At 43.9% G+C, this 60,948-nt stretch overlaps 1 protein-coding gene across 1 annotated transcript; it reads right to left on the bottom strand.

Moving 5' to 3' along the window:
- Nucleotides 1–2,541: 2,541 nt before the first annotated feature.
- On the bottom strand, nucleotides 2,542–40,395 carry LOC122891038 (putative ATP-dependent RNA helicase DDX11-like protein 8). The gene is given in 29 exon segments (XM_044226422.1): nucleotides 2,542–2,598; nucleotides 2,679–2,833; nucleotides 2,967–3,039; nucleotides 3,364–3,463; nucleotides 3,941–4,041; nucleotides 4,145–4,213; nucleotides 4,488–4,637; nucleotides 5,288–5,391; nucleotides 5,733–5,888; nucleotides 6,440–6,629; nucleotides 7,314–7,445; nucleotides 8,359–8,534; nucleotides 8,696–8,725; nucleotides 8,728–8,776; nucleotides 8,778–8,808; nucleotides 9,065–9,102; nucleotides 10,793–10,860; nucleotides 10,972–11,016; nucleotides 11,895–11,924; nucleotides 11,927–11,973; nucleotides 12,311–12,357; nucleotides 13,488–13,640; nucleotides 15,107–15,336; nucleotides 15,703–15,792; nucleotides 16,021–16,114; nucleotides 16,981–17,038; nucleotides 23,069–23,076; nucleotides 23,964–24,110; nucleotides 40,306–40,395. Coding segments are annotated over 29 exon segments (2,718 nt in total).
- Between the last annotated feature and the right edge of the window lie 20,553 nt (nucleotides 40,396–60,948).

Below are 60,948 nucleotides of genomic sequence, written 5' to 3'. Positions count from 1 at the left end.
TTATTTGTGCTATGATGTGTTTTTAGGTGAGGTGTTTGTTTGTATATCTTGGTCATTTTTTTAAAAATTATTTGAAAGAGGGAGTGTGTGTGCACACATGCACACACGCACACACAGAGGAGTGGTGAGGGAGGGGCAGAGGGAGACGCAGACTCCCCACTGAGCAGGAAGCCCGATGTGGGCTCAATCCCAGGACCCCAGGATCATGAGCTGAGCTGAAGGCAGATGCCTAACCGACTGAGCCACCTGGGTGTCCTTATCTCTTGGCTATATTTAAAAATAAAAGGTTTATTGATATATCATCCACCTATCACAAGATTCATGTTTTTAAAGCATACAGTAGTTTTTAATGTGTTGACAGAGTTGTGCATCACAGTTCGCTAATTCTAAAACACTCTCACTGTGTGCCAAAGAAACCTCATCGCTATTAGCATTTGCTCCCCATCTCCCTGTGGTCCTGGTGCTTGGGAACCACCAGTCTACTTTCTGTGTCTAAAAATTTCCCTAGTCTAAACATTGCATATAAATGAAATTTTACAGGAAGTGGTTTTTCAGGTTTGTTTTCTTTCACTTAGAATCACGTTTTCAAGTTTTATACAAGTTGGGGCACATAACAGCACTTCATTCCTTCTTACGGCCAAACGATATTCTATTTTATGGATATATCATATCTTATTTATCCATTTTTGGACATTTTTGGTTATTATGGCTATTTGGCTGTCGTGGATAATGCTACCGTGTTTTTGGTGTCAAATCTAAGAATTTATTGTTAATTCTGAGGTCATGAAATTTAACCCCATGTTTTCTTCCAAGAGTTGTGATCTTTGGTGGATATCTAGTTGTTCTAGCATTTGTTGAAGACACATGAAACTGCTGAAACTCAGTTGGCTATAGATATTTAGGTTTATTTTTAGAGTCTCAATTCTGTTCCATTTGTTGTCTATGTTTATCCTTGGGCCAGTATCAAGCTGTGCTGACAACTCCAGCTTTGTAATAATAGACTTTCAATTTTTGAAATTGGGAAGTCCGATTCATCCAGCTTTGCTTTGTTTTTACAATATTGTTCTGACTATTTGGAACCTCTTATACTTCCACACGAAATTGAGGATTGGCTTTTCCATTTCTGAAAAACAAATGGCTGTTGGGATTTTGATAGGGACTGTATCAAAATCAACTTTGTTAAGATAACAATCTTACATTCTTTCAGTCTCTGAATATGTGATGTCGTTCCATTTATTTAGGTCTTCAAGTATTTTTCAGCAATTTTTATAGTGTTGTATTTTTCAGTGTATAAATCTTTCACTTTCTTGGTTAAATTTGCTCCTAGATATTTTGTTCTTTGATGCTATTGTAAACAGAGCTGTTTTTGTTTTTGGTTTTTAATTTTAAAAAGTTCAACTTCTCAATTTTTCTTTCATGGACTGTGCTTCTGGTGGTTTCTCTAAACTCATTACCAAAATAATATTATGTAGATTTTCTCTCCTGTTTTCTTCTAGAAGTTATATAGTTTTCTATTTACACAAAGGTTTGTGATCCATTTTTAGTTCATTTTTCTGTGCGCGCTTTTACTTAAGGAATCCTGGCCGTGCGGCGGGCGAGCGTCTCCTCCGAGCCGGCACCTGCCCTCCCTCTCCCCCTGGGCTCAGGAGGCGGGTGGGGGCAGAGCACTGGGTGAACGGAGGGCCCTTCCTCTGGGTCAGGGACAGCAGAGAGGTGCTGTCAACAGGGCTGGCTGTTGCAGATAGAGGGAAGGAGATTTTCACACAGGGAAACATGTCTCTGTGACAGACACGGGGTCTCTAAAAATAGTCCTGCTGGGAGCCTAATGGCCCTTGGCATAATGGCTGAAGTCAGGGGAGGAGGTGTCTTAGAGTTTGCTCCAGTGGCTGAGTGGAAAGGAGGTGCCACTGACGTGGGAGGAGGACGTGGAGCCAGGCCAAGGGAGCTAGACATGCTGTGGGACAGGTTAGGGGCCAGCACTGGTTGGGGAAGAGAGAGACCAGCAGGTGGGGGAGTCGGCACACGGCTCTTCCCAGTTCTTCGTAACACCGAGAAAGGTGGTAGGATTGAGGTGGTCAGAGGGCCCTGGGCAGAAGGAGCCCTATGGACTCCAGGGACCTGGGGCTGGAAATAGGGAATGTTCTTGGTTTTGAAAAGAAGGTGGAGATCTAGAGCAACAAATTGTAGCCAGAAAAGGGAAAGGCTAGAGGGCATGTTCTGCCTCACCTGTGAGAGAATGGACACCAAAGGGAGGACAGAGATGCCGCAGAGGAAGACTGGCCGCAAAGCAGGGCAGAGAGCTGGACTCTGGACCGTGGTGAATGGGCATTCAATTCCAGGGAGCCAGACTGCCCTGGGATGGGTCCCAGGATGGCCAGGACCCACTGTTTCTTCAGGATCAACCTGATGTTCTCTTACTGGCTTTTCCACCTGTGCCTAGTCCTGGCAGCCCACTGATTCCAGAAAGGGGCTGGTCTGGTCTCCAGCTGGGCTTCACCTTCTTAGCCTGAATCCCCACAAAGCAGGCATGAGGCAAACATTTCACGTGAGCAGCTGGAAGGAAAAGGCTGGCATCTGGGCAGTCTTCTCACGATGAAACTGGGGAGACAGGGAAAAGCAGAGAGGCACGAGATCTCAGGGGTGGGGGGCTCTCAGAGAGAGAGGAAGGCAGGACTGACCTTCCTCATAGCAGCAAAGGCAGGACCAAAGGTGGCTTTGACCTCTACACAGTCTCGGATCCAGGCTGGCAGCTTTCCCAGGATAGGTGGGCGGGCTTACCACTGATCCAGAAGCACTATGCTGGCAAAATCCTTCTGGTGCCTGATGGCCCTGCCTAGGTGGGGACAGAGGTTGGGCTCTCAGCTAAACCAGCCTCCCCCACAGTGTATTTCTATCGTGTTCCCTCCTTCCTGTCACCCCATTCTCTTGCCAGGCATCCCAAGAGCCAGGAACAGTCCTAGGCCTACCTATAGATTGGTTGACAGCCTTCATACACAGATTCTCCACCAAAGCCTTGCCTGGTGGGGCTGACCTGGGCCTCTGGGCTGGGGAGGGCAGAGGACAGCACCTGTCAGCATTTTCTTGCCTCCCCCCGCCCCCTGCTCAGTGTTCTGAGAAAATGATACCGCTCGGCGTGGGAGAAAGAGCAGCAGGCATCACGGGCACGAGGCCAGCAGCAGCTGCGACAGAGGAGATGGCAGAGTGGCTCCGGAGGGTAAAGGGGTGCATCCATGTCCTGGAGTAGACGGGAGACACGGGGACACTTCGGGGGGCAGTGGGGAAGGCACAGCACTGCAGCCCCGGTATCGCAGCCCCAGAGGCAACAGCACCTCCTCCCCAGCCGTCTCCTCCCAGCCTCGGGACACTGGAGGTACTCCCCAGGGTCTGGCCCAGGTAGGCCATCCTCTCCTGCAGCTCTGGTGACCTGATGTTTGGGTAGGGCATGCCTATCATAACCACACACCTAGGGCCGAGGAACACGAGGCCGTGGCGCGGGGGCAGTCAGGCCCCCAGTGTGTTTGCCGAGGGTCAGGCCTCACCCTCCTGTCATCAACTGCTACATCCAGCGCTCTGTCACCCCCCTCAAATTGTGCTTGCTGCCTCTACCTCCCTCCACACCGGGAGCAGGTGTGCTTGGCCGAGACCCAGTGCAGGCCACATGAATGGAGTCCCCACAAAACTATGCTCTGCCTAATTTCCACCTGGAGCTAAAGGGCCAAAGCTACCTCCCCACAGAGCTGAGTGACCTAAGCAGCCAGCCCGGGGTGCAGACTCCTGCTGGCATCAGCTTGCAGGCAGGGACCTGGCCATTCGTGGAGTGAAGGATGATCATAGCGGGGTGCAGACTCCTGCTGGCATCAGCTTGCAGGCAGGGACCCGGCCATTCGTGGAGTGAAGGATGATCACAGCAGAGCCCAGAGATGAGAGGCCCATAACTTACCGGCCAAGGTTGTCAGAGAAGTTAATACCTTCCCTCATCTTTCCTCCAACCACAGAGAGGAGCAGAGCACCTGTCACCGTGCCTCCCGCCTGGCCACAACACTGCGGGAAATCCCAGTCCAGGTTGTAGAGCCAAAGCTTGAAGGCCACCCAAAATGCTGCCAGCTGTTCTCTGGACCCAGGGCCTCGGAGTTACACTTCTCACCTGAATGCACCTGGAATACTCCGCCAGCACCTGTTCCACCTGGTTTGCTTTCTTGGGTTCCTGAAATATCTGAAGGAAAACAATGTCTCCCAGGAAAGGGTTTCAGAATGCGTGGGCCCCACGTCTGCTCGTGGCCTTTATGTTTTCCAGACTGGAAACTGGAGAGGCCCCCAGAGTCAAAGGGTCTAGGGAAATCCTCCAGAGGTGATCAGGGGTTCCAAGTGGGGGGAGTAAGGAGCTAGCCGAAGTCCAGACAGTTCTCTGACATGCATGAGAAATCCTAGCAGGAACTCTGGGTGCCACTGTCCTAATAAGTGGGAGTTCTAGCTGAGAAGTCACTCACCTTTTTCCTGACAGGCAGGCGGGCCAGCAGCCCACTCTTATCCCAGTGGGCATAGACCTGGCGTTGGTACTCATTGGAGGGGAAGAAACAGACCATCCCTCCAGGGACCACAGTGCACAGGTTACAGAGAATGCGACCAGTCTCCTCCATCTAAGGAAGGCAGACCGACAGCCCTCCCTGGAGTCATTCCTGAGGCCATATCCAAACAGCACTTCCTGACTTTGAGACTCAAAACCACATACAGAGATCCAAGCGTGACTGCAGTCATGGGGGAGACCTATGGCCGGAAGCGCCCCCTCCCCCGCCCCCCTCCCACACACATCACGATGCTAGCGCACCGGAGCTAAAACCGGCTGGCATGCACCAAAGCCTCCCTGCTCGACTCCCAACGCCTACGGGCCACTGGGGACAAGCTCCACTACAACAAATCGGACACTGAAAACCCCATGTGTGCCTCTCATGACAGGCCCCAAGCCCCATGTTCCTGCCTGGGGCAGGGAGCGATAAAACCCAATGGCAAGAGAACCAAAGGAAACAAGCAGATTCTCCTCAGGTTCATCCTGAAGGAATGGCCCAAGGTTCTAAGAAAACATTATTTAATGGTCGAAGCGGTGAGGGGAGGCGGGGAGCTCAGACCTCCCAAGGCACTATCCAGCCTGGGCCGCCTCCGTGTGGAAGACCCCAGCACTGATCTCCCTAACACCTGAACACTAAAAGCGCAGGACAGGCTGCCCAGCACCCCAGAAACCTCTCTCCGGCCCCGGTGAAGGCGGTGGTAAGGTGAGCGGGCTGGTACTAACCATCTGCGGCAGCTCTCTCTTCTGGTATGTGAACTCCAGCTGCTGGCTGGAGGGGCCGCTGCAGATGACCAGGGGCAAGGTATTGTCTGGTGGGATCACATGACCTGCAGAGACCCCAGGGAGGGGCTGAAAACGAGGGGCTGACCAGTCCGTAAGGCAGGGCCTGGGAAGCGCGTTCCCCATCCCTGTCTCCGTGCCAGGAAGAGCAGTTCCCACACTCGCCCACGCGCCTGCTCCTGCAGCGCAAGTGGGTGGTACTCAGACCTCCCCACAGGGGTGAAGGCCACCGTGCCGGAGCAGAGAGACGGGAGCCCACGCGAGAGCTGGCAAAGGACTGAGCTCCCATCTCACAGGCTGCTCAGCCCCTGGGGCCTGATGAGAGCACAGGGTCAAACCGTGACGACAAGGGGCCGGAGAGTGACACGTGGCCCATGCCACCCTGGACAGGGATTCTCCCCACAGGAAAACCCCACTCGCTCAGCTTCCACCCCAGCACAGGCCCGCAGCTGCTCCCCGAAGTCAGACACCTGCAGACCACAACAGCAGGGCTCCGTGATCCCCGAGAGGGCCGGGGACCGCAGGCCTGAGCAGGCAAGGGGCCCTGGCAGGGAGCAGGAGAGAGAGAGCCGCACTTGGGGGAAGACAAAAGTCTGGCCTGGCACAGTATGTACATAAGAACAGGAAAAAAGAGGTAAAAGGTAAGACAGATAATAAATGGGCAAAAATAAATAAATAAATAACAATAACCCAGTGTTGGATCGTCTCAGTGAGCCTGTGGGAACAGCACGGGTAATCTGGTGAGCTGGGCACAGTGCTTCTCCCCCCGGACTAGGCAACCGAGAGCACCTGTGGGCATTCAAGACAAAATGCACACGTCCAGGTCCCAGCCTCAACTACCGGAGAAGGACCTCTGGGGGGATGGAGGGGTGGGGCAGACATATGCGTTTGTAATTTTAAAGCACTCCGGGATTTTCACCTACTGAATTGGCAAGAATCCTAAGGCGTGACCCCCTCCGTGGAGAAACACACGTGTGGGGAGACAGAACAACTCCAGCTGGAGGGGAACTGGACGGTACTTTGTAAGCTGGATGTATTTTTACTGTTTAGCCTGGCATGCCCCCCCACCCACCTAGGGGTGCCCCCTGAAGGTACAGCTCCGCAAGCCAACACCTGCGCAGGGATACTCCTGCATGGGATCTCTGAGCGCACAACGGCCCTTCCGGAGGGCCCAGCGCATGTGCTCGCCACAGCCTTGCAGGGTGGAGCGCCGGCCGGCAGGCAGGACACATGCCCGCAACGGCCACCGAAAGGCGTGTGCGCCACAACACTGTCGCCGCAGCCACTGACGGAAGAACAGGGAGGGGACACACGTGAGTACATGTATTTGCTTAGTTCTGCAGAGAAATGCAATGAAAGCAGGCAAGGACACACCCATAGTCGTAAAAGTGACTGCCTCTGGGCACAGACAGCAGCCTGCAGACCAGCAAAAGTGGGACTTTCTGAAGGCACCGTCCAGACAGTTTCGACTTCTGAACCATATAGGTGTTTACATATTTTAAAAACATATTAAGTCAAAAATAAAAAATAATTAAAAAGCAAACGCTAAAACTAAAAACAGACGGCAATAAAGATGACCTGTTTGTCACAGTCACAACAGAAGCACACAAGGAGCCTGACTTCCCTGACTTCAGATCATTAGTGAGCAGACATCCTTAGTAAGATACCCTCTCAGAGCAAAAATAAACGCAAAGAAATTAAATTTCAATCACTAGTTTACTGTTAGAATATCGGTAGTAAAAGACAGTATTTGAGGTCTCCTGTGGGAGAGTGCAAGCAAGTAATAAGATAGAACAAACGTAGTAAGAAACCAAATGTTCAGCTCAAGAAAAAAGATACACAGTGTAAGGTCAAACAAATTCATGGATTTTCATTTAGAAACACTCATGATTTTTTAAAGCCACCTTCCCCAGTCTGTCTACAGAAGGTCTAAAAGCAGTCACAATCCAGGAGCACGACCAACACTGACCAACACCCCCGGCACGCGGATGCTGGTTTCCACATACCAATCCCCAAATAAGGAAGCCAGGTTACTTGGAGAAATGAAGGATTCCAGATCTGGGGCAAAGAAAGTATAAGGTGGCCCGGGACATTCTGCATTCTGTCGTGCCAAAAAGCAAGAAAGCATCCCAAGGCCAATAAAGGGCCTCGTCAAGGACCAAGGGCAGCATGTGGGGGCTCTGAGGGGCCGAGCCTAAAACACCTGAGCATCAAAAGCAGCAAGGACTACAGATGATTTTAATTTGTGAACAAAAATCTGAGTCTATACACAAGAAAAATGGAAAATTAACAAAGTGGCAGGAGTGGTTCCAGTGGCAGAAGAGAGGGACCAGAGTGTGCGGGCACTGAGGAGCCTTCCACTGGCTCAGTCCCGCGCCACGCATACCCTGGGGACAGAACCGCTGTGCAGAGATGTGGTTCTATGTGCCTCCGTGCTGCTTAAAACAGAACAACTGGAAACCACCCGAATACCTAACAAAGGAAGAGCGGTTCTACAAAATAGAACATATTCACATAACAGAGCAGAGCCGGAGCGTGGTGGGATAAATGCACACTACTGACCAGGAAAAATGTTTATTCTGTTGGTGGCTGAAAAATCCAAATCGTAGCAACAGCATGGAGAGATGGAGATTTTTGTTTTTAAAACATGTATGTGTATTTGTAAAAATTACACACAAAGACTACTCTAACGATATACAATAAAACAAATCTTTTGGTGGTGGAATTATAATCTTATTTTTTTCCCTGCTTTTGCTGGTCTCTGCTTTCTCCAATGAAAGCAAAATACTTGTGTGTGTGTGTGTGTGTGTGTGAATTTGTAAGAGAGGGAAGGTGGGATCCCTGGTGGGTCCAAGAAAGGTGGTCCACTAGGCCACACGGCGTCCCTCGCAGCCCGGCCCAAGGTGCCCCACTGTCCTAGTGCCTCGCACCCCCCTCACCACAGGCCAGCAGACCAGTCACCAGCACCCTGCTTCCTGAGCCTCGCCCAGGAGGTGCCACGAGTCTCTCCATGCTCTCTCTGGCTTGGCGGCCCACGCCGGCTCCTCCTTGGGATTACCTTGGCGGCTCAGGATGACCCTGCCATTCTGGTTGGCAGTGGTGACGGCTGCTAGGAAGGATTCGATGTGCATCAGCGGGGAAGCTGGCCGTGGCAGCCTGGCCTCGCCCTCCTCCACAGGGCTCACAGGAGCTGTACAGGAGCAGAAGGAAGAGGGTCTGCGACCACAGAGGCGGTGGGAGGGCCCCCTGTGGCAAGCCTAAAGCCATTCTCTGCAAGAGTGGAGTCCAGGCATGAGGGATGGACGCTCCTGTCCCCCGCTTGCAGCCCGATCTCCCGCCTCCTTAACTCACTCTCGGCCACTGTGGGCTGCAGGGTCTGCAGAAGTGCTGGAACCCAGCCAGTCTGGGCTGCTCCCTGGAGGGTGTGAGGACTTGCGCCATACCTTTCTGTGAAGCCGAAGAGCCGGGATGGAGTAAGAGCACAGGGAGGAATGAGGCTGCAGCAGTGGGAGCCCTGGCTGGAGGGAGGTTCCGCCGGACCCCGGACAGCCCGCAACTTGCCCCCTACCCCCACCTGCCACGAGGCCTCTCGCACTCCCACCCCCGCCCAAGGAGCCCTGCTACAGGAAGGGAGCAGAGGTGACTCAAGCGTCTGAAAGAAAGGGGGCTGCACTGGGGTGCTGCAGACCCTGGCCAGACCCGGGAAGGGGAGGGCACACCTTTCTGCTGATCATGCTCCTCTCCCAGTAGTGCCGCACCTGCGAACGCAAGCCTACTGCAGGTGTCTGGCCACCATTTGCTGGAAAAAAGAAACCACTAGTTTCCCAAACCCCAGGGAAGCAGGACTCTCTGCCTGCCCTCCCCCTGCCCTAGGAGCCCACAGCCTCCGTGTTGGCCAAGCGGGTCACCCTCCTCTGAGGTCATGCCTCTCCTGCCGCCCCCACACAGCATGGTGGAAGCCTCGTGCAGGCAGTCCCTTCACACATGTGTGTGCACGGCTCCAACCCTCTAGAAAGGTCCCCTGATCTTCAATGTGACAGCACCTAAGCTGAACCTTGAAAGATTAAGTTTTAAATAACCTACGGGAGCAAAGGCACGAAGGAGGTAAAGCTTGGGTTTGTTCAGGCGTGTCTGGTGCGTACACTATGTGTAGCCTGGAAAGGAAGCCAGCAAGTTGAAGCCGTTGAAGATTTCGAAAAAGGGTGCTATCTTTCAGCGGAGCTCCACTAGACCATAGTGTGGGAGAGAGCAGAAGGGAGAGGGAATGCGAGCAGGGAGAGCGGGGAGAAGCCAAGAGGGGCGCCTGGGTGGCTCAGTGGGTTAGGCTGCTGCCTTCGGCTCGGGTCGTGGTCTCGGGGTCCTGGGATCGGGGCCCGCATCGGGCTCTCTGCTCGGCAGGAAGCCTGCTTCCTCCTCTCTCTCTCTCTGCCTGCCTCTCTGCCTGCTTGTGATCTCTCTCTGTCAAATAAATTAAAAAAAAAAAAAATCTTTAAAAAGAGGAAAAGAGCCTCTCCTGATGTGGCAGCCATGGGAATGGAAAGGCTCCAGAAGTTCAAGAGCTATTTCTGGCTCTGGGAGCCGGTGACCATTTAGATGCAGGACCCAAAGGGAGAAGAAAGGAGTCAAAAAGGGCTGGATTGCCAGCCTGTCTGATGGGGTCATGGCAGTGACGGGGACCGAAATGGGTAAGTTGGGGGTGTGTGAAGACAAATGGGAAGGCCGGAGGGAAAGCAAAGGGTCTGGAGTCCAGGCAGGGGGCCTAACACGCCAGGTACCATGTGCTCACTTGTGTGTGACCTATGCCTGTCCCTCTTGGGGTGACCTCTCCCAGCCTCGGGTCCCTCTGCTTCTGAGCGGTGATGGTACATCCTACCCTGGAGTCACAAAAACCTGGTGCCCTGCCCTAAACGCAGTAAGTGCTCTGTATCGTCAGTTACTTAGAATCCCTGAGTCAAGCGATGGTGGTAGGATCCTGCACAGCAGGCCTGCAGCGAGCTCCCACCAGAGGCTGCACGCAAGTCCAAGGCCTCAGGGGGCGGAGGGAGGCAGTTTGTAGCCACCTCGGCCCAACAGCAGGATCATGCTCCCGAAGTTAACCTCCTGCTCGGACTAAAGGCCCAGGGCAGAGACTGTGCCCGAAGAAAGATGGAACAAGGCAAAGGACGTGGGAATTTCTGTTTGTACTTATTTGGGACAATGAAAGGCATTTTTTCTCCCTAGTCCCTAGGACCCTTCAACCCTGGATTAGAGATTATTTTTCTCTTGCCGATGCAATGCTTTCAGGGGTAAGTGATTACAAACACCTATGCTGTAGATCCTCAGACTTCTAGACTGCCTGACATTAGGAATTTGGAATTTACTTTTTATTCCTTCGTCTTCACACAGCGTTCTGCTCACAGATGGTAATAAATATAAGCAAATCGGACACAAAAGGACGAAAATCTCTACCTTGAACAGGTTGATGTTGTCGATCTGGCTCTCAAAGCAGAAGTCATTGATGGTCTTCAGCTCTGTCCCTTAGGGGTAAACAAAGGGCCTTGGAATCCTTTCTTGGAAGAGGGGAAGACCAGACGTGAGCTCAGAACCGGCTCAGAGCAGCTCTGGGCCTCTGAAGGCAGTCCTCTTACCTGTCTGTGAAAGGCTCTGTGTGTTGGGATTTTGCTTAGTGTTCCCTAAAATAGAGAATTCAAGCTTGTCAGGATGGTGACTCTCTAACCCCCAGCTTCTCACACTGAACACTAGACTCCTTAAATGAGAGCATTCGTAATTGAACAGATTTTTCTGCCATGTATAAGCACCCAAATAACCTGCTGAGAGGACAGGAGGCTCAAGGTAGCCTCAGAATCTGACCCGTGTTTGCACATGGAGCCCAAAGCCTTGTGGGTTTCATTCTTTTCACACCTCCTCCACGGAGGCTGGGACCAAGTGACCACCCTACTTTAGGCAGACCCAAGGAGCTGCCCGGGGCAAAGTAGAGATGGAAGGGAAGAGCACCGGCGCTAGGCGAAATCCCTCCAGCAAATGGTCCCCTGGCTTCCTAGAACTCAGCTTGTATGTACGCCTTCAGGTGGACAGCCACGGGACAAAAGAAAAGGCAGGTGACACAGAATCGTGAGAGCCACATGGACCTGGAGCCGCAAGAGTCCCGCCATTAGGTTCACGAAGCAGAGACAGTTCACAGCCCTTCTCTGAGCTCTGGTTTACTCAGCTGTCCCCACAAGGGTGAGCTCCCCTGTGTTCCGTGCTTTCCTCAAAGGTGTGCTCCAAAGTGACTTCACACGGTCCCATTATACTATGCTGTTATTACTACCTGGGGAGTAGGGTCTGGCAAAATAAAAAGGACTCAGAACAGGGGGAAATAAACTAGGAATCTAAAAGAGGATCTAAGGCTAGACAATTCAACTAAGCTGTAAGAGAGAAGAATCTTCTCCACCAATGGCTAAGATAATTCTTGGGGACGCAAAAAACCCAGGTGTCCTGACTGGCATCCAGGGAACGGACCCCACAAGCTTAGCTGGCCAGGGGTCAGGGAGGGCACGGTGCACCTTACCACCCAACACAGTCACAAACTTCTCCAACAGTACAGGATCTGTCTGATGTACATCAAGTTCTTGGCCTTCAGACGCTTCCTGAGGAGACACCAATGGACATCAAGTGGTAGTACTCCACAAGCAACTTCCCTTCCAAGTGCCTCAAACTCGGGCCTTTCTGTGTAGTGTCTTCCAAAGCAGGCCACGAGCGACAAATACACCCCCAGGAAAGAAGGCTTGCCGTGGCCCAAGGCCTTTGTAGCCAGCTGTGGCATGCTGAGCATCCTCGGCCTGTGTGGGATACACACCGTCGTGAACAGGAGGGGACCAGTGTGCTGGCCTCCCTGGCGCTGGGCCCAGACCAGAGGTGGAGACCCCAGTGCTTTCTCTGAGACTGAGCAGGACTTTCCCTTCCCCTCAGGAGGCAGTGTCTTACCCATATCGTTCCATATACTGGAGCAACTGGGAATGGGCCTGGCGGAGCTGGAGAGAACAGAGAATGGGCGTGAGGGCAGGCCAGGCTCTATCTTAGATTTTACCTAGAAAATGCCAGCCGCGCCACATGGGAAGCAGTAAAAGGAGTGGGCCTGGGTACAGACCACAGGCCTTGAGGCTGCTGGGAGCTGAGAGGTCAAGGAAGGGAAGTTCTGCTGCAGTACCTACTTTAGGTCAGTGAAAACAGCAAGAGCCTGACTAACTCTTTCAGGTAATCAATCTCCCTGCTAGTGTTTAGTACGTTGGGCAAAGATGTATTTTCCACTAAGCAGAGAAGTGGTTCGAGGTAGCCATTACACTCTCGCCTAAGGTCAACCGTGCATTGGTCAGTAGAAGTGGTGGAAGGCACGTGGGTGGCTCAGTCGGTTAAGTGTTTCTCTTCACTCAGGTCACAATCTCAGGGTTCTGGGATCGAGTCCAGCATCAGGCTCCCCACTCCGCAGAGAGCCTGCTTCTCTCACTCCCTCTGCCCCTCCCACCCCATCCCCATCCCTCCTCATGCACATATGCTAATAAAATAATAATAAAAAAAGGGGGGTGGGAATACCATGTGAGCTTCAGGGTCAGAAACCAGTGGTCAAGCCCCAGCTCCACACTCCTGAGCTGTGCGATTTCTGGCACACTGCTTAAAGCCCCCGAATCTGAGTTCTCAGTGTTAACTAGAACACCAGCCCAAGCGGAGGCAGTGTGAATATTCATGATACTGCACATGGGCCATGGCAGAGAAGAGGTAATCAACAGTGGCCCTCGGAAACCCTGAGCATCCCTCAAAGCAAGGCTAACAATGCCGAACTACGTGAGGACCCCTGCTTCCTTCGCCCTCTCATCCTGGCTTACAGAGGACCGGATACTAGCATCTGGGCTGGAGGGACTCGGGGTGACTGACCTAGGACAGTGAAGAGCAAGGACATGAGCTACTTCCCCTCAGCTGGGTCCCCATAGTTCTACTATCTGCTGGAAAGCCAGTTAGCCCCTGACAAGTCCACTGCCCCGACTCAAGGCACCCTCTCCCAAGCCACCTCCAGACCAATTCCAGGGCTTAGAGAAGTGATCCACGTCCCTCTACATCCCTCTGCCCCATGGCAGGCCCTGGCCCAAGACGGGAGAGGCCGACCCACCTGGGAACCGCTGACCTCTGCACTGTGGATGCCCGTGATGGTGTCGATCAGGTTGTGTGCCTCATCGATGAGCACCACCTGGCCCTGTAGCCAGATGCCCACAGCCTGGCGGGTGGCCGCGTGCAGCAGCATCTGGTAGGGCAGCACCACGAGCTGGGGGGAGGGTGGCCACCTGAGCAGTGCTGGGGGAGGCTAGGGGTGGGGGGGTACTCCTTGCTTTGGCAAGTGTTCCCCGCCTACTCTTAAGTGTCTGATGCAAATGGTTTTAGCCAGTCTGATTCTGACTGAACCAAGGGTGGGGGTGGGGAGAGGGGGAGCAGAGAGGAGTGTGGAACCCCTGCCCAGCCTTATCCATACCCCTGAGGTACCCGAGGCTCCTCAAAACACAGTGAACACCCCTGGTGTACTAGAAGGTAGCCCTGCTCTCTGGTCCCAGGGCTGTGACTTCTTAGCTGCCTGACTTGGGAAAGTCACTTAAACTTTCTGAGCCCCAGTTTCTTCATGGGCAAAATGGACTTAATAAACTCTATCTCAAATGAAGGCCAAGGGCCAGAGGTCGGGGCAACAAAAATAAAAACTCTGTAAATTTTTCGGTGCTACTCATGAGACCGATTTCCCAGTTAAAAGAATATTGATAAAGTGAAACTCTAGAAAATTGGTAACTTAAGGCCCAGCTTTAATCTGGCACCATTACCCACCTCCTGTGAGAAAACAGGTAAATCGCTTAGCCTTGCTGGGCCTTTGTCCTCATGTGTACATATGGATAATACCTGCCTTTGCTTTTTCTGTGGGATACTACAAAGCAAAAATGAGGTGACAGGTGTCTCTTAAAAAGTCAGATCATGAAAATCTCAGGGCATCTTATATTTTCACACCGTATCTATGGCTCTGATCTTGTGACACAGCAGACAGACCCCAGGAAAGCTTGCAACAATGGTGGGGGTTGGGAAGGTTCTAGAATTTCCCTCTGAGCACCCATGTAACACATTTCAGAGTAGTATACTAACAAGCATTTAACTGCTGTAAAATCATTATAACATTGTTCCCTGTATCTCTGAAAAGCTACCTAATCTTTTCCTGCTTGTATGGAATTCTCCAAAAATGAAACTCTATTTCCAAAAGTCACTCGAATTAAACAGTGGCAAGAAAACAGTAAAACCATACCAAGTAACAGTACTTTGGATCTGTCAAATGAGCAGATCCAAATGCCCATCCAAATGGGCAGTATAATGATGAGCCTCAACATGGCGAGGCGAAAGAAGACAGCCTTCTCCCACACTGGTAGTCCTGCCTACATCAGGACGGTTGGTCTGAAAGGCCGTTTGGAAACACATTTCTGTTCTGCAGCGCCCTGACTGCATCTTCTCAGCTTCCTGCTGCTCTGTGCCCCCTTAGGACTGCACACCCTTCCCAGGTCTTATCTGTTGTCCCCAGTAAGGCCATCTGTTCCTGCAACCCAGAGCCACAGGACACCCCCACTCCCACGCACTGGCACAGAGGGGGTGACAGGTCACCTGGGTGCTGTGTGGTCATCCACCCACAGCCAGGAACATCCTGCCGAATTAAGAGCAATGAGGAAATCCCTTGTGGCAGAGGTCACAGATGGAGCCAGGAGATACTGTCCAACCCTCCAAGGTCTTTATCTGGGCTGCTGGAATGGCAAACCGGCTCCCTTAATAGGGATAGGCCTGAGTCTCCTTCCCCAGGGCCACCAACTGCACAGTGTCCTTCACCCCCACCAGGACCTGGTCTCGGAGGAGCTGCAGCTGCTTGTAGCCATAGAAGGGGCATGCGGCCCAGTGCTCCTGCCTTCTCCTCTTGGGCTTCTCTTCCTCAGCTCTGATCCTCTCTGAGGGGGCAGAGGCACAAGGAATGACACCTGTCCACGGGGCCAGCACTGGGTCTAAAATGTCAAGACCCAATTCCATGACCCTTCCCACTACTGTTTAGGAAGGTCTCACCATCTGGGCATTTAAGTTTGTGTTCTCTAGAAAAAGTCAATAAAATCCTCTCAGAGCCAGGGTTCTGGACTAAACACTGACCCAAAAAGCAAAATGCCTTTCCCAAGGAGACGGCCTTAAGGAAGGACCCAGCTACCCACTCCACTGCCACTGCCACTTAATACACTATCTCCCACTCCCCACCACTTCTCAGTACTGCCCCAGGCTACACGACCACCCCAGGGTCCGTGCACGGCTCTAGTGCTGGGGGCTACCGTGTTTGCTTCTCTGCATCTCCACGCAGTGGTCATGGATGAGCTGCGCAGAACCCAGGGTCTTCACATCACCGTTTATACAAAGATTCTAGAAGACAGAGGGCAAATAGAGAGCCACGGCAGTCACGACATGATATACAGCAACCCTCTGGGACCCGTCCAGCACCCTGCCAGGAACCAGAAGAGGCCGATCCTCCCACCGCACGGCATGCCGTGGGCCTGGGCCCACCATCCTTCCATGCCTGGAAGAGGAAGATGAAGGCCCAGGAAAGGGAGCGGGATGGCACCCAGGTCAAGACGCAATGCCTCCATGTCCCTGCCGAGAGCCGAGGGAGACGAGCCGGGTGTCCTTGCCAAAGGGGCTCCTCCATACCTCGTGCACAAACCGAGCCAGCTGGGAGTGTGCGTCCGACTGCAGGAGTAAATCTGCTCCGAGGAGGAGCAGGGGATTTCCGAAACCAGACCACAAGATCTCCATGCTCTGCACATCAAGGAATGCAAGACCCAGTAGGCTGAGAGACTGGGGACAGTGGCCACAAACACACAAACCTAAAGCAACGGGACTCTGTCCCACAGCAGATCTCGCTAACGCGGGGCCCAGGCAGTCCCCACCTCCCCCACTCAGCTCCAGAAGTTTATAAGAACACCCACAACATGGAGCTCCTCCCATCAGTCCTGCTCAGCCATGAATCCGGCCACTTCACGGGGCTTGGTCAACTCAGGACAGGCTGCCTCCCTGAGCTGTGGTTCCCCAGTGGGAAAGAACAGATTCTGGTGAGCGTGTCGGGGGTGGGCTGTCCACACACTCCTCCCTAAAGGCTGGGGGGCCAGGCTCGCAGTAGGACAAGGGGAACTGAGCTGTGTTCTATGCTCCTCCAAGACTAAGAGCGAGAAGAGAAGAGAAATAGGGAGAAAATATCTACTTTTAACAGAGAAAACCAAAGTCTTACACAAATGAAACCAAATGTTTTTAAACATGACAGATGTCCGAACCCTACATACCTCCCAGAGCTCCGTGCCAACGGAAACACAGACAAGAGAAGAGGGAGCCAAAGGGCAGGGTGCTCTTGCTCAGGCCTGCCCTCACCCCCTAGCACCTCCAGACAGACACCACCGGTCCATGGGCCTGCCAAGTGAGCACCCCAACACCGAGGTCTGGGTCTGGGGAGCCCCAGAGTCAGGAGACTGGAGGCTCTTTGTTGATGACAGAGCGAGAAGCAGCCAAGGGGGGCAGACACAGAGTTCTGGACTCAGGACCAATCCCAGAATATCCAGAACACAATGTCTTACCTTAGTTACATGTTCTTCCTCTGGGTCATCCTCATCCTCGTCCACTCTGAGAGAAAAGAACACAGAAACTCAGAGAACTCAGGCCACCTGAAGACACACTTGAGTGAGCACCTACTGCGTGCCCACAATGAGCCCTGGACCTAAGCCAGATTCGGTCCCTGTCGTCGGAGGCCAGCAGAGCTGAGGCTGAGCTCTGAGCCAGAGACAGACAAGACACATCCCAGCACCAAAGCTGCACCAAAGCAAGCGCCTGCTTGCTTGCCCACTGGGTCAGAGAGATGCACCGAGCTAATACCAGCCCGATCCTCCCCCCGGCACTCACGAGGGAAAGGAGAAAGGGGCACAGTATTCCCCAAACCTCCATTCACTGTCTGGCTCTGTCCGTCATCCAAGGCTACTCCGGCCTTACTGGCCCCGCCTCCAGCGGCCTGGAGTTCTCTCAGTCCCCGCAGAACTGTGCTCTTCACCCCCTCGCGGCCTCGGACATGCTGTTCTCTCGGCCTGGTAGGCGCTCGCCCCTCACTTCCCCTTTTACCTAAGCCAACTGTGTCAACCTGGAGCTGCCCACATAAACACGGCTGCCTTCCTCCACCTCCCCGAGAGGTTCGGCCAGCCCCTCCCTCGCCACACTGCTGTGGCCCCCTGCACCTGTTCTTTGCAACACACATCTCCTTCCAAAGCACTTATTCGGGGTCTGTCCGCCTCTCTAGACTCATGTCCGCAGGCAAGACTCTGGGGTGTCTTGCTTCTGAGAGGGCCAGGGGACTCACCCCGGCCATGGCACATGGCAGGAACTCCAAGCACATTTCCTGAGGGAAGCCACAACTGACTGAAAAAAGATGCTGTCGCCCAGAACCTGACAAACCTCTTCTCTCCTTGGCACCTCACCCCTCCCGGCAATGAAGAAAGAGCCCACATGCACTGAGGGACTGGGAGGGAGGTCAAGTCTGCATTACGAGGCGGAATGGTTATCTGACATTATTAGTCTAGGCTCCCCCCCGCCCACGAACAAAATCTTTTACAGACACACTCCCCCTACAAGGCCATCACTGGGATTCTTTTTGTTCACCTGGGAATTTTTTTTTTTTAAGCAGAAATGCTAATTCCCTTGTGCAATTAGAAAAGGAGTTATTTATAGGGTTGCCTTTCTGGTCAATAAATAATTGTTCAGAACCCTATGTCTGACAGGCCTTGATTTAAATCATGTAGCACAAGGTAAGCAAACTCAACAGGATCTAGACAAGAAGCAGGATGTGTGAAGAAAGGAAGAGCAGAAATTTTATGTTCAGAACTGGCTGGGGCACCTGGGTGGCTCAGTCAGTTAAATGTCTGCCTTCGGCTTGGGTCATGATTCCAGGGTCTTGGAACTGAGCCCCACCTCAGGCTCCCTGCTCGGTGGGGAGTCTGCTTTTCCCTATCCCGCTGCTGCTCCCCCTGCCTGTGCTCACTCTCACTCACTCTGTCAAGTAAATAAATAAAATCCTTTTTTTTAAAGATTTTATTTATTTGACAGAGGGAAACACAGCGAGAGAGGGAACACAAGCAGGGGGAGTGGGAGAGGGAGAAGCAGGCTTCCTGCTGAGCAGGGAGCCCGATACAGAACTCCAACCCAGGACCCTGGGATCATGACCTGAGCCAAAGGCAGACGCTTAAGGACTGAGCCACCCAGGTGCCCCAATAAATAAAATCTTAAAAACAAAAAAAACAAAAACAACAACAAAAAAAACTGGTTGTGTTCTCAGAGAGGCTCCTCCTCCCTCTCCAAATACCAAGGCATGGAAGCTGTAGGAGTTAATCTGCAGGATTAATGGCTCAGCCCTGGGTAGTAGCACTTTATTACTCTAATATTCACAAACTCCACTCAAGTCCTTTCTCTTGTCCCCAGGGGGGTGGTCTCGAGGAGAAGTCCAGGAGCAGGCAAGTAATCTCGGAGGCAGGTGGCAAAGGGTTTGCAGAGCACCTCCTACCTCCCCGAGGTGGGATGCCCAAGGAGGTCTGACCATCGCAGCCCTGGGCAGGGTCAGAAGTTTGGGTTCTAATCCAAGTCCCGAAATCTGTGCTTAAGGCAGTCCTCTAGCACCAACAAAGAAAAGCCCAGGGCCAGATAATTTAACTGGCCAGACTGACGCTGATTTCAATATTTAAAGAAACAATGCCAACCCTTCTCCAACTCTTCCAAAACACAGAAGAGAAGGAACACTCCCAAACTCATTTTATGGGGCCAGTATTACCCCAGTATCAAAGCCAGATAATGACACTACATAAGATATACAAGCTACTATATCCCCTACAAAGACAGATGCAAACACTCCCAACAAAACGTTAGCAAACGGAGTTCAATAGCACACAAAAAGGATCACGCCCCATGATCAAGTGGGGCTCCTGACTGAAAGACAAGAATGGCTCAACATATTCAAATCAGTAAATGTGACACATCAGTCAAGAGAATGATAGACAAAAATCACATGATCATCTCAGTAACACAGAAAAAACAAATGACAAAACCCAACACCCATTCATGATAAAAACTCTTCCGTATGAGGTACAGAAGGAACGTCCCTCGACAAAGGCTATCTGTGACAAGCCCACAGCTAACACTGTACTCAGCAGTGAAAGCTTTCCCACTACGACAAGACTAAGACGAAGGTGCTCACTTTTACCTCTTCTCTGCAACACAGTGGAAGTCCTACCCAGACCATCAGTCAAGAAAAAGGAAGAAAAAGCATCCACACTGGGAAGGAAGAAGTAAAACTACCTGTTAGCAAATGACATGATCATACACAGGAAAAGCCTGAAGATCATGCCAAAAAACTGTTAGGATTAATTAGCAAATTCAGTGAAGTTGCAAGGGACAAAATCAACATACAAAAATCAATTTCATTTCTGCATGCTAACAATAAACTATCTGAGATAGAAATAAAGAAAACAGTCTGGTTTACGATGGCATCAAAGACAATAAAATACTCAGGAGGTAAACACTTACACACTCACAGCTACAAGACTTTGATGAAAGAACCCGAAGAAGACACGAACGACAGAACATCCCATGTTTTCAGGTCAGAAGAATTCATGCTGCTGAACTGTTCACACTACTGAAATCCATTCATAGATCCAGTGCCATCCTATATTAAGAGTCCAACAATATTTTTAACAGACATAGGAAAAGAAAGATCCTAAAAATCATATGCAACCACAAAAGACCCCAAATAGCCAAAGCAATCTTAAGAAGAACAAAACTGGAGGCATCACACGTTCTGATTTTCAACAGTATGATTATCAAGAGTACAGTACCGGCACAAAAACAGTAGAATAGGGGTGCCTGGGTGGCTCAGTGGGTTAGGCTGCTGCCTTCAGCTCAGGTCATGATCTCAGGGTCCTGGGATCGAGTCCCACATTGGGCTCTCTGCTCAGCAGGGGGCCTGCTTCCCTTCCTCTCTCTCTGCCTGCCTCTCTGCCTACTTGTGATCTCTGTCAAATAAATAAATAAACTCTTTAAAAAAAAACAGTAGAATAAGCAATGCAGGAAGGTACTGGCATAAAAACGGACACATAAGACTCGTGGAAGAGAACCCAGAAATAAACCCATGCATATACAGTAAAGTAGTATTTGACAAGGGAGCCAAGAATACTCAATGAGGAAAAGACCGTCTCTTCAGTATGTGCTGAAGAAACGAAGAGTCACATGCAAAAGAATGAAACGCAATCCCTATCCTACACCACTTACAAAAACTAACTCAAAAGGGATTAAAGACTTGGGGCACCTGGGTGGCTCAGTGGGTTAAGCCAGTGCCTTCGGCTCAGGTCATGATCTCAGGGTCATGGGATCGAGTCCCACGTTGGCTCTGTGCTCAGCAGGGTGCCTGCTTCCCTTCCTCTCTCTCTGCCTGCCTCTCTGCCTACTTGTGATCTCTCTCTGTCAAATAAATAAATAAAATTATTTTAAAAAAAGGGATTAAAGACTTAAATGTGAGGCCTAAAACCCCTAGAAGAAAACACACAAAACCAAGCTTTACGACATTGGTCTTCACAGTGATTTCTTTCGCTGTGACATCAAAAGTATAAACAAAGCAAGACTAAACAAGTGGGACTATGTCAAAATAAAAAGCTTTTGCTACGGCAAAAGAAACAATCAACAAAATGGAACAGGAACCAAAAAATGGGAGAAAATATTTGCGAACCACCTATCTGATGATAAGGGGCTTAAAACCAAAATATATAAGGAACTCCTAAAACTCAAGAGCAAAAAAGAAATGATCTGATGAAGAACAAGCAGAGGAACTGAACAGACATTTTTTCAAAGTCATACAAACGGTCAGCAGGTCCGTGAAAAGATGCTGATCCCCCAAGGAAATGCAAATCAAAACCACAATGAGTGGGGTGCCCGGGTGGCTCAGTGGGTTAAGCCTCTGCTTTCGGCTTAGGTCACGATCTCAGGGTCCTGGGTTGGAGTTCTGCATGGGTTGGAGTTCTGCATCGGGCTCCCTGCTCAGAAGGAAGCCTGCTTCCCTCTCTCGCTCTGCCTACTTGTGATCTCCCTCCCTCTGTCAAATAAATAAATAAAATCTTTAAAAAAAAAACCACAATGAGCTACCACCTCACACACCTGTTAGAATAGCTATGATCAAAAAAGATTAAGTGTTGGCAAGGGTGCCTGGGTGGCTCAGTCAGTTAAGCAGCTACCTTCCGCTCAGGTCCTTCCACTCAGCCATGCTGGGCTCCCTGTTCAGCAGGCACAGGGAGCCTGCTTCTCCCTTCCCCACACCAGGCTTGTGCACACAGGTGCACAAAAGCGCACGTGTGTACTCTCAAATAAATAAATCTTTAAAAAAGAAAAGAAGAAAAGATAAGTGTTGCCAAGAATGTGGAGAAAAGGGAACCCTGTGTCCTGTGGGCAGGAACGGAAATTGTCACTCTAGAAAACAGCATGGATGTTCCCTCCAAATTAAAAATATTAAGTAGCATATGATTAGGCAAGTCCACTTCTAGGTATATACCCGAAGGAAACCAAATCCATATCTCAAGATCCCTGCACCTCCCTTTTCACAGCAGCAACTAATGAAAACCACCGAACCATACTGGGACCGATGAATGCATAAAGAACACGTCGCACACACAGTAAAACAGCCATAAAAAGGCAGGCAATTCTGCCAGCTGTGACAATCCAGATGAACCCTGAGGGCATTGTGGTAAGTGATGTAAGTCCGAGAAGGACAAATTCTGGGTCATCTCATGTGCGGAATTAAAAAAAAAAAAAAAAAACACCCAAACTCCTAGAAGTAAAGAGTAGATTGCTAGGGGCTCAGGAGTGGGTGAAGGTAGCCAAAGGGTATGATCATTAATAAGTGATTAATAAATAATAAAATTATTTTAATTAATGTTTTATTAATTAATAAAACAAGTGACCATGTTAACAACACCATACTATTTATTTGAGAGGTGCCAAAACAGCACATTTTTAAAGAAATATTACGTATGTGAGGTAATGAATTAAGCAACCTCATCACAGTGGTCCCTTCGCAATACAGACCCCTATCCAACCCTCATGGTACACAACTTCAACTCACACAGTGTTCTATCCTGACCGTAGCTCCATAAAGCTGAGGGGGAAAGAAGGAGATCAGGGCAGCCGGGAGAGGAGCTGGGTGCACTGCAGCCCACTGTGAAGGTTTTTTCCATCACCCGTCGATGGCAGGTTTCAGACGCTGGAGTTACACTCTCCACTGACTCGGTCACCACAGCATCAATGACAACGTGGGACACATGGGACCTGGTGTCACCTTTAGAGGAGCAGGAAACCTCCCTTCCAAGCTGGGAGCCCAAGAGGAGTGACCTCTAGGGGCACTCATGCCTTGGGGGCAGAGCCCCTGATGTCAAAATGACCTCAATGCCCTTCCTATGGCCCACACCCGATCAGGTCGCTCCCTCACTTGTAATGGCCCACAGCCCCACAACACGGACAAAGACACCCAGCGCCCTCGGTGGGACTCCAAGGCCCACATAAACTGACAGCTGCCTCTTCTCTACCTCATTTGCTTTTAGCCCCTGGACCTTCTCTGTGTCCCTCAACCCACCAAACCTGCTCCCCTTTCCAGACCAGGGCACCAGCAGACCTCTGAATAGCCCTGTCCTCCAGGTCTTCCCACGGCTCCTTCTCACCCTTCCTCACCTCCTCGGAGGCCTCTCCTGGCTTCACCCAGAGAAGCAACCCCACACTCTACCCACTGCCCCCGGTTTCATTTTCCTCCTGGGCAAACGCGCTCATTCTGCACAGTTACCATCTGTGTGTTTGTCCCACCCCCCCAGCTCCAACCACATGCAAGTTCGCCCAGGGTAGGGGACGCATCCGGCAGACTTGGCATCGGGGACCATGCTGCACCCAGAGCTGGCCCTCGAAGGGCATCTATGCACCTGAAGCGTAAATGAAAGAGGAGGCCCCGGCAAGGGGCAGCTGTCATCTTCAGGGTCTTCTACTCCACCCAACAGCTTACTGCTCACAAATCAGAAACCCAGACAGAAACCGGATGGTGGCGACAGCAGCTTAGGCTAAGGATACCTTGATGGTTTACATCCTAAAGCTCCCACGGTATCATCTGGGAGCAAGAAGCACATGACCAAAGCCGGCCCAGCTGGCTCCAAGGCCCAGCTGCTCTGTCCCCAGCCCTGTGGCTTGGGCTAGGGCACAGCCCCTGCTGGGTGTGACAGGGAGACGCAAATCTGGTGGGGGCAACGGAGCTCAGACCCACAGAGCCAGCGCCGGCAGATGCAAGGGCACCGTCTCCAGCCTTCCGAGTGCTCCTGAGGAGCCCGGGTAAGAGGGGGCAGGGGGCTGGCACGCCATCCCTTCCGACGCCTTGTGAGGGGCAAAGCAACCTGCCTCTCTGTGGGCACAGGAGCCGCCCCCATAGGAGCCCCCATGGCAGCCCGAGCAGGGGCAGTGGGTGAAGGAGAGCGTTGTCTCATCCATGAGCTGCTCCCTTCTCCTCATCACTCTCATATTCGGCGAGGACCATCTCCTCCTCCCCAGACGCCAGCGCCTCCCGAGGCTCGGCCTCTGCTCCCGCCGCTAGCATCTCCCTGCTGAGGCCGAGGAGACGCTCCATCTCTTCTTCCTCTTGTCTCTGCAGAGGAGCATCGCCAAGCGGGAAAGAGAAACAAATCTCAGGACTGGACCCCCGCCCCCGGACCGAGCGGCCTCTGAGCAGCTACCACTGAGGATGACACACATGTCACTACCACAGGCCTAGCTCTCTTCCCGGTGTCTAAGGTACCAATACCTCAGCTCAAGCTCCAGCTACCGGGGGATGAGAACTCAACTTGGGGGGTGGGGGGTCGGCCCTGGCCACTCACCCAGGGGAGCAACAGCACCCACGCACTGTCCCCACCACCCCCGCAGAGGGCGCTCACCACGCACTTGGCTGCACACTTGAGCTGCGCATTGTGCCGAATCTGTCTATTTCTGAGAGAGGCATGTTAAGATCTCCTACTATTAGTGTATTTATATCAATATGACTCTTTATCTTGATTAACAGTTTTCTTAAGTAATTGGCTGCTCCCATATTGGGGGCATAGATATTTACAATTGTTAGATCATCTTGGTGGATAGTCCGTTTAAGAATTCTACAGTGTCCTTCTGTATCTCTGACTACAGTCTTAGTTTAAAATCTAATTTATCTGATATGAGAATCGCTACCCTGCCTTCTTTTGAGGCCCATTGGCATGAAAGATGCTTCTCCATCCCTTCACTTTCAGTCTGCGTGTATCCTTAGGTTCAAAATGGGTCTCTTGTAGACAACATGTGGATTGGTCCTGTCATTTTATCCTATCTGCAACCTTGTTCCATTTTATGGGCACTTTTAGGCCATTCACATTGAGAGTGATTATTGATAGATACGTTTTTATTGACATCGTGTTACCTTTGAAGTCTTTCATTCTGTAGATTGTCTCTATATTTCTGTTCAATGCTATTCTTAGGATTTTTCCTCTTTTATAGAACCCCCCCTTAATATTTCCTGCAGTGTTGACTTGGTGGTTGCATAGTCTTTTAAGCCTTGCTGGTCTTGGAAACTCTTTATCGCTCCATCCATTTTGAATGTCAGTCTTACTGGATGAAGTATTCTTGGCTGCATGTTCTTCTCATTTAGTTCCCTGAATATATCTTGCCAGTTCTTTCTGGCTTGCCAGGTCTCTGTGGACAGGTCTGACGTTATTCTGATGGGCTTTCCTCTCTACGTAAGGAGCCTCTTTGACTTAGCGGCTTTCAAGAGATTATAACTACAATTATGATTCCTCAATTTAACTATCAGATGTCTTGATGTTTTTCTGGAATCTATAGTCGGGTGGAGACCATTCGGCCTCTAGTACATGAACGCTGGTTCCATTCGCGAGACTGGGAAAATTTTCATGAAGAACTTGTTCCACTATATCTTCTAGACTTCTTTCTTCCTCCTCCCCTTCAGGGATTCCAATAATTCTGACGTTGGAATGTTTCATGGCATCATTTATTTCCCTGATTTTGTTTTTGTGGCTTCTAAGCTGTTTGTTCCAGGCTTCCTCCTGATCCTTTCTCTCTATCTGTTTGTCCTCCAGATCATTAATTCTATCTTCTGTCTCAGTTACCCTAGCTTTGAGAGAATTTAGATTAGATTGGAACTCATTGAGAGCATTGTGAAGCTCATCCCTGGTATCTTTCAGCTCTTCCCTAACATTGAAAACATGATCTCTGGTCGCTTTCAGTTCAGCCCTAATCAATTCCGTTTGGTCATTCATGGCTTTGTCCAACATAGCTATTGCCTGAATAATTGTTAGCCTGAATTCTCTTTCCGACATATTGTCTATGTTGATAGCTGTTAGCTCTGTTGCAGAAGGTCCATCCTCTGTATTTTTCTTCTGTTGGGCATTCCTCCTAGTCATTTTGGTGAGAGATGGCCGAACAGATGTAGCTGGATGTATCAACTATGGTACAGTCAAGGTGCACCCTAGACTGCTTCTAAGCAATCAGGGTTCCCCACCCAAACGAGAGAAAAAAGAAAAGAAAAAGAGAGAGAGAGAGAGGAAAGAAAGGGAAGATAAAAGAGAAGGTTCAGCCCAAATGGGCCCCAAGGTAAGATTTATGAAGTATACAAACAAAAACAGACAAACAAAAAGACTGATAAAATTATATGACAAGAGAAAAAAAAAAATATATATATAAGCAAATAGAGGAAGTACCTCCTCAAAAAGAACCCCAAGTGTAAGATTTATATACTATCAGGACAAACACAAAAACAGAAATACTGGTGGAAGAAAAAGATGGGAGAGTGGTTATAAATTCTCAGTGTGGGCAGGGAAGGTTGTTTTGATTCTTCCAGGATGTATCTTGATATCTTTGTTAAAAGACTCAACTACCCTAAGATAAAGGGGGATTAAAAATTGGTTTACCTGGGGGGAGGAGTCAAGATGGCGGAGAAGTAGCAGGCTGAGACTACTTCAGCTAGCAGGAGATCAGCTAGAGAGCTGATCTAAAGATTGCAAACACCTGCAAATCCATCAGCAGATCGAAGAGAAGAAGAACAGCAATTCTAAAAACAGAAAAACAACCACTTTCTGAAAGGTAGGACTGGCGGAGAAGTGAATCCAAAGCGACGGGAAGATAGACCCCGGGGGGAGGGGCCGGCTTCCGGCAAGTGGCGGAGCGACGGAGCACAAAATCAGGACTTTTAAAAGTCTGTTCCGCTGAGGGACATCGTTCCAGAGGCTAAACCGGCACGAAGCCCATGCGGGGTCAGCGTGGCCTCAGGTCCCGCAGGGTCACAGAAGGATCGGGAGTGTCTGAGTGTCGCAGAGCTTGCGGGTATTGGAGCGGGAAAGCCGGCTGCAGAGACAGAGCCGACAGTAAGCTCGCAGCTCGGGTTGCCTTGAACTGATTGCAGGCTCAGAGAGCTCAGAGCGCGGCCGGAGGTCAGGGCAGACGGGAATTACGGGCGCTGTTCTCTGAGGGCGCACTGGGGAGCGGGGCCCTGGTCTCTCGGCTCCTCCGGGCCGGAGACCAGGAGGCCGCCATTTGTATTCCCGTCCTCCAGAACTCTATGGAAAGTGCTCAGGGAACAAAAGCTCCCGAAAGCAAACCCGAGCGGATCACTCAGCCCGGCCCCTGGTAAGGGCGGTGCAATTACGCCTGGGGCAAAGACACTTGAGAATCACTACAACAGGCCCCTCCCCCAGAAGATCAACAAGAAATCCAGCCAAGACCAAGTTCACCTACCAAGGAGTGCAGTTTCAATACCAAGGAGAACAGCAGAATTCCAGAAGAGGAGAAAGCAAAGCACGGAACTCATGGCTTTCTCCCTGTGATTTTTTTAGTCTTGCAGTTAAACTAATTTTTTTCTTTTTCATTTTTTTCTCTTCTTTTGCTAAAATTTTTTTTTAACTTTTACCCTTTTCCTTTTTAACGTTTTTTTAACTAGTTTATCTAACATATATATTTTTTCTTTTTTATACTTTTCTTTATTCATTTTCTTTTTTTAATTCTTTTTTTTCCCTTTCTTTCTTTTTGAACCTCTTTTTATCTCCTTTCTCCCCCTTCATGATTTGGGATCTCTTCTGATTTGGTTAAAGCATATTTTCCTGGGGTTGTTGCCACCCTTTTAGTATTTTACTTGCTCCTTCATATACTCTTATCTGGACAAAATGACAAGGTGGAAAAATTCACCACAAAAAAAAAAGAACAAGAGGCAGTACCAAAGGCTAGGGACCTAATCAATACAGACACTGGTAATATGTAAGATCTAGAGTTCAGAATGACAATTCTCAAGGTTCTAGCCGGACTCGAAAAAGGCAAGGAAGATATTAGAGAAACCCTCTCGGGAGATATAAAAGCCCTTTCTGGAGAAATAAAAGAACTAAAATCTAACCAAGTTGAAATAAAAAAAGCTATTAATGAGGTGCAATAAGAAATGGAGGCTCTCACTGCTAGGATAAATGAGGCAGAAGAAAGAATTAGCGATATAGAAGACCAAATGACAGAGAATAAAGAAGCTGAGCAAAGGAGGGACAAACAGCTACTGGACCACGAGGGGAGAATTCGAGAGATAAGTGACACCATAAGACGAAACAACATTAGAATAATTGGGATTCTAGAAGAAGATGAAAGAGAGAGGGGAGCAGAAGGTATACTGGAGAGAATTATTGGGGAGAATTTCCCCAATATGGCAAAGGGAACGAGCATCAAAATTCAGGAGGTTCAGAGAATGGCCCTCAAATTCAATAAGAATAGGCCCACACCCCGTCACCTAATAGTAAAATTTACAAGTCTTAGTGACAAAGAGAAAATCCTGAAAGCAGCCCGGGAAAAGAAGTCTGTAACATACAATGGTAAAAATATTAGATTGGCAGCTGACTTATCCACAGAGACCTGGCAGGCCAGAAAGGGCTGGCATGATATTTTCAGAGCACTAAACGAGAAAAACATGCAGCCAAGAATACTATATCCAGCTAGGCTATCATTGAAAATAGAAGGAGAGAGTAAAAGCTTCCAGGACAAACAAAAACTGAAAGAATTTGCAAACACCAAACCAGCTCGACAGGAAATATTGAAAGGGGTCCTCTAAGAAAAGAGAGAACCTACAAGTGGTAGATCAGAAAGGAACAGAGACAATATACAGTAACAGTCACCTTACAGGCAATACAATGGCACTAAATTCATATCTCTCAAGAGTTACCCTGAATGTTAATGGGCTAAATGCCCCAATCAAAAGACACAGGGTATCAGAATGGATAAAAAAAATAACCCATCTGCATGTTGCCTCCAAGGAACTCATTTTGAGCCTGAAGACACCTCCAGATTTAAAGTGAGGGGGTGGAAAACAATTTACCATGCTAATGGACATCAGAAGAAAGCAGGGGTGGCAATCCTTATATCAGATAAATTAGATTTTAAGCCAAAGACTATAATAAGAGATGAGGAAGGACACTATATCATACTCAAAGGGTCTGTCCAACAAGAAGATCTAACAATTTTAAATATCTATGCCCCCAACGTGGGAGCAGCCAACTACATAAACCAATTAATAACAAAATCAAAGAAACACATCAACAATAATACAATAATAGTAGGGGACTTTAACACTCCCCTCACTGAAATGAACAGATCATCCAAGCTAAAGATCAACAAGGAAATAAAGGACTTAAACGACACACTGGACCAGATGGACATCACAGATATATTCAGAACATTTCATCCCAAAGCAACAGAATATACATTCTTCTCTAGTGCACATGGAACATTCTTCAGAATAGATCACATCCTAGGTCCTAAATCAGGACTCAACCGGAATCAAAAGATTGGGATCATTCCCTGCATATTTTCAGACCACAATGCTCTGAAGCTAGAACTCAACCACAAGAGGAAGTTTGGAAAGAACTCAAATACATGGAGACTAAAGAGCATCCTTCGAAAGAATGAATGGGTCAACCGGGAAATTAAAGAAGAATTTTACACTTGATCTTAGCCAAAAGGCCGAGAAGAATTTTAAAAAATCATGGAAACAAATGATAATGAAAACACAATGGTTCAAAATCTGTGGGACACAACAAAGGCAGTCCTGAGAGGAAAATATATAGCGGTACAAGACATTCTCAAGAAACAAGAAAGGTCTCAGGTACACAACCTAACCCTACACCTAAAGAAGCTGGAGAAAGAACAAGAAAGAAACCCTAAGCCCAGCAGGAGAAGAGAAATCATAAAGATCAGGTCAGAAATCAATGAAATAGAAACCAAAAAAAACACAATAGAACAAATCAACGAAACTAGGAGCTGGTTCTTTGAAAGAATTAATAAAATTGATAAACCCCTGGCCAGACTTATCAAAAAGAAAAGAGAAAGGACCCAAATAAATAAAATCATGAATGAAAGAGGAGAGATCACAACTAACACCAAAGAAATACAAACTATTATAAGAACATACTATGAGCAACTCTACGCCAACAAATTTGACAATTTGGAAGAAATGGATGCATTCCTAGAAACATATAAACTACCACAACTGAACCGGGAAGAAATAGAAAGCCTGAACAGACCCATAACCAGTAAGGAGATTGAAACAGTCATTAAAAATCTCCAAACAAACAAAAGCCCAGGGCCAGATGGCTTCCCGGGGGAATTCTACCAAACATTTAAAGAAGAACTAATTCCTATTCTCCTGAAACTGTTCCAAAAAATAGAAATGGAAGGAAAACTTCCAAACTCATTTTATGAGGCCAACATCACCTTGATACCAAAACCAGACAAGGATCCCATCAAAAAAGAGAGCTATAGACCAATATCCTTGATGAACACAGGTGCAAAAATTCTCACCAAAATACTAGCCAATAGGATTCAACAGTACCTTAAAAGGATTATTCACCATGGCCAAGTGGGATTTATTCCAGGGCTGCAAGGTTGGTTCAACATCCGCAAATCAGTCGAGTGATACAACACATCAATAAAAGAAAGAACAAGAACCATATGATACTCTCAATAGATGCTGAAAAAGCATTTGACAAAGTACAGCATCCCTTCCTGATCAAAACTCTTCAAAGTGTAGGGATAGAGGGCACATACCTCAATATCATCAAAGCCATTTATGAAAAACCCACCGCAAATATCATTCTCAATGGAGAAAAACTGAAAGCTTTTCCGCTAAGGTCAGGAACACGCAGGGATGTCCACTATCACCACTGCTATTCAACATAGTACTAGAAGTCCTAGCCTCAGCAATCAGACAACAAAAGGAAATTAAAGGCATCCAAATCGGCAAAGAAGAAGTCAAATTATCACTCTTCACAGATGATATGATACAATATGTGGCAAACCCAAAAGACTCCACTCCAAAACTGCTAGAACTTGTACAGGAATTCAGTAAAGTGTCAGGATATAAAATCAATGCACAGAAATCAGTTGCATTTCTCTACACCAACAAGACAGAAGAAAGAGAAATTAAGGAGTCAATCCCATTTACAATTGTACCCAAAACCATAAGATACCTAGGAATAAACCTAACCAAAGAGGCTAAGAATCTATACTCAGAAAACTATAAAGTACTCATGAAAGAAATTGAGGAAGACACAAAGAAATGGAAAAATGTTCTATGCTCCTGGATTGGAAGAATAAATATTGTGAAAATGTCTATGCTACCTAAAGCAATCTACACATTTAATGCAATTCCTATCAAAGTACCATCCATCTTTTTCAAAGAAATGGAACAAATTATCCTAAAATTTCTATGGAACCAGAAAAGACCTCGAATAGCCAAAGGAATATTGAAAAAGAAAGCCAAAGTTAGTGGTATCACAATTCCGGACTTCAAGCTCTATTACAAAGCTGTCATCATCAAGACAGCATGGTACTGGCACAAAAGCAGACACACAGATCAATGGAACAGAATAGAGAGCCCAGAAATAGACCCTCAACTCTATGGTCAACTAATCTTCGACAAAGCAGGAAAGAATGTCCAATGGAAAAAAGACAGCCTCTTCAATATATGGTGCTGGGAAAATTGGACAGCCACATGCAGAAAAATGAAATTGGACCATTTCCTTACACCACACACAAAAATAGACTCAAAATGGATGAAAGACCTCAATGTGTGAAAGGAATCCATCAAAATCCTTGAGGAGAACACAGGCAGCAACCTCTTCGACCTCAGCCACAGCAACATCTTCCTAGGAACATCACCAAAGGCAAGGGAAGCAAGGGAAAAAATGAACTATTGGGATTTCATCAAGATCAAAAGCTTTTGCACAGCAAAGGAAACAGTTAACAAAATCAAAAGACAACTGACAGAATGGGAGAAGATATTTGCAAACGACATATCAGATAAAGGACTATTGTCCAAAATCTATAAAGAACTTAGCAAACTCAACACCCAAGAAAACAAATAATCCAATCAAGAAATGGGCAGAGGACATGAACAGACATTTCTGCAAAGAAGACATCCAGATGGCCAACAGACACACGAAAAAGTGCTCCATATCACTCGGCATCAGGGAAATACAAATCAAAACCACAATGAGATATCACCTCACACCAGTCAGAATGGCTAAAATTAGCAAGTCAGGAAATGACAGATGCTGGCGAGGATGTGGAGAAAGGGGAACCCTCCTACACTGTTGGTGGGAATGCAAGCTGGTGCAACCACTCTGGAAAACAGCATGGATGTTCCTCAAAATGTTGAAAATAGAACTGCCCTATGACCCAGCAATTGCACTACTGGGAATTTACCCTAAAGATACAAACGTAGTGATCCAAAGGGGCACGTGCACCCTAATGTTTATAGCAGCAATGTCCACAACTATGGAAAGAACCTAGATGTCCAACAACAGATGAATGGATCAAGAAGATGTGGTATATATACACAATGGAATACTATGCAGCCATCAAAAGAAATGAAATCTTGCCATTTGTGACAACATGGATGGAACTAGAGCATATCATGTTTTCAAAATAAGTCAAGCAGAGAAAGACAACTATCATATGATCTCCCTGATATGAAGAAGTGGTGATGCAACATGGGGGATTAAGTGGGTAGGAGAAGAATCAATGAAACAAGATGGGATTGGGAGGGAGACAAACCATAAGTGACTCTTAATCTCACAAAACAAACTGAGGGTTGCTGGGGGGAGGGGGTTTGGGAAAAGGGGGGTGGGGTTATGGACATTGGAGAGGGTAGGTGCTTTGGTGAGTGCTGTGAAGTGTGTAAACCTGGCGATTCACAGACCTGTACCCCTGGGGATAAAAATATATGTTTATAAAAAATAAAAAAATTTAAATTAAAAAAATTGGTTTACCTATAGGGGTAGCATTGATTGGGGAAAGGGGATTACCTTAAAGTTTAGCTCTATATGAATATTAGAAAATACCCAACTTTTGTAGCAATATGGACAGGACTGGAAGGGATTATGCTGAGTGAAATAGGTCAAGCAGAGAGAGTCAGTTATCATATGGTTTCACTTATTTGTGGAGCATAACAAATAGCATGGAGGACATGGGAGATGGAGAGGAGAGGGGAGTTGGGGGAAATTGGACGGGGAGGTGAACCATGGGAGACTATGGACTCTGAAAAACAATCTGAGGGTTTTGAAGGGGCGGGGGATGGGAGATTGGGGTACCAGGTGGTGGGTATTATAGAGGGCACGGATTGCATGGAGCACTGGGTGTGGTGCAAAATTAATGAATACTGTTATGCTGAAAATAAATAAAAAAATGAATTTAAAAAAGAAAATAAAAATTAAAAAAAGAATAAACTAGACTAAACTAAACTAAAATTTAAAAAAAAAGAAATTTAAAAAATAGAAATGCAAAAGGAAAACACAGGTGTATGTATCCAAAAGTTCAGGTTAGAAGGTTATTATGGAATTTGATATACTTGACATCTCACTGTGCTGGTAAATAGGTTAAAAAATTATCTATATTAAAACAAAAAATGAGCCAGAATAGTGGGAACGAATTAAAAATAAAAGTTGTCCTATGAAGTAGTGGTGGTTGTTCTCTTGTCATCTTTTTTTTTCCCCCTTTCCTGGTTGGTTTTCTGGGGGAGGGGCCTGCAACGTGAGTTTTCAGTCAATGATGTTCTCTGAGTTAAGTCTTCCCACCCCCCTCAAGACGGTGTGCTCTGAGGAAACTAGTTTTTTCAGGCTTTGTTCTCTGGAGGTTTTTATGTTTGTTCACTTTTGTTTTTCTCTCTGGCCTTGACCGCTTTTGATGGCTTTTGTAGGTTTAGAGGAAAGCAAACTGCACCCTGACCTCCCTCTCAGAGAGAAATCTCAGTCTGGCTGCAGAGCCCAAATAAATCCCCCCTTGGCTGCTGGCAGAACCGGTTCCCAGTGTCGGTCCCTGGGGACACAGGATTTTTTGCTTGTACCCAAAACCAGGGCAGAGGTGGCTGTCTGGGCAGCTCCAGACTGCCAGAGAAGTTCCAAGCAGTGATCACATACTGAGATTTTCCAGCTGGCCCCAGCTGGGGCTGGGAGTGCCTGGTCTTTCTGGGTCGGAGCTGCGGGCTGGTGTCTGTGCGCACCTCTCTCAGGGGAGGGCGTGGGGCACGACTTGGACTCTGATAGCATGGCAGGGCATTCAAGTGGGGATGGCAAAAAGGTTGTGCTTCTGTTGGCTGGTGAGGCTCCCAGCCCCTCACGGGAGCCGGGCGCACTCTCAGGGGCGCTAATGGCTCGTGGACCAAGACCTGGTTCCTCTGCTGCACTCTCTCTGGCTCTGCGCCAGGGGCTGCAGTCCTGGGCCTGGGGACTTAAGCCCCTGTCCCTAACACCCTGATTTCCACAGTTTCCCCCCTGGTGATCCTTTGCTCTTTTTGAGTGCTTTCTACCAGACTCTCGAGTTAATGCTGGTCCTCAGACTCAGGGCACTCTTGTATTGGGATATTACTTTCCAATGGGTCACCTCTGGTGGCTCCTTCCCCCTTTTGTTTATTTCCAATGTCAGTCTGACTTTCCCACTCCACTTTACCTGCCCACTGGCGTCTTCTGCTCCGGTAGAGATCCAGACTTGTATAATTCTGATCTGAGACTGATTTTGTGGGTGATCAGAGTTCTTTGGAAGGTAATCAGCTCACTTTAGGGTACAGGTTGAAAGGGTGCCTCCTCCTACTTCTCTACCATCTTGTCTCCCCTTCATTTGTCTTTTGTAGGCCAAAGACAGTTTACTAAACCAGAATGTTAACAGCGTTAGGTCAGAACTGAGAAGTGGGTGGAATTGCCTTCTACTTTTTGCTTCTGCTTTAGGCACGCTCAGGCACACTGATCTCTTCCTTCTCCTTCCTCAAACACAACCTCAGTACTCCCCTCACTTCAAAATATCATTTCTAGGAGAGTTCAACTCTCAGCACAGCTGACATTCTTACCCTCCTTCTCCTCCTGCCTATATTCTCTGCCAGCTCATACCCTTGGACCAGACAGGGAACTCCTGGCCAAGACCACTTTACATCTGACTTCTCGTGGTAACCCAGTTTAAGTTGCCCAATGCCCTTTCACTTACAAAACCCCCAGAGAAACTCCTTTCCCTTGGGCTGAGATTTCAACCATTTCAACCAATTAATCCCATGCATATGCGATGCATATTATAAATCTTATTCCACCTACAAATTCTTATTTAATACCACAACTCTAGCCTTATAGTCTATGAGCCCGTATTTGAGGGAAAGTTATAATCAAATGTCCCTAAACAGCTTGTAATCTTTAAAAAACATAAAAAATGAAAAATAGCAGTGCCAAACGTTTAAAAATAGGAAACTGGTGCCATCTTGTGGTTACAAAGAAGTAAAAATAAAAATTTTATCTCACTTTTTCAATATATTAAAGAATCATTGCCAAAATCAGGCCCACCTTAAACAATTGTTTCTCTCAGTGTTCTGAAATTCCCAGATAAAACCTTTTATTCCTCCTTTAGAGTATTGTTCATGTGGAGAGATTTCCTTGTCAATCAGACTTATTGCTATCTCAGCCAGGAAAATCTAATTTCCTGAAACATAGTTTCCATGATTATACTTTGATTTTTGAATCAGGGACAGATCTTAATTCTGAATGCTAAGGAAATGCATTCATGGAAAAGAGCTCTAAGACATTTTTTAGGCATTAACATGATAATCAGCAAATGTCTTTGAGAGATGATTCCAAGCACTGGAAACAACATACGACTAGATTTTTTAAGAGTCCATGAAAGTATAGGTTGACTTCCAAAAAATGTAACGCTATGAAAAGTGTTAAAATCCTTCCTCCCAGAAATTTCTGGAGTGAGTAAAGACATAAGATGAGCATGAGCTAAAATGTCCTCCCAAATGCTGCACATCTTATAGACTAAAGGAAAATGCCATGAACTAACTAACAAGCAACCTTACTTTGAATACAAAATGGTGCCAACCAGAAGCAGACCTTCTTCTGTATTATAAAGACATTCCTATTCTTCACACCTGTCCATGAAGACTAAAAGGATATACCGATAAGTAATAATATTTGGGTGTTTTGCATTTATACTAATATATAGGACCTCCTAGTATAAGTTGATACAGTAATTTAAATAATTTATGTTTAAATTTAATAATATACCTCAATAAGAAACATGTTTGTGGGCACCTAAGTGGCTCAGTCATTAAGCATCCACCTTTGGCTCAGGTCATGAATTCAGAGTCCTGGGATGGAGCCCCTCTTCAGGCTCCGTGCTCTTTGGGAAGCCTACTTCCCCCTCTCCCACTTTGCCTACTTGTGTTCGTGCTCTTGCTGTCTCTCTCAGTCAAATGAATGAATGAATGAATGAATGAATAAATAAATATATATAAATAAATAAAATCTTTAAAAAAAAGAACACATTTGTACTTTATAGTACTAGAAAGTAAATATACAGGAGAGCCTGTGTGGCTCAGTTAGTTAAGCATCTGCCTTTAGCTCAGGTCATGATCTCAGTGTCCTAGGATCGAGCCCCATGTCAGGCTCCCAGTTCAACTAGGAGCCTGCTTCTCTCTCTCCCTTAGCCCAACCCCCACAACTCATGTGCTCTCCTTCTCTCTCTCAAATAAATAAATAGAATCTTTTTTTTAAAGTAAACATACAAATTTGCACTATTTGCCAGATGGGAGTTATTGATAGGAACAATGAGAATAGAAATAGTAGCAGACTTAGACGATGATTGTGGAGCTTACCAGAGCAAGAAGAAAAGAAAAAAAAGTGAAGAATCGAAGAGTCAGGGAGGGAGGAGAGAAGGAGAGTAAAAAGGTATTACATAAGCATAGGATAAAATCGTTCTGTGATGATCACATGTGGCTGAGCAAATTAAAAAGTAGTAATAATAAAAGCCAACATTTGTTGACACTCACCATATGCCAGGTGAAGTGTGAAATTCTGACTGTGTAATATTTAATCATCTTTGAAAAAGAAAAAAAAAGTAGGTGAGCTTCCTAACACTACTAGAATTAGACAGCTAGATGGGATATTTTGCAGAATTTTTCTCTAACTTCAAAATTCCAGAGATGGCTTTTAATGTATAGGACATTCTGCTTCAGAACCTTGCATGGTGTCTGTACATTAACTAAACAAATATTCCAGACTTTTTTTTAAAGGAGATAGTGAAACATTTTTAAGTATCCTAAAGTCAGGATAAAATGGCCATATATGCACAAATTTTTGAAATCTCTCTCTTTCTTTAAAGATTTATTTATTTAATAATAAATAAAGAGAGAGAGAGAGAGAGCGCAAGCATGCATGCAAGGGGGGAGGCAGAAGGAGAGGGAAGGAGAGAGAGAATCTCAAGCAGACTTCCCACTGAGCATGGAGCCTGACATGGGGACCAATTCCACAACCCATGAGATCACGACCCATACAATGACCACCTGAGCCAAAATCAAGAGTCAGATGCTTAAACAGCTGAGCCACCCAGGTGCCCTTCTTGAAATCCCTTTCGAAATCATTCTTGAAAGTGAATGATATGAACATAAAAAATAAAAACAGTAAAGAACAGGTCTTTCATGATGAGACAAACAAACAAACAAACAAAAGGTCCAATCTTATAACACAACCTTGCACCAAATTAAGATATAATGCCAGGAATGGAAAAGGGACTCCCTTTCCAGAGAAAAGTATGCAAAGTAGCAGCAAGTGGGAAAATTCTGGAAAACCCGCAGTGCTGACAAGTCAGGAGCAGAAAGAGCATAGCTGATTTCTAGCCTCTTTCCCATGATGGCAATAAAGGGCTCAAGGCCCACACTTGGAAGAATGGTCAAATTTATCTTCCACTTGGGCCCAAGGAGAAAAAGCTGAAGGGCCAAAATGCAATCAGCATTTTTACACTCCTGGCAGTGAAAGTAGCAGTGATTCAGGTAAGAGAGGAAAATCCACAACTATTTTTTTTCACATTTGAATGTCTCTGTCATCTAACTGCTTAAAAAATCTACAGCAAAAGAAATTTTCCATCTCCCAGATGGAAGAGTAAGTGATAATACAATCATCATTCCTTGTATTTTCCTTTACCTTTGCATAGAAGAGTTATCTTGTGGGGCATTTTTTAAAAAAATTTATTCTAAATGTGGGTTTCTGATTGGTTTTTTTTTTAAGATATCTTCTAAAAATCAGTCCATGAGTCATTATTAGCATATAATTAATATGCATTTACCATAGTGAAGAAAATATTTGTTATAAGAAAATAATGGCCCTTCCATACTCATTTGTGGATCTCTCTAGGACTTTCTAGGACCTTTCTTACTGCTAATAGAATTGGATTTTGCTCTAAGCTCTGAAATGGGACAGAATGGTATATTAATTGAATGATCTCAGTGACCATTCTGAATTTAAAAATGAATGTTCACTTCTGTTCTATTCCCTATTCCAAATTTTATCCAGCTATATTGCTCATTGCAGAGTTTCTGCAATGAGGTTAAATAGCAACACTAAAACATTAAAATGAAATTAAGTTTTCCAAAATAAATTAAAATATTCCAAAAATCATATATCAACATACTGTGATACTCCTAAAATCAATTTTAAAAAACCATCCCATTGTTAATTTCCCAGTGATATAATTAAAAGATATAAATATTAAAAAATTAAAATCCAAAATCTTTTAGCTGAAGTCCCAAAGGGCTAAAGCGTGAAAAAATTCTGCTGTCCCTGTGCATTATGAATCCAAGAAATTAAAGTCCCCAATTTCAGTTTAAAGCTTAAATAATCATTTTCCTCAACTTCTCATTCTGCTCAATTTCAGTTAAATGAATTTTCCATGTCTTCATTCTTTTTTTTAAAAGATTTATATACATATATTTTTGACACAGAGAGAGAGATCACAAGTAGGCAGAGAGAGAGAGAGAGAGAAGCAGGCTCCATACTGAGCAGAGAGTCTGATATGGGACTTGATCCCAGAACCCTGAGATCATGACCTGAGCTGAAGGCAGAGGCTTTAACCCACCGAGCCACCCAGGTACACCATGTCTTCATTCTTGAAGCAGCTACAGCCTGGATTGACTTTCTCTAGACTGGTTGCAGTTCAGGACCTCAGATTTTGTGTCTGTTTGCTTGCCACACAGCTCAGCAACCTCACTATGAAGGATCTACAGCATAAAAAATTACACAGCAATTTTTTTTTCACACCTACACATTAACAAAAATAAAACAACCCCCAAATCTTAGGATAGTTAACCCAAACATAATTATGTTCCAAATCTCAGCACTTAGTGTCATCAAAAGTCATAGTAGAAACTCAAAAGTATCTGAAAAATATTTTTCAACTTTACTAGTCAACCTATGTTGCTTGTCTGGGGCCCATGATCATGACTCCCAAAACCAGTTAGGATTGCCCAAGAATGTCCATAGCAGCGTACCTGCGTAGCTGTTTGTTGGGTGACTGCGTTCGGCTCAGGTCATGATCCTGGAACCCCAGGATTGAATCTTGCATCAGGCTCACTGCTTGGTGAGGAGTCTGCTTCTCCTGATGACCTCTCCTTTCAGGCTCTCTCTCTTTCTTTCTCTCTCTCTCTCATTCTTTCTTTCTCTCTCTCAAATAAATAAATGAAATCTTTGAAAAAAATGTTCATAACTTTATGCATAACAGCCAAAAAAATAAAACAATCCCTCCCTCTCTGCTTGTGCTCTCTCTCTCTCTTTCAAATAAATAAATAAAATCTTTAAAAAAATCTTTCAATGACATCCTATCATACTTAAAACACACATTTTTTAAAGATAGTCTACAAAGCACCCTGTATGATCTAGTTTACAATTTCATCTTCTACTATATATCCATATATTTGATTTTTTTTTTCTATTTCTTCATTACCTCGGATCTTTGCACTTTCCCCTTTTACTTTTGTGCTACAACTGAAGACTTTTTAAATAATTCTTAAGATTCTTTTGATCAAACCAATATTTTAGATAACCTATTGGAGTTGTTTTAAACCTTGATAAAAATATGGCTAATTAAGGATGTATCCAAATTCTTTGGCCCAGATAATAAGCCATGTCTTCCATTGGGAGCTGTAGGGACTTCCTGGAACCTGCAGCCTATAGAAATGTTTCATTCCGCCTCCTAAGATTCTGGGATTACTGCTTCAACCCATGAACTAATGACAACATGAACATTGGTTCCCCCCAAATCCAAAATTGTTAAACCGAGCTCCCTGATAAATTTTTGGGACTCTTTGCAAGCCTCCAGGTTTGCTGCAATGGACAGATTCAAACTCTTAGTGTTTATGCAGTTTACACTGTCTAAATAGTGCAAATTTGGAAGGATCTCTACATAGTGCTGCTTAATGAGGTCTACTATTCCCCCTGCAGATTCAGTGTGGCCACTGCTGCCTTTCACTGACCAACCTTCAGAGCAGGAATCCCCTGTTGCTTATTTTTTCCAATGGTGTTTGCCAAGGTCTCCACTTGAGTGGGATCTCCAGCAGACACTCCCATGGTGAGTCTTGTACTGTAATCTTAAGGGTCAACATGAGTCAGATAGATGCTCTGTAGGGGCCTCTCCTGCTCTTCTGAGATGGTCTGGTGATGAGAATGGTGGACTTTGATGGACAGTGATGGCACTGATGACTACCCAGACTGTGGTATGGCCTTCTAGAGCTTGATAAAGAAAATAATAAAAATGTTATAGCTTTTAAATCCAAAATTAATTCTAAGGGTAACAGTGATGATAAGTAAATAAGATAAATTTTTAATGACTGTCAATATAAGGAATTATATTCCTTATATTCCTGGGATCAATAAAACATGGTCCTTGACTTCTCTCTCCTTTACTACCTTGCACAATGATTCACAAATTTTGGAGTGCATGTAAAAATCTAGGAAAGGTGGGAGTGACATCACCAAAATAATGATGTAGGAGACCTCCATCCCTTCACAAAGATCAATAATCATAAAGCTATCCATGAACAAAAATGGCTCTGGAAGAGCTCAGGAGTCCTCTTTTTTTTTAAATTTATTTTCAGCATAACAGTATTCATTATTTTTGCACCACACTCAGTGCTCCATGCAATCCATGCCCTCTAAAATACCCATCACCTGGTACTCCGACCTCCCCTCCCCCACCCTTCAAAACCCTCAGATTGTTTTTCAGAGTCCATAGTCTCTCATGGTTCACCTCCCCTTCCAATTTCCCCCAACTCCCTTTTCCTCTCTATCTCCTCATGTCCTCCACTCTATTTGTTATGCTCCACAAATAAGTGAAACCATATGATAATTGACTCTCTCTGCTTGACTTATTTCACTCAGCATAATCTCTTCCAGTCCCGTCCATGTTGCTACAAAAGTTGGGTATTTGTCCTTTCTGATGGAGGCATAATACCCCATAGTGTATATGGACCACATCTTCTTTATCCATTTGTCCGTTGAAGGGCATCTTGGTTCTTTCCACAGTTTGGCGACCGTGGCCATTGCTGCTATAAACATTGGGGCACAGATTGCCCTTCTTTTCACGACATCTGTATCTTTGGGGTAAATACCCAATAGTGCAATTGCAGGGTCATAGGGAAGTTGTATTTTTAATTTCTTGAGGAATCTCCACACTGTTCTCCAAAGAGGCTGCACCAACTTGCATGCCCACTAACAGTGGAAGAGGGTTCCCCTTTCTCCACATCCCCTTCAACACATGTTGTTTCCTGTATTGCTAATTTTGGCCATTCTAACTGGTGTAAGGTGATATCTCAATGTGGCTTTAATTTGAATCTCCCTGATGGCTAGTGGTGATGAACATTTTTTCATGTGTCTGATAGCCAAATGTATGTCTTCATTAGAGAAGTGTCTGTTCATATCTTCTGCCCATTTTTGGATATGATTGTCTGTTTTGTGTGTGTTGAGTTTGAGGAGTTCTTTATAGATCCTGGATATCAACCTTTTGTCTGTACTGTCATTTGCAAATATCTTCTCCCATTCCATGGGTTGCCTCTTTGTTTTGTTGACAGTTTCCTTTGCTGTGCAGAAGCTTTGGATTTTGATGAAGTCCCAAAAGTTATGAACAGTTATATGCCAATAAGCTAAGCAACCTAGATGAAATGGATGCATTCCTGGAAAACTATAAACTCCCAAAATTGAACCAGGAAGAAACTGGCAACCTGAATAGACCAATATCTAGTAACGAGATTGAAGCAGTGATCAAAAACCTCCCAAAAAACAAGAGCCCAGGACCTGACGGATTCCCTGGGGAATTCTACCAAACTTTCAAAGAAGAAATAACACCTATTCTCCTGAAGCTGTTTCAAAAAATTGAAGCAGAAGGAAAACTTCCAGACTCTTTCTATGAAGCCAGCATTACCTTGATCCCCAAACCAGGCAAAGACCCTACCAAAAAGGAGAATTTTAGACCAATATCACTGATATGAATATGGATGATAAGATTCTCAACAAGATCCTAGCAAACAGGATTCAACAGCATATTAGATTATCCACCATGACCAGGTGGGATTAATTTCTGGGCTACAAGGATGGTTCAACATTCGCAAATCAATCAATGTGATAGAACAAATTAATAAGAGAAGAGAGAAGAACCACATGGTCCTCCCGATTGATGCAGAAAAAGCATTTGACAAAAACTCAGGAGTCCTCTTAAGAAAACTTAGCAACACAGTGAAAGAAAAAAGCTTGAGAATAATTGCACAAGAAAAGAAGAACATTTCATTTTGCCTGCATCTTCTCACCCCTAAAGCTGGCACAGCTCAGTGCCAAGAGTCCCCAGCCAGAAAGAGTTCCACTTACCAGAAAAAGAAAAGCAGAGTGTGGGACCAGCTTCTCCAGGCTTTCAGGATACTGCACAAAGGTTCCAATTCAGTCTTACCCCACCCAGAGACCAACAAAAGTGAGATATGCAGAGATGGCTAGGAACAAAAAGAAACACAATAGCTACTAATATCAGCCACGTATCAGGACCCACTGCAGTGAAGCCCAGCAGGTTTTGCCAGTGAAGAAATCAATCGCCAACTTAGCCTCCATGGAAGTAAGTTTCACTAAATTTCACTAAGGTGAAAACCTACAGTTTTCACCAGCTTTTAGGTATTGGCATTTGCTGACACCCGTTGTCTGGGTCTCTTTGCTCTAATTCCCCTCTCTGGCTGCAAAAAGAGCCTGGAAACTGCACCAGCAGCCAGGCCAGGCTTCTGTTGGTGCAGTAGTGCAAGATGAGAGTATAGACCCCTGACACTGACCCCACCACCATGTGTGCACTTGGGGCTAGCCCAACTAGGTATGCCCTTTATGCTGCAAGCCTGGAGAGCCTGACAATTGTCACTGGCCTCTGCTGAAGTGTGCAGGCCTTGGAGTAAGATTGTGGAGGCATAGGGAAGCACACCAACAGCCAGGGATCCTGTAATTGCTTGTGGGCCTGGATTAGGCCCTGTATTCTGTCGCTAGCCCCACCAGCTGTGCACCCACACATCCCAGGTTTGAATCCTGTCAACAGTCTACACTACTGTGCACCCGTGGCAATACCCAACAGCCACAGTAGTGCATGCCAGTGAGCCTGTACCTGGGCCTGTCCTTTGCTGCCTTCCATGACCCCACCACTGCATGATGTGCCCAACTGACACACGACATGACACAGGCACTTGCAGCTAGACTCTGCAGCCAAGTATGCCACCGTGAGCTCTGACCATCACCACTACATGCCTGGTCCCTAGCCATTGTACCTGGAAGTGTCACTGAGGACCCCAACTTCCCTTGAAGCCACTATGGACCCCTTGAATGCTTACCAAGGACAATGGTTTTGTCAATGCTGTGGACCCTAGTAGCCTTAGCCAAAGAGAACTGTGCCACCCACACCCCACACTTGGTGTCCTGCATCAGCATGCCCCCACTCTGAGGTCAAAGTCAGGCCATAAAGTTCAGGTGACTACTTCAAATGCACAGACCTACAAAAGGCTATTGGAATCACAAAGAATTAGGAAAACATGAGTCCACCAAAGGAATAGAGTAAGCCTCCAGTAACTGGCCCCAAAGAAATGGAGATACAAGAATTGCTCAACAAATAATTCAAAACAGTTGTTCTAAAGATGTTCAGGAAACTATTTTAAAAAACACATATAAACAACTTAACAAAATCAGGAAGACAATACAAGAGAAAAATGAAAAGTTCAACCCAGAGAAAACATTTTTAAAAAACACCAAACAGAAATTTTGGACCTGAAGAGTATAGTAACTGAATAGTTCAATAGAGAGCTTCAATATCAGACTTGAAAAAGCAGAATAAGGAATCAGTGACATAAAAGAGAGATTAACTGAAATTATCCAAATAGGGGAGCAAGAAGGAAAAAGAAAGAAAAACAATAGAGAAAACTTATGAAAATTATGGGGCACCATCAAAACAAAACAACAAAAAACAATGTAAAGATCACTGGAGTCCCAGAAGGAGGAGAGAAAAATGTGGTAAAGAGCTTAGTTAAAGAAATAATGGTCAAGAACTTCCCAAACCTGGGAGAGACATTTGGAGATCCAAGTTAATGAAGGTAAAAAGTCACCATAAAATTTCAACCCAAAATGATCTTCTACAAGATATATTGTAATGTAACTCATAAAATCAAATACAAAGAAAGAATTTCAAAAGCAACAAGAGAAAAAGCTCTCTCATACAAGGTAAGCCCCATAAGGTTACAACAGATTTCTGAGCAGGGACCTTGCAGGCCAGGAGAGAATGGAATGATATATTCAAAATCCTTTTGAGAAAGAAACTGCCAATCAAGAATACTTAACCTGGCAAAGTTGCCTTCAGAAAGGAAGAGAAAATGAAGACTTTCCCCCAAAAAAGAAAGGTAATGGAGCTCACTACCACTAGAACTGCCTTCCAAGAAATGCTGAAAGGAGTACTTGAAACTGAAGTGAAAGGATGATCATTAGAAACATGAAAACATATGAAAATACACAATACTATTGTGTATGGTATGTTAACCATTTAACTCTAGTTTAACAGTTAAAGGACAAAAGTTTTTAAAAATAACTACAGCTACATATCGCCTGGAGCACTGGGCATGATGCATAGACAATGAATTTTGGAACACTGATAAAAAGTAAAATAAAATAAGAAACTACAGCTACAATGATTTATTAATGGGTATGCAATATAAAAAAAGAAGTAAACTGTGACATCAAAAATATAAAAGGGAGTAAAATGGTAGAGTTTTCATGTGATTGAAGTTTAATTGTCATCAGTATGAAATAGACTGCTTTACATCTAAGATGTTTCATGTAAGCCTCATGGTAACCAAAAAGCAGAAACCTACAATAGATTCACAAATGATACGTGGAAGAGAATCAAAGCATACCACTACAGAAAATCATCAATTCAGAACAGAATGCAGTCAAAGAGGAAGAAAGGTATAAGGGAACTATAAAACAGCTAGGAAAGAATGAGATGGCATAAGTAAATCTTTACCTAGCAATAATTACTGTAAATGAAAATGCACTGATTTCAACCAGGAAGAAAACACAGAGTGGATGAACAGATAAAACATACAAGACCCACATATATGCTTCCTACAAAAGACTTACCTCACTTTTAATACACAAAGGCTAAAAGTGAATTGGTGGAAAAAGATATTCCATGCAAGTGGAAACCGAAAGAGAGCAGGAGTAGCTTTACTTACATTAGACAAAAGAGACTTTGAGACAAAAATAGTAACAAAAGACAAAGAAGGCCATAATAGAAAGATGCAAGAGTCAACTGATCAAGAAGATACAACACTCATAAATACATATATGCATTCAACATGAGAGCACCGAAATATATTAAGCAAATACTACTAGATCTGAAGAGAGGGGCACCTCGCTGGCACAGTTGGTAGAGCATCCAGATTTGGGTTTTGGCTTTGGTCATGATCAGGGTCATGAGATGGGGCCCTGCATCACGTTCTGCACTCAATGCAGAATCTGCTTAATACTCCCTGTCCCGGGTGGAAAACAATTTACCATGCTAATGGACATCAAAAGAAAGCTGGAGTGGCGATCCTTATATCAGATCAATTAGATTTTAAGCCAAAGACTATAATAAGAGATGAGGAAGGACACTATATCATGCTCAAAGGGTTTGTCAAACAAGAAGATCTGACAATTTTAAGTATCTATGCCTCTAACATGGGAGCAGCCAACTATGTAAACCAATTAATAATAAATTCAGAGAACCACATAGACAGTATACCCCCCTCACTGAAATGGACAGATCATCCAAGCAAAAGATCAACAAGGAAATTAAGGCCTTAAATGACACACTGGACCAGATGAACATCACACATATATTCAGAACACTGCATCCCAAAGCAACATAATACACGTTCTTCTCTAGTGCACATGGAACATTCTCCAGAATAGATCACATCCTGGGTCATAAATCAGGTATCAACCTGTATCAAAAGATAGAGATTATTCCCTGCACATTTTCAGACCACAATGCTCTGAAGCTAAAACTCAACCACAAGAGGAAATTTGGAAAGAATCCAAATACATGGAGACTAAACAGTATCCTTCTAAAGAATAAATGGGTAAACAAGGAAATTAAAGAAGAATTGAAAAATTCAAAGAAATGATAATGAAAACACAATGGTTCAAAATCTGTGGGACACAGCAAAGGCAGTCCTGAGAGGAAAATATATAGCGGTACAAGCCTTTCCCAAGAAAGAAGAGAAGTCTTAAACACACAACCTAACCCTACACCTAAAGGAGCTGGAGAAAAAACAATAAAGAAAACCTAAACCAAGCAGGAGAAGAGAAACAATAAAGATCAGAGCAGAAACCAATTAAATAGAAACTAAAAAATAATAGAACAAATCAACAAAACTAGGAGCTGGTTCTTTGAAAGAATAAATAAAATTGATAAACCCCTGGCGAGACTTATCAAAAAGAAAAGAGAAAGGACCCAAATAAATAAAATCATGAATGAAAGAGGAGAGATCACAACCAACACCAAAGAAATTCAAACAATTATAAGTACATACTATGAGCAACTCTACACCCACAAATTTGACAATCTGGAAGAAATGGATGCATTCCTAGAGACATATAAACTACCACAACTGAACCAGGAAGAAATAGAAAACCTGAACAGACCCATAACTAGCAAGGAGATTGAAAAAGTCATCAAAAATCTCCAAACAAACAAAAGCCCAGGGGAATTCTACCAAACATTTAAAGAAGAACTAATTCCTATTCTTCTAAAACTATTCCAAAAAATAGAAATGGAAGGAAAACTTTCAAACTCATTTTATGAGGCCAGCATCACCTTGATCCCAAAACCAGACAAGGATCCCTTCAAAAAAGAGAATTACAGACCAATATCCTTGATGAACACAGATGCGATAATTCTCGCCAAAACACTAGCCAATAGGATCCAGCAGTACATTAAAAGGATTATTCACCACGACCAAGTGGCATTTATTCCAGGGCTGCAAATTTGGTTCAACATCCACAAATCAATCAATGTGATGCAATACATTAATAAGAGAAAGGACAAGAAGCATATGATACTCTCAATAGATATTGAAAAAGCATTTGACAAAGTTCAGCATCCCTTCCTGATCAAAACTCTTCAAAGTGTAGGGATAGAGGGTACATACCTAAGTATCATCAAAGCCATCTATGAAAAACCCACAGCAAATATCATTCTCAATGGAGAAAAACTGAGAGCTTTTCCACTAAGGTCGGGAACATGGCAGGGATGTCCATTATCACTACTGCTATTTAACATAGTACTAGAAGTCCTAGCCTCAGTAATCAGTAATCAGACAATAAAAAGAAATTAAAGGCATCCAAATTGGCAAAGAAGTCAAACTCTCACTCTGTGCAGATGATATGATACTATATGTGGAAAACCCAAAAGACTCCACTCCAAATCTGCTAGAACTCATACAGAAATCCAGTAAAGTATCAGGATAGAAAACCAATGCACAGAAATTAGTTGCATTTCTTTACACCAACCACAAGACAGAAGAAAGAGAAATTAAGGAGTCAATCCCATTTACAATTGCACCTGAAATCATAAGATACCTAGGAATAAACCTAACCAAAGAGATGAAGAATATAAACTCAGAAAACTATAAAGTATGCATGAAAGAAATTGAGGAAGACACAAAGAAATGGAAAAAATATTCAATGCTCATGGATTGGAAGAACAAATATTGTGAAAATGTCCATGCTACCTCAAACAATCTACACATTTAATGCAATCCCTATCAAAATACCATCCATTTTTTTCAAAGAAATGGAACAAAAATCCTAAAATTTATATGGAACCAGGAAAGATCTCAAATAGCCAAAGGAATATTGAAAAAGAAAGCCAATGTTGGTGGCATCACAATTCCAGACTTCAAGCTCTATTACAAAGCTGTCATCATCAAGACAGTATGGTACTGGCACAAAAACAGACACATAGATCAATGGAACAGAACAGAGAGCCCAGAAATAGACCCTCAGTTCTATGGTTAACTCATCTTTGACAAAGCAGGAAAGAATGTCCACTGGAAAAAAGACAGCCTCTTCAATAAATGGTTTGGGGAAAATTGGACAGTCACATGCAGAAAAATGAAATTGGACCATTTACTTACACCACACACAAAAATAGACTCAAAATGGATGAAGGACCTCAATGTGAGAAAGGAATCCATCCAAATCCTTGAGAACAGAGGCAGCAACCTCTTCGACCTCAGCCACAGCAACTTCTTCCTAGGCACATCGCCAAAGGCCAGGGAAGCAAGGGCAAAAATGAACTACCGGGACTTCAAGATCAAAAGCTTTTGCACAGCAATGGAAACAGTCAACAAAACCAAAAGACAACTGACAGAATGGGAGAAAATATTTGCAAAGAACATATCAGGTAAAGGGCTAGTATCAAAAATCAATAAAGGGCTCAGCAAACTCAACATCAAAGAACAAATAATCCAATCAAGAAATGGGCAGAGGACATGAACAGACATTTCTGCAAAGAAGACATCCAGATGGCCAACAGACACATGAAAAAAGTGCTCCATATCACTTGGCATCAGGGAAATACAAATCAAAACCACAATGAGATATCACCTCACACCAGTCAGAATGGCTAAAATCAACAAGTCAGGAAATGACAGATGCTGGCGAGGATGTGGAGAAAGGGGAGCCCTCCTACACTGTTGGTGGGAATGCAAGCTGGTGCAACCACTCTGGAAAACAGCATGGAGGTTCCTCAAAATGTTGAAAATAGAACTACCCTATGACCCAGCAGTTGCACTACTGGGTATTTACCCTAAAGACACAAACGTAGTGATCAGAGGGGCATGGGCACCCGAATGTTTATAGCAGCAATGTCCACAATAGCCAAACGATGGAAAGAACCTAGATGTCCACCCACAGTTGGATAAAGAAGATGTGATATATATATATATATATATATATATATATATATATATATATATATAACTACTATGCAGCCATCAAAAGAAATGAAATCTTGCCATTTGCGATGACGTGGATGGAACTAGAGGGTATTATGCTGAGGGAAATAAGTCAATCGGAGAAAGACAACTATCATATGATCTCCCTGATATGAAGAAGTAGAGATGCAACATGGGGGATTTGGGGGATAGGAAAAGAATAAATGAAACAAGATGGGATCTGGAGGGAGGCAAACCATAAGAGACTCTTAATGTCACCAAACAAACTGAGGGGGGCTAAGGGGAGGGGGATAGGGAGAAGGTGATGGGGTTATGGACATTGGGGAGGGTATGTGCTATGGTGAGTGCTGTGAAGTGTGTAAACCTGGCAATTCACAGACCTGTACCCCTGGGACTAATAATACATTATATGTTTATTAAAAAAGAAAGGTCTCCTGTCCCCTCTGCCTTTGCCCCTACCCCATTCTCTCTCTCTAAAATAAATAAATATTAAAAAAAAGTCTGAAGAGAGAAACAGACAAAACCATAAGAGTGGAAGACTTTAATACCCTATTTTCAATAGTAGATAAACCATCCAGACAGAAAATCGACAAATGAATGTTTGTTGGGGTAAAATGGGCAATAATTAATACCAGAGCAGAAATAATAAAAGAGAGACCAGAAAAAATAATAGAGAAGATTAACAAAACTAAACCAGGGGTGCCTGGGTGGCTCAGTGGGTTAAGCCTCTGCCTTCTGCTCAGATCATGATCCTAGGGTCCTGGGATTGAGCCCTGCATCGGGCTCTCTGCCTGGCAGGGAGCCTTCTCCCCCCATCCAGCTCTCTGCCTGCCTCTCTGCCTGCCTGTGATCTCTCTCTGCCAAATAAATAAAAATAAAAATAAAATAAAAATAAAAAACTAAACAAAACTTTGGCTACACTAATACTAAAAGAGAACAGGATTCAAATAAATAAAATCAGAAATGATTTTCTATTTCTACCTGATTCAGTTTTGGAAGATTATATGTTCCTAGGATTTTATCCATTTCTTCTAGGTTGTCCAGTTTGTTGGCATATAATTTTTCACAGTATTCTCTTATAATACTTTGTATTTCTATGTTAGCAGTTGTTACTTCTCTTCTTCCATTTCAGTTTTTGTTTATTTGTGTCCTTTCTCTTTTTTTCTTGGTCACAAAATACCTCAAATAGACATAGCAATCTTGAGAAAGAAAAACAAAGCTGGAGATATCACCATTCCAGATTTCCATAATCAAAACATTATGGTACTGTCACAAAAATAGACACACAGATCAGTGGAACAGAAGAGAGCTCCAAAATAGACCTATGCTCATTAGTCAATTAACCTATGACAAAGGAGGTAAGACTACAAAATGGGGAAAAGACAATCTCTTTAATAAATGATGTAGGAAAACAAGACAGCTATATAAAAAATAAAAATGGACCACTTTCTAAAACCATACACAAAAATAAGCTCAGAATGGCTTAAAGTTCTAGATATGAGACCTGAAACCATAAAAATCATAGAAAAGAACACAGGCAGTAATTTCTCTGATATCAGTCATGTCAACATTTTTTTAGATATGTTTTTGATATGTTCCCTAGGGCAAGGGAAACAAAAGCAAAAATAAACTATTGGGACTACATCAAAATAAAGAGCTTTTTCACAGCAAAGTAAACCATAAACAAAACAAGAAGACAACCTACAGAATAAGAGAAGATATTTCCAAGAGACATATCTAATAAAGGGTTAATATCTAAAATACATAAAGAACTTCTATGACTCAACACTTAAAAAATTCCAGTTTAAAAAATGGGTAAAAGACCTGAAAAGGACTTTTTCAAAGAAGACATACAGATGACCAAAGACCATGAAAAGATGCTCAACATCACCCATCATTAGGGAAATGCAAATCAAAATGACAATGATATATCATCTTATACTTGTCAGAATTGCTACAATCAAAAACACAAGAAATAACAAGTGTTGTCAAGGATGTGAAGGAAAAGGAATTCTTGGGTAGTGTTGGTGAGAGTGCACATTGGTACAGACACTGTGGAAAACAATATGGAAGTTCCACCAAAAATTAAAAATAAAAATACCATATGACCTAATAATTCCTCTACTATTTACCCAAGAAAGTGAAAATGCTAATTTTGAAAAGACATATACATCCCTATATTTATTGCAGCACTATTGACAATAGCCAAAATATGAAAGCATTCTAAATTTCTATCAATAGACAAATGGATAAGGAAGAAGTAGTAAATGGAACAACCTGAGAATTTTAGAGGTGAGGGGGTGGGGGGATGGTGATGGGTATTAAGGAGGACACTGGGTGTTATACACAAACAATGAATCATGGAACACTACATCAAAAACTAATGATGTACTGTATGGTGACTAACACAACATAATAGGGAGGAAGGAAGGAAGGAAGGAAGGAAGGAAGGAAGGAAGGACAAGACAAGAAAATAAGAATGAAAGAAAAAAGGAAGGAAGGAAAGAAAGAAAGAAAGAAAAAAGGAAGAAAGAGAGAGAGAGGGAGAGAGGAAAGATGAAAGGAAGGAAGGGAGGGAGGGAGGAAGATATAAAGACAGAAAATGGACTTTTATGCAGCCTTAAAATGGATGAGATCCTGACATATGCAACAGAATGGATGGACCTGGATGGTATTATGCACAGTGAATTAAGTCATACTGAGAAAGACAAATGTGGATCTAAAAAAACTCAAATGAATAAACAGACCAAATGCAGAATCAGACCTATAAATACAGAGGATAACCTGATGGCTGCCAGGGGAATAGGAGTGAAGGGATGGGCAAAAATGTATAAAGGGGAGTGAAAGATATAGACTTCTAGCTATAGAACAAGTCAGTCATGGAAATAAAAGCCACAACATAGGGAATATAGTCAATGTTATTGTAATAATATTGTATAGTGAATCATGAAGGTTACAGGGGCACCAAGTTGACTCAATCAGTTAAGCATCTGTCTTTCCCTCAGATCATGATCTCAGGGTCCTGGGATTGAGACCTACATTAGGCGCCCTTAGTCAGCAGGGAGTCTCCTTCCCTCTCTCCCTCTGCCCCTCCCTCCTGGCTTGTGCTCGCTCTCTCTCTCTCAAATAAATAAATAATCTTTTCTTTTTTAAGTGGTTTAAAAAAACATGGTAGCTACATTTGTGGTGAGTATAGCATAATGTATAGAGAAATTGAATGACTATATTGTACACCTGAAACTAATGGAATATTGTGTTAACTCTACCCAACCAGAAAAAAAAAACAATTAAATAAAATCAGAAATGCAAAAAGAGACATAACTGACACCACAACTATACAAATATCATAAAAGATTACTGTGAACCATTACATGGCAATAATTGGAAACCTAAAAGAAATACATAAATTCGTAGAAACATATAACCTATAAAGACTGAATCATGAAGAAATAGAAAATATGAATAGGCTAATAATGAGTAAAGACATTGAATCATTAATCAAAAACCTCTCCATGACAAGAAGACCAGGACCAGATAATTATATTGGTTGAATTCTACCAAACATTAAAGAGGCATTAACAACAATCCTTATTAAACTCTTCCAAAAAATTGAAGAGGAAGGAACACTTCCAAATTCATTTTACATGGCCAGCATTGTCCTGATACCAAAGCCAGATAAGGACACTACAAGGAAAAACAAAACAAAACAAAACAAAGAAACCAAAAGACCACAGAACAAAACCCTCTCTGAACATAGATGAAAAATTCTCAATAAATATTAGCAAACCAAATTCAAATCACAATAAAAGTACCATACACTATGATCAGGCAGAATTCATCCTTGTGATACAGGTTCAATACATACAAATCAATAAAAAACATGATAATAAGAAGAATAGGTAATAAATAACATCTTTAATAGAATAAAAGATAAAAAACATATGATAATCTCAGTAGAAGCATAAAAAGCAATTGACATAATCCAACATCCATTCATGATAAACACCCTCAACGAATTAAATAAAGAAACATACCTCAACATAATAATAAAAGGCATATGGGATAAGCACCCATCTATCATACTGAATGAGGAAAGCTTGACAGCTTTTCCTCCAAGATCAGGAACAAGACAAGGATGCCCAATCTCACCACACTGACTCAGTGCAAACGGGCAAGAAAAAAAAACTAAACTAAAAGCTTTCTGAATCAGAAAGGAAAAAATAAGTTCTGTCTTTTTACAGATGACATGATTTTATATATAGAAAATCCTAAACATTCCACCAAAAAACTGTTAGATGCAACTAACAAATTCAGGAAAGTTGCAGGGTACAATATCAACATACTGATACCAGTAGTGTCTCTATACAATTACAACAAATTATCTGAAAAAGAAATTAAAAATCCCATTTACAATAACATCAAGCACAATAAATACTTAGAAATATATTTAATATATTTAATTAAGGAGGTGAAAAGATTGTGAATAGCCAAAGCAATCCTGAGAAAGAACAAAGCTGGAGACATCATACTTTCTGATTTTAAACTATATGCAGTAATACAGCTATAGTAATCACACAGTATAGTATTGTCATAAAAACAGGCATTTAAATGGAACAGAAAAGAGATCCTAGAAATAAACCTATACATTTAGAGTCAACTAACTTTTGACAAAACTTCAAGAATATACAATAGGGAAAAAGCTCTGTGCAGCAGAGAAAACCACAACAAAAGCAAAAGACAAGCTATGAAACAAGAAAAGGATGTCCACTCACCACCTTTATTCCACATATTACTGGAAGTTGTATCCACAGCAATCAGACAACAAAAACATATAAAAGATATCCAAATTGGTAACGGAGAAGTAAAACATTCACTATTTGGAGACAAGATACTATATATAGAAAACCAAAAAGACTCTCCACAAAACTGCTAGCACTGATAAATTCTGTAAACTTGCAGGATACAAAATTAATGCACAAAAATATGTTGTATTTCTATACACCAAAAATGAAGCAACAGAAAGAGAAATTTAAAAAACAATCCCATTTACAACTGCAATGAAAATAAGAAGATACCTAGAAAGAAACCAAAGAGATGAAAGGTCTATGCTCTGAAAACTATAAAAAACTGATGAAAGAAACTGAAGATGACACAAAGAAATGGAAAGACATCCCATGCTCATGGATTAGAACAAATATTGTTAAAATGCCTTTGATACCCAAAACAATCTACACATTTAACACAATCCTATCAAAAAAACAATAGTATTTTTAACAGAACCAGAACAAACAGGTTTAAAATTTAAAATTTAAAATTTGTATGGGATCACAAAAGACCTCAAATAGCTAAAGCAATCTTGAAAAAGAAAAGCAAATCTGGAGGCATTACAATTCCGAAATGCAAGTTATATTACAAAGCTGTAGTAATCCAAACAGTATTGTACTGGCACAAAAATAGACACAGAGATCAACTGAAGAGTAGAAAACACAGAAATAAACCCACAATTGTATGGCCAATTAAATTATCTCAGACAAATCAGGAAAGAATATCCAATGGGGAAAAGTCCTTCCAAGAAATGGTGTTGGGAAAACTGACAGCAACATGCAAAAGAATGAAATTAGACTGCTTTCTTTCAACATATACAAAAATAAATTCACATTGAAAACAGATTAAAGACCTAAATGTGAGACCCGAAATCACAAAAATTATAGCAACTTTTTTCTAGATAGGTTCCTGAAACAAGGGAAACAAAAGAAAAAAAAATAAACTATGGGAACTACATCAAAATAAAAAGCATCTATGCAGTGACAGAAACAATCAACAAAACTAAATGGCAAACTATGGAATAGTAGAAATTTACAAATAGCACACCTGATAAAGGGTTGACATACCTAATAAAGGGTTGGAATCCAAAATCTATAAAGAACTTACAAAGTTTAACACACACAAAATGCATAATCCAATTTTAAAATCTGCAGAAGACACAGACATTTTTCCAAAGAAGATTTACAGATGGCCAACACACACATTTGAAAAGATGCTCATTATCATATATCATCAGTGAAATACAAATCAAAACTACAATGAGATATCACCTCATACCTGTCATAATGGCTAAAATAAAAAACACCAGATATCAGGAGTGGTGAGGATGTGGAAAAAAAGGAAGTCTTGCAATGTTGGTGGTGGGAATGCAAACTGGTACAGCCACTGTGGAAAGCACTATGGAGGTTTCTCAAAAAGTTAAAAATAGAAATACCCTACATCTAGTAATTGCACTACTAGTGGTTTTTGGGGGGGAGGGGTTGTTCTTGTTTTTGTTTTTGCACTACTGAGTTTTTAACCAAAGATTACAAAAATACTAATTCAAAGGGATCCATGCACCCCTATATTTACTGCAGAATTACTTAACAATAGCCAAGATATGGAAGCAACCCAAGTGACCATTGATAGAGGAATGGATAAAGAAGATGTGGTATGTATAAAATGGAATATTTTTCAACCATAAAAAAGGACAAACATGGTTAAAACTAGAGAGAATAAGGGTGTATAGAGGGAGAAGGAACAAGATGGCAGAGAAGGAGGAGACCTAAATATCATCGGGTCCCAGCAGTTCAGTTAGATAGTTTGTTTTTTTTTTTTTTAAAGGTTTTATTTATTTATTTGACAGAGAGAGATTACAAGTAGGCAGAGAGGCAGGTAGAGAGAGAAGGAGGAGGAAGAAGGCTCCCTGCTGAGCAGAGAGCCCGATGCGGGCCTCTATCCCAGGACCCTGAGATCATGACCTGAGCCGAAGGCAGCGGCTTAACCCACTGAGCCACCCAGGCGCCCAGTTAGATAGTTTTCAAAGCATTCCGAACACCCATAAATTCAAGAGGAGATCGAAGAGAAGAAGAGCAACAATTCTAGGAACAGAAGAGCAACCACTTTCCGGAAGGTAGGATGTATGGAGAAGTGAATCCAAGGCAATATACAGGAAGATAGACTGTGAGGGGAGGGGCTGGCTCCCAGCAAGTGGTGGGGCAACAGAGCACAAAATCAGAACTTTTAGAAGTCAGCTCCACTGAGGAACCTCACTCCAGAGGCTAAGCAGGGGTTAGAGCCCTCGCAGGAACAGTGTGGTCACAGAAAGACCAGGGGTGTCTGAGTGTGGCAGAGCTCCCAGGTATCGGAGCAGGGAATCTGGCAGCAGAGATGAAGCCGAGGAGGGTGCTCTCAGCTCGGGGTTACCTTAAACTGTGATCTCAAAGAGCAGGGACCCCACAAGTCGCTGATCCAGGGAGACTCATCTTCCTCTTCTGGGAGGAACAGGATGACAGGAATCTGCTGGGTTTGGAGACTCCAAACAGAGCCCTGTGCCAGAGATAGAAATGCTTGGACACAGGCTGGAGACCAGAGAGATGTGAGAGATTGACTGCTTTTCTCTCAGGGAACACTGAGGAGTGGGGCCCTGAGCTCTTGGCTCCTCCAGCCAGAGATTGGGAGACTGGCATCATTATTCCTGTCCTCCAAAGCTCTACAGAAAGCATTCAGGGAACAAAATCTCCCAAGACCAAAACTGTGCAGTTACCCTGGCCGCTGGCAAAGGCAGTGTAATTCTGCCTCAGGCAAAGACATTTGAGAATCACAGCTACAGGCCCCTCCCCCAGAAGATCAGCAAGAACATCCAGCCAAGACCATGTTAACAGATCAGTGAGAACTTTAGAACTCCAGAGCTAGGGAAAGCAACACATAGAATTCATGGCTTTTCTCCCATGATTCTTTAGTCTTTCAAAGTTAAATATTTTTAATTTTATTTTCTTCTTGTTCGGTTTTAAAAATTTCTCCTCTTTCCTATTTTAAACTTTTTAAACTATTTTATCTTATCTATACCTTTTTTAAAAATATTTTTTAATTTTCATTGTTATATTCTATCCCTTCATTGTATTTAACCTTACTTTTTGTATACATATAGGCTTTTCTTTCTTCTGGGATACAGTTTCTTCTAACAGATCAAAATATACCTTAAATCTAGTGCATGGCTTTGTTTTAGTCTCCAGCCTGCTCACATTCTTTCCTCTTTTTTTTTCCAACCAACTTATCTTATCAATACTTTTTTTTTAATCACTCAGCATCAGGGAAATACAAATCAAAACCACAATGAGATACCACCTCACACCAGTCAGAATGGCTAAAATTAACAAGTCAAGAAATGACAGATGTTGGTGAGGATGTGGAGAAAGGGGAACCCTCCTACACTATTGGTGGGAATGCAAGTTGGTGCAACCACTCTGGAAAACAGCATGGAGGTTCCTCAAAAAGTTGAAAATAGAACTATACTATGACCCAGCAATCACACTACTGGGTATTTACACTAAAGGTACAAGTGTGATCTGAAGGGACACATACACCCAAATATTTTTTTTAATTTATTTTTCCAATTTATTTATTTTCAGAAAAACATTATTCATTATTTTTTCACCACACCCAGTGCTCCATGCAAGCCATGCCCTCTATAATACCCACCACCTGGTACCCCAACCTCCCACCCACCCGCCACTTCAAACGCCTCAGATTGTTTTTCAGAGTCCATAGTCTCTCATGGTTCACCTCCCCTTCCAATTTACCCAAATTCCCTACTCCTCTCTAACACCCCTTGTCCTCTATGCTATTTGTTATGCTCCACAAATAAGTGAAACCATATGATAATTGACTCTCTCTGCTTGACTTATTTCACTCAGCATAATCTCTTCCAGTCCCATCCATGTTGCTACAAAAGTTGGGTATTCATCCTTTCTGATGGAGGCATAATACTCCATAGTGTATATGGACCACATCTTCCTTTTCCATTCATCCGTTGAAGGGCATCTTGGTTCTTTCCATAGTTTGGCGACTGTTTACACCCAAATATTTATAGCAGCAGTGTCCAAAATAGCCAAACTATGGGAAGAGACTAGATGTCCATCAACAGATGAATTCATAAAGAAGATGAGGTATATACACTGGAATGCTATACAACCATCAAAAGCCCCAAATCCTTCCATTTACAATGATGTGGATAGAACTAGAGAGTATTATGTTAAGCAAAATTAGACCATCAGAGAAAGACAATTATTCTATGATCTATCTGATACGAGGAATCTGAGAGGCAGGGCAGGGGGTCATGGGGGGTAGGAAGGGAAAAAAAGAAACAAGATGGGACTGGGAGGGAGACAAACCATAAGAGACTTAATCTCAGGAAACAAACTGAGGGTTGCTGGGGGGTGCAGGGGAGGGATAGGGTAGCTTGGTTATGGACATTGGGGAGGGCATGTGCTATGATGAGTGCTGTGAATTTCACAAGACAAATGATTCACAGACCTGTAACCTTGAAGCAAATAATACATTATATGTAAAACAAAACAAAACAAAAAACTAGAGAGTATAAAGCTAAGTGAAATAAGTCAGTCATAGAAAGACAAATACCATATGATTTTACTCATATTTGGACTTAAGAAACAAAATAAATGAACAAAGAGGGAAAAAAAGAGTGACAGACAAACCAAGAACCAGACTCTTAACTAGAGAAGAGAAACTGATGGTTACCAGAGGAGAGGTGTGTGGGGAGATGAGTAAAATAGGTGATGGGAATTCAAGAGGGCCCTTGTGATGAGCACTGGGTGATTACATTTTTTTTTAAAAGGCAACCTATGAAATGGGGAAAACATATTTCCAAACCATAATCAATAAGTTGTTAATATCTAAACTATACAAGAAACTCATGCAATTCAATAGATAGCTAGATAACCTAATTGAAATATGGTCAAAAGACCTGAACATTTTTCCAAGACATAAAAACACATACATGAAAACGTGTTCAACATCACTAATCACCAGAGCAATGAAATCAAAACTACAGTGAGAAATAACTTTATACTTGTTAGAATGTCTAGTACCAAAGGAAAAAAACCCAAGAGGTACCAAATGCTGCTGAGAATGTGGAGGAAAGGTACCCTAATTCACTGCTGGTGGGAATGTAAACTGTTACAGTTACCACTGAAAACCATATGGAGGTTCCTCAAGAAATTAAAAATAGAGGGGCGCCTGGGTGGCTCAGTGGGTTAAGCCGCTGCCTTCGGCTCGGGTCATGATCTCAGGGTCCTGGGATCGAGTCCCGCGTCGGGCTCTCTGCTCAGCGGGGAGCCTGCTTCTCTCTCTCTCTCTCTCTGCCTGCCTCTCTGCCTGCTTGTGATTTCTCTCTGTCAAATAAATAAATAAAATCTTAAAAAAAAAAAAGAAATTAAAAATAGAATTACCATAGGATCCATGAGTCCCACTTCTGATATATGTATCCAAAGAAAACTAAATTATCTCAAAAAGATATCTATCTTCCTATGTTCACAGCAGTATTCACAACAGCAGTATTCACAACAGCCAAGGTACAAGAAAAAGCCTGTTTTCATTGATGGATGAATGGATAAAGAAAAAAATTCATATATATATGAATGGATAAAGAAAAATATATATATATGGAAATTAGCCTTCAAAGTAAGGAAATCCTACCATTTGCAAGACATGAATAGATTTGGAAGGCATTATGCTATATAAGGCAAGCAAGAGAAAGAGAAATACTGCATGATACCACGTATATGTGGAATCTACAAAAGATTTTTTTTTTAAGTTGAACTCATATAAACAGACCAGAATGGTGGTTGCAGAGGCTGGAGAGTGGGGAAAATGTGTAGCAGTTGAGAGAAGGACATAAGCTTTTAGTTATAACATGAATATGGTTTGAAGATCTAATATGTAACATGGTGGCTATAGTTGATAATTCCGTGTTGTATAATTGAAATTTGCTAAGAAACTAAAACAACTATTCTCAGTAAATAAACAAGCAAACAAACAAACAAATAAATAAATATGTGGGGGCAGAATGCATTAATTAACTAGATTGTGAGAATCCTTTCACGATGTATACATATATCAACCCATCACACTGCACATTTTATTATTTTTTAGAGTTTTTTTTCTAATTCTAGTCAGTTAACATGCAGTGCAATATTGATTTCAGGAGTAGAATTCAGTGATTTATCACTTATATACAATACCCAGCGCACATCACTACAAGTGCTCTCTTTAATACCCACCATCCATCTAGCCCATCCTCTACACACCTCCCTCCATCACCACTGTGTTTGTTCTCTATAGTTAAGAGTCTCTTATGGTTTGAAGTGCACCTGGGTGACTCAAGTTGGTTAAGCAACCGCCTTCAGTTCCAGTCATGATCTCAGGGTCCTGGGATGGAGCCCCACATTGGGCTCCATTCCCAGTGGGGAGCCTGCTTCTCCTTGTCCCTCTGCCTCCACCCCCCTGCTCTTTCTCTGTCTCTCTCAAAGAAAGAAATAAAATCATTTAAAAAAAGAGTCTCTTATGGTTTGGTTCCACCTCTTCTTTGCCCTCCCATATATTCATCTGTTTTGTTTCCTAAATTCCACATGTGAGTGAAATAATATGGTTTCATTTGTCTTTTTTTGACTGACTTGTTTTGCTTACAATAATACACTCTAGTTCCATCCACATCTGTGCAAAAGGTAAGAAGGTAAAATTTAATTCTTTGTAATGGCTGAGTAATATTCCATTGTACATATATACAACATCT

The sequence above is a fragment of the Neovison vison genome, chromosome 12 (genome assembly GCF_020171115.1).
Source record: "Neovison vison isolate M4711 chromosome 12, ASM_NN_V1, whole genome shotgun sequence".
Lineage (NCBI taxonomy): Eukaryota > Metazoa > Chordata > Mammalia > Carnivora > Mustelidae > Neogale > Neogale vison.
This window is presented reverse-complemented; position numbering and strand designations above follow the sequence as displayed.